Genomic DNA, 72,089 nt, shown 5'->3' with positions numbered 1-72,089 from the left:
CCTTCTTGGTAGGGCCCCAAATTGCCCTGTATGGTCTTTTTTATGATTGTGAATGTCATGGCGTCCCAAGGAAGAGCAAGGGCACCACCAACAATTTTAAAAAGTGTTTGGGGGGATGCCAGAAGCACAGCAGCCCCTCAGGATTTAAAAAAAAAATGCATGACCCCAGGAGACCGTTAAACACTCTGAGCTGGAGATTTGTGCTCTTCAGCTGGAGTGTGGGGTCCCCTTGTGGTTGGTTCTATGGCTGCATTTTGTGGCCTGAAGAGTGGTAAAGAAAGACTGAACACACACTTTCATAGTTGTTCAGAATAAAACTGCTTTATTTGTTTGTAAAAGCTTTTATTCGACACTTTGTCATAAAGCCAACACACACATATAATACATACAAACATAATCATCATACAAAATTTGTTTAAAATTGACAAGACATTCATAATATGCAAAAGTGCAATAAGTGCAGGTCCCGGACCAACATTACAAAAATTTTAAAGTGATTCATTACACGTATGTTAATAGAAAACCTACAATCCAGCTATCTTACAAGACCAAATATTAAAAACAGTTAGATACAATTATAAATAGTTAAAAATGCCAGCAATAAAAACAGTTTTAATCCTACATTATCATTCCAAATTTCTTTCTAGTTAAGCAAACACCATGGAGATACCTACTCAAACCAAATGTTATCAACCTAATGGTTGAAGATCTAAGTAACCGCTCTGCCTCTTTGTACGAACGTGTGCCCAAGTTTTTACAAAGAGGTATGATCCATTTCTTACGCAGTGATTTGTATGACGGGCAGAAAAAGAGGATATGAGCCTCATCTTCTTTATGTTTTAAATCACATAATTTACAGTTTGGATCATTATTTGCCCCTCCCCACCGACAAGTATTTGCATTTATCTGTAAGACCCCATATCTGTATTGGAGGTAAACAGTTTTAGCCAGGGGTGGCTCTATTTCGTCCATGAAGTGTTCATACGAGGGGTGGTCCTTAAATTGCAAAAACTTATGCGTTAGTGAACCAGTAGCACGTTCATATACATTGATGTTCACATAATTCCAGTAGGCAGATTTTACTTGTTCCTTACAAATGTTTGACGAGATGATTGACATTGCTGGTGTTTCCCAGAAGTGTGAAAGGCCAATTTTTATAAGCCAATGGGATACATGTCTCAGCCACTTGATTGTGTTAAAAGAGTCCAGCTCCCTAATTTCCAATAATCCTGCTCTATAATCAGCAAGTTCCGGGGTAGACCATAATCTTACCCAATAAAGCAATGGCCTCAACCAACACAAATGATCTGTACGTTTTAGACTAATGTCTAGATAGACCGGCACTAGAGGCGTTCTTACTGGCAGTCTTAGTAGACGTCTAAAAAACACATTTTCATCGATATCAAATGTTTTTTTTGTATAAGGCCCCCAAATCTCGGCCCCATACAGGGCGGCAGATTGTGCTTTGGCTTTAAACACTTCAATCGCAGGGGTTATAGCTTTTGAAGTACTCCCACTGTGAATTTTTAAAATAGGGAGGGAGTTTTGCTTGAGTATTAACCTGCTTTTTACCAATTGGTTTGTCCAAGACATTCTGCTATCCAGCCTGATACCGAGATAATCAAAAGAGTCCACATACTCAAGTTTAGTATTGTTTAGGACCAAGTTCTTCTTAAATGTTTTAGGGGGATTAATGGCCATATACTTAGTTTTAGATGAGTTAATTTCTAACCCCTTTAGCTCGCAATAGCTGTTAAATTTATTTATTAGATTTTGCAAGCCTTTTGGTGTTTGGGATATTAAAATGGTGTCATCCGCAAATAACAATGCTGTGACTGCCTCATTGCACAATTTAGGGAAATCATGATTGCATTGTGCTAGGTAGTGGGGAATATCATTTACAAATAAGGAGAAAAGGGTTGGGGCCAACACACACCCTTGTCTTACCCCCCTTTTTACTGGTATGGCTCGAGTGAGTTCGCCATTTCTTCCCCACCTTACTTTAGCAAAGTTATCAGTGTGGAGCTTTATAAGGTTGGCCAACAGTTCGTCCGGGACACCCATCTTCCTTAAAGTTTCCCATAGTAGGTAGCGGGGAACGAGATCAAACGCTGAGCGTAAATCCACAAATGCGACATATATACTACACTTCTTTATCTTAATGTATTTCCAGCAAATACACATAAATATATACACCTGATCCACAGTGCTTGTCTTAGTTCTAAATCCTGCTTGAAATTTAGAAAGGATTTCAGATTCCTCTATCCAAGTTAAAAGTCGATTTAAAATATGTCTGGCAAACATCTTTTGTAAAATGTCAATTAAACTAATTGGTCTGTAATTACCTGGGTTGTAGCGATCCCCTTTTTTATAAATGGTTACTATTTCTGCCCCTTTCCATGTTTCTGGGATCGGGGTTCCCAACAGAATAGAGTTACACAGAAAGTTTATATAGGGGCACCATACTTCAATATTATGGGTAAATAAGTCACCAGGTAATTTGTTCGGGCCTGGTGCCTTACCTGCCTTAATTGCTTTTATTGCACACAAAGTTTCTTTAATACTAAATTTCGCTGTGTTAGTGCACTAGGGAAAGGAACCAAGATAGTTATACTCAGGGGATGACCCAGCCTGGTCATATAAAACTACAAAGTGATCAAACCAGACTTTTTCGTCCAAAAAGAAATCCCTATTGGAGCTACCTGTTTTGTTGTTTTTGGCTATCAAGTTCCAAAAAGTGCATTGGTCATGCTTCCTAGCGGCATTCAAAAGATCTTCCCAGATTAAGTCATCCCATTCCCTTTTTGCATTATGCAAGAGTCTTTTATATTCTTGTCTACATTCTCTAACCCTCATCTGATCTTTAGATTTCACGGCAATGATTAGATTAGTTTTAGCTAGATGACACTGTTTATTGTACCATGGTGTCTCTAGTTCCAATTGCCTCCTTGTGTTATCTTTTTTATTGTTACAACTTTTACTCAGGAGGGGAGTTAGTGATTCCACTAAGTGGTCATGCATTTTCAGGACCTCATGGGATCCCAACCTTAGGTTTTCATATAAAGGGATGATATCTGAGAAGGTATTGTAGATTCCCAAAAGTGTCTCTTCTTTTGCTAGGATGTGAGGCCATTTAATTGCTTTCCTGTTGTTGGAGACAACAACCTCAGCCACCTCCCTCTCACATTCGGTCTCACTAACGAGTGCCATAAAGGGATCCGGTAGTAGCCCCAATTGTAAGGGAAAATGGTCGCTCTCCGGTCTGTTCACAACCTTGAAGGCCAACAATAAATACCAGAGGTCGGTTGAAATCAACATAAAGTCGATCAGAGATTTAGACAACCCTTTACTGAATGTATTATTAGCTGGCTTACCTGGGTCTAATCGCCCATTACATGCCCTCAAGTCATGGGATACAGTCAATTTATATATCTGCATGGCAGCCACTGTACATTTTACTGGCTTTGCATTATCTAGGGGAGGGATATCAAGCGCTCTATCTTCATTTTCTAATAGGTTTTCGAGCCCCATTATGGTCTCGAACTGGCAGTTGAAATCCCCGCCTATAATAATTTAGAATCAGGCTCTAAATTGCACAAATAAGAGCTAAGTTGTTCTATGACCATTGATTCCTTATTTTGTGGGGTTGGTCTATTATAGACATTTATCATATAGACGTCGCCCAGGTCTTTCGTGGCTATCTTAACCCCAAGTAAATCATTGGAAACAAGGTACAAGGGCGATATAACAACATCCAAGGATATACTTATCCAGATTATTAAGCCCCCTGAAGGTCTACCTCTCACTGATGCAATTGCCCCACAATGAAATGCTTTGTAACCAAGTCTGTGTACAGTGTTAATAGCCCATGTTTCCTGTAGAAGTATAATGTCATGCTCCTCCAAGAAGGAGCTCCAATTCCTATCACAGAGGTTTCTTAACAACCCTGCGATGTTCCATGACATAATTTTTAGATCTCGTTTAGGCTTGCATTGTACTAGGTTGGCTGGGTGGCTATTACTTGTATTCGATGTTTCCCCCTCATTGGATTCCTCCATAAGTTCTTTTCCACGCACCTGGTCCCAGGATACTTTATTTGACAGTGGTGATATATCTTGGGCCTTAGCGCTGCTAGGATCGATTAAATCCCTCCCTTGATGGGCAACCAGTTTTCTTTCTGACAAATTTCAACTGTCTCTATTTCAGAGAACAATACACCAGTACATGTGTTTGATGTTGTACTTGATTCCCGCTGGTGCGCACTAATCATAGGGGGAGTTGATCCATTAAGTTCATAGTCTTCTTTTGTTTGTCAGTGACCCCACCATGACCAATTTTTGTCCGTTTCCATGTTTGGCGGGTGTATTCTGCCAACCGGAGTCGGGGGATCGAAAAATGAATATCTGTTGTCCATCAGACCTGGCTGTTGTGGGACTCTGCTATCTTGCTTCCATTGCATTGGGTAAAAGTAGCTAAGATCGCAGGTTCCAATTCCTCGGTTACCTCTTCGTGGTTGTTGGCTATATACAAGTTGTGCTACAGAGGGATGTTTAAAATTGACCAAAATACAGTCCCCTTCAATATCTTTAGGCCTAGAGCCCAGCCAACTAACTCTTCGAACTTGGATAACTTGACAATTAACAGTGTAGGGTAGGGGTCTATTTTCCCTTAGCCAGTATAAGGTCTTATTTTTTAATTCGTCGTAGGACTCCCTTTTGTTGGGTTTCAATGGGGGAACTCCAGTGAGAACTACCACATATGGTTGGCACCCTGGTGGGAGGTGTGCATTTGGAACCTTCTTTGGCACTTGGGTTCCTGTATTACAGTCAGATGTTTGAACATTGATGTTGTTGCCACAAACTGGTGTGGAGACTGTAGATCCCATCCCATTCATGGGTTTTGTAAGCACCGAGGTTTGAGAAGTGGTAGTATTTGTTAATTGTTTTGTTTTACGCGGTGCAGGCTTTGGAGGAGCAACCAGTTGTATTCCGCCGTTGGGCGATTGGTCTTTAGGGGGCTCCGCTCTTAATCCTCCCAATACAGCATTGGTCCTACTTAGATCTGCCACCTTATCATTCCTAAGTGGGCGAGCTGGTTGCGCTGGTTTGGGGGTCATTGAACTCTTTTCCATCCTTGCAGTGTCTTATCCAATCTTAGAGTGGAGTTTAACCAGTGATTTTAGGGCAAAAAAATTATCCAAGGACGTTTGCTCGAATTTGTCCAAGCGGTCCGTTAGTCCTTTCAGTCTTTCAGTTACTGGTTGCAATAAGGATGTCATAAGGGATTGGATCCGTTCCATCAGCAACTCTGATGCTGGTGATTCTTCAGGATTATTTGCTAAATCAATGACCACGGCGGTACCAGCAGAAGCATTTGATTGGTCACACTCCGGAGGTTCACTACGTTCCGTCCCATTGTTCGTGGGGTCTGTATCTAGTGGTTTGCAATGTGCTCCCCCATTCATGTAATTTTTACGAATTCTTTTTAAGGCCTTTAGTCTGTAGGCTTTGCGTGGGGTAACTAATCTTTTCCGTTTTACGGCAGCCCTACCTGTTTTCTGAGGGGGTGATTGAAGAGTATGTTTTGTGGGAATGTCATGTATCGTTATTAAAGGCAAGACCGGTGGAGCATGCACTGTGGAATTTGAGACATTTCTTGTTTCAACGTTAGTTGATGTTTTATTTAGAGGTGCTGGATCGAGTGCAATTTCAAAAAAGTCACTATCCGGTCTCAAGTCAACGACACAAGGTTGCTGGTCGCTAGGGATGAAGGGGGTGGTTGATTCCGATGGAATGATGTTTGAAGGAGATTTGGCCTGCGCGAGAGACCCCATAGAGGATCGCTTATGCGCCAAGTATTCACGTGATAGTCTACGTTCTGCTAAGATGATCTCCTTCTCTACAACAGAAACGGCACGGGTAATAAAATTGTCCATGGTCCCTAGCGTAGAGTTTCCCCCTCTCCGTGAGCATCTACCTGAACGGGTAGCCATTGGGGAGTATGCAGACATGAAAGACGTTTAGCACGATTAGCTAGGTTATATTACCCTGCACAGTGTTCCTCTGGTTTACCTGAGATGTTAGAGGGGTGGCCCGTCCTGGCCCCTGCTGGCCCCGGACGGCCACAGACGGCCCGCCCTTTGCCCGGGCTTCGCCCGGCGTCCCGCTTGCGTCCCGCAAGACGGACTCTCCTCTGATGTTATAGGATGGCGGTGGGGGCGGGGCACGCAGGGGGGCGCTGACCGGATGTCACGTGGTCATGCAGGGACTCCTGGGATAGTGAGTCCCTGCCGCGCTACCCCAGCAGCCTCCTCAGGTGTTCTACTCACTCGGCAACCAGGCAGGAGCAAACAGTGTTGGTGGGTTGATGGATCCTCCCACGAGCAAAGCGGCTCCCACACAGCGGGAGCGGCGAGCAGTTGACAGCAAGGCAGAAGGGACAGGCAGACTCCCACGTCGTTCTGGTCCACAGCAAAAAGGGTCACACAGGCAAGTGTTCCAGCTTCCCTTTTAACGGTTTGCCGGTGGGGCGGGGCACGCAGGGGGGCGCTGACCGGATGTCACGTGGTCATGCAGGGACTCCTGGGATAGTGAGTCCCTGCCGCGCTACCCCAGCAGCCTCCTCAGGTGTTCTACTCACTCGGCAACCAGGCAGGAGCAAACAGTGTTGGTGGGTTGATGGATCCTCCCACGAGCGAAGCGGCTCCTGCGCAGCGGGAGCGGCGAGCAGTTGACAGCAAGGCAGAAGGGACAGGCAGACTCCCACGTCGTTCTGGTCCACAGCGAAAAGGGTCAGAATAAAACTGCTTTATTTAGAATTTTTGTGTGAAAATAATTATAATGTATTTCCCTGCATGCATTTATAAGGACTATTTTGGTTATTAAGAAATGTATGTAGTGACCTTTTCACTAAGCCAATAGGTCTGCTTTATATAGGTAGATATGCTGAACTCTTGCTTCCACCAATAGGGCTGTCTTATATATTTTGGTGTGCTGACCGTTGGACAAAGCCAGTAGGTCTGCCTTACTTACTGGTGACTTCTTAACAAAGTCAGTAGGTCTGCTTTATATATGTTGATGTGCTAAGGTCCTGAGGAAGCCAATAGGCCTGCATTTTATATTTATACATTTTGATTTTTTTAAAAGGGTGTAGGCGCCGAACACCATGCTGCCAGGCTCTGCGCCCAACCTCACACTGCGTATAGTCAAAGGCCGTGCACAGTAGGGGGCTGGGCTCCCGCAGAGGGTCGGAGGCATTGCCTAGTCAGAGGTTAGGCTCTGCGCCCAACCCTATGCCCTGCATGGCCTTTGGCAGGGAGATTGGGCGCTTGCTGGGAGTTGCACAGTATTGGACATCTTACTTTTATGTTTAAAAAAAACATAGAAATTCATTGCTAAACCTAAAGGTTAAAAGTGACGCTATAGTTAGGAATTGAAATAATATCTTAATTTACATTTTAAAAAAACTTAAAAATTCACTGTAAAAAACAAGTTCAAAGTGGCTAAAGGAACGTTATAGTTATGTGAAAATGTCTGTCAAAACCTAATGCTTTAAACTAACACAGGTAGAAAAGTGCCTACAAGGGATTTTGTTTCTAAACTTAGTTCAGTAGTTGTTTCTAGAAAGATTATTTTGTATTCAACCCTGATTAGTGGTGAACTATTGATTAATCAAACAAAAAAGAGGGAAGAGAAATAATTATTTTTCAGGTGCAGGCCCGGACTGGCCATAGCGGGCACCGGGCAATCCCCCGGTGCACGGCACAGGTGGGAGCTGGTTTTGGGCCCCTGGGGGCCGTTTTTGTTACAGGGCCGTTTTTGCAGCATAGCTGCAAAATCGGCCCTGTAACAAAATCGACCGAAAACCGGCCGACAAAGTGCTCGGCTGCCCCCCTCCCCTCTCCCGAGTGGGGAAGGAGGGGCCAGCCGAGCACTTTGCCAGGGCCGGTTGTGGTTCCCAGTCCGGCCCTGTTCAGGTGGACAATTGTCTCACAAACATGAATCGGGTAACACGGGGCAGACTATTCTTCAGAAAAACATATATTTAATATGTACACAAATAAGAACAAGGGAAGTACAATTAGAATCAATCAAACATTTTGCTAGAGGTGTCATAAATTAACCTGCAAAGCACCTATGTGTACATCTATTCCATGAGATAACTAAGGAAAATGATCTGACAAAACAGAAAACGGTTCCTTAAGATCAACAAATGTGTGAAGAAATAGATGATGCAGTCGACGTTTCGGTCTATGTTGGCAATAAGACTTTCAGACCATCTTCAGGACGGGGGGTTGATTGCGAAACCAAAAGATATCCCTGTATACACAATGTACATCAATATTTAAACACTGTCAGCAAAGAAAATGAATTAAATATTTAAAAGAGAGAAAAGACGCACCTGTGTGAAAGAAAAAATATCAGGCTATTTAGTGTGAGAAGCCAAATAAGTGTAATTTACATCCTAACCCCAACATGTGAGCAGGAGAGAGACCCAAATCACCATCTAAAAAAGAGAAAACTCTTACTTTTAAATCAAAAATAGAAAGAAACATTAACTTCTATAGAAAGTTTTAATTAAGGAGTGAATATTTTGAGGTTATAATTGCTTACTTCTATAATTTTTTAAAAGGAGCTGAACCCAGAAGAATCAAGGTACTTGTACGCGTTCTCTGTCCAGTTTGGGGGAAATCTACTGAAAAGATAAGTTAACAGACAGTATTGCAATTACACATACACGTTTTACAAGATGCTCGCCTATCTTGATCTAGGACTATTTTTTATCCACTGGATGTTGGGGTCATATTTTCATTTGAGCGCAACTTTTGCTGTAAAAATATTGGCTGTGATTCCTCTCTGTTGCACTCACTATGAAAAGTCCCGGATCATGATATCTTAGCCCGTCCTTGGCTGTTTGTTTTATAGTGAGGAATCACAGCTGAAATTTTTATAGCAAAAGTTGCGCTCAAATGAAAATATGACCCCAACATCCAGTGGATAAAAAATAGTCCAAGATCAAGATAGGCGAGCATCTTGTAAAACGTGTATGTGTAATTGCAATACTCAGTCTGTTAACTGTTGAAGCACAGCGTGCGCTTCAATTATATCACGTCCTGCCTCGTTGCGTGAGGTGATTGAGATTGTCCCTGTAAGCACCATGGGCCTTATTTATGAAGGACTTGCGCCGCCGGTGCGTCACTTTTAACATGGGAAAAAGTGACGCATCGGCGGCGCAAGTGCTTCATAAATAAGGCCCCATATTTTTGACACAAGAAGTAATTCAAGAACGTTCCTTGATAAACAAACGGGTCTAATTGCTGCGTGAATTAACTTCACTATTGGCGATGTCTATTATCAGACTTGCATTTAAAATAAACGCCAGACTTATCTTTTCAGTAGATTTTCCCCAAACTGAACAGAGAACACGTACAAGTACCTTGATTCTTCTGGGTTCAACTCCTTTTAAAGAAATTATAGAAGTAAGCAATTCTAACCTCAAAATATTCAATCCTTAATTTAAACTTCCTATAGAAGTTAATGTTTCTTTCTCTTTTTGATTTAAAAGTAAGAGTTTTCTCTTTTTTAGATGGTGATTTGGGTCTCTCTCCTGCCCACATGTTGGGGTTAGGATGTAAATTACACTTATTTGGCTTCTCACACTAAATGGCCTGATATTTTTTCTTTCACACGGGTGCGTCTTTTCTCTCTTTTAAACATTGAATTAATTTTCTTTGCTGACAGTGTTTAAATATTTTTGTACATTGTGTATACAGGGATATCTTTTGGTTTCACAATCAACCCCACATGCTGAAGATGGTCTGACGGTCTTATGATTTACAACAAAGGGGGAATTTGATTTCCAAGGGCGTTTGCCACTCCTGAGGAGTGGAAGGTCCAGCCACAGCAGATGCCCTTAAGTAACAAGTGAAACAAAGAAAGCTGGGCTGTTCCTCAATGAAATGAATGTACGTATCACGCTAGTGGGTTATGGATGGTGTAGGATCACGTGGTTTCCTACAATTGGGCATCCATTCAGTTGGATATATTGCCCTCGCACACCCTTGCAGGTGTCATGCTTCATCATCTGGGCTGCTCCTCGTTGGGTCGGCGGTGCAATGCCCAACGGGCGACACCTCAAAGAGGGGCACTTTGGCGGAGATCTTTTATCCAACTGCCGTCAGGTGAAGTGTGGGTGTGGGGCCAGAACAGGGTAGACGTGTTAGTGAGTTCAAAATAAAGCTCGGAGTACCAGGATCAGTTTTATTCTGGGGGTCCATGCAAGGGTGTGTGAGGGCATTATATCCAACAAAATGGATGCCCAATTGTAGGAAACCACGTGATCCTACACCATCCATAACCCACTAGCGTGATACGTACATTCATTTCATTGAGGAACCGCCCAGCTTTCTTTGTTTCACTGATGGTCTTATTGCCAACACAGACCGAAACGTCGACTGCAACATCTATTTCTTCACACATTTGTTGATCTTAAGGAACCGTTTTCTGTTTTGTCAGACGGTTTTCCTTAGTTATCTCATGGAACAGATGTACACATAGTTGCTTTGCAGGTTAATTTGTGACACCTCTAGCATTATGTTTGGCTGATTCTAATTGTACTTCCCTTGTTCTTATTTGTGTATATATTAAATATATTTTTTTCTGAAGAAAAGTCTGCCCTGTGTTACCTAATTCATGTTTGTGATACTGATGGAGAAAAGATTCGCACATAACGCGACTTGCTTGTAATCAGCCCACTTGACATAACGTTAATATACTAATCAACATGTTTGTTTTATTAATATTGCATTTCACATAAACATTGGGTATCTAGAAGAAGCTTGCATATGTGTTTCTACTACCAATAGTTTGCTTGCACTAAAATGGCTGCTGCTACGTGGGATTTCTTACTGCGCATGCGTCTGTCATACTCACGTGACATGACGTATCTTTCGCTTGGAGGGAAACTTTCGCTTCTGCGCACTAGAATTAAAATGGCTTCTCTGTGTAACCGCATGCATGAAGCTTGTACTGCTGCTTTTGCCAAGCTGTTTGTTCTGCTTAATCATAACGCAATAGCTAAATATTTGTAATGGGAATAGAATAGAGATAAGTGGTATACAGTGCATTCATTTATTCTGTGTTCTCAAACTGTTTCTTTTCTATTCTTACATGTTAATCAATTTGGATCTGACGCCTATTGCTGAACTCCATTTTGGAGAAACTCCGACTGCGCACGAATCACAAAGTCCATGAAGGAGAATGACCTTTGAAACGCTGCCAAAGAGCCAACTTGCTAGAAGATGCTTGTGGGAACCTTACCCTTTGACCCTACGAAGGAAGTTAAAGTTCTCAAATGGACTAAAATGTAACCAATATTGGAACATTCATTGTCGGGTGGAATAAAACATACGTGAGAAAATAAAATTTGATGGGCCGGAACATTATTATAATATCCCTTGGTAAAAGTTTCATTTTGGTATGGTGTGATGACCTCTCCTCAGTCTTTGTCCAATCAAATATGGGAATCCTTACACTTGCAACATTGGGGGGTGGTACACTGACCTGGAAAATAGTATAACTAGGGTAGGTTTAGTTAGTTATTTGTCCGACTTGTCCGAATAGCTGACCTGTCACTGACCAACGCACTCAATAGGTGACCGAGAGCAGAGGTGCTGCGAAGCACTCTGTCAGAAGATTTGCTGACCCAATCGGGGTACGGGAAGCTGAGGTGCTAACGAAGCACTTTGTCAGTGAATTCGATAACCCAATCGGGGGTATGGCTGTTAGCTGCAGAGAGGGAGTAGCGCAGGCGTTGCAACTGAACTGCGGGTGCCGGTCTCAGCCTTTGGTGGTCCTGTCCTGATCCAAATATGGTTTTCCTGTCCTGATTCTGAATCTGCACCTGCTGGCCTACTGGCAACTGCAACTTTTGGGGTTTTCTGTCCTTTAACTGACCCGTGGCCAGGGTTGGTCTTCACACCATTCTAGGTAGATATAAATCTGTGTGGGTTCGTCATTATATTTGTTTTCCTTCTCTTTACTTTCCCTACCATTAAAGTTTTGATTACATTTGCTTCCTTTTCTTACCCGCCCTTTTGTTAAATGCTTGAAATCACTTTGATGTGCATATTATGTTCCTTTTCTTACCCTCCCTTATTGCTAAATGATTGAAATCTGTTTAACACATCTTTTGCATAGTTACATTCTGATTCTGATATTCATTATTGAGAGTCTTTTGGTGTTTAATCTTTGGGTCATGACTATATAAAAATTTAGATAAAGAGTTTAAACCTTTCCTGAGTCTGTGGTTATTATATGAGGGCAAATGTTATTTTGTTGTCTACCTATTGTTCTAACACCTTGATCCCTTAGGACTTTAGGTACCGATGACGTGGATTGGTAAGTCAAGGTATAGAGGTCATAAGTCCTAAATGAATAAAATACACTGGTAGTAGAGCGAAGGTTACCTAATTAAATGATGAGATATTGATTATGGGCCCAGGTGAGTATGGTAAATTTATAGTTGGGTGACCTGCGTGCTCTATCAATACCATTGTCCGCCTGAAAAATAATTATTTCTCTTCCCTCTTTTTTGATTGAATAATCAATAGTTCACCACTTATCAGAGTTGAACAGAAAATAATCTTTCTAGAAACAACTATTGAACTAGGTTTAGAAACAAAATTCCTTGTAGGCACTTTTCAACCTATTTCTAGCTTCATCGCCTATATTGGGTTTCCTCACCTGTTTTGATATATTAAACTAACACAAGCACTGAAATTCACCAGTTATAGTAATCTCAAGTAACAATAGTTGTGACCTAAAGTAACTATAACTTGCGCCATTGGTTGATCCTAATATTACTGCGGGCTTTGGAGAGTTTTTTGTGTGGCCTCGGGCCTACAGGTCAGCAAAAAATAAGACAGTGCTGTTCCCACTAGATGGAATGATTAGGGAGGGCAGTGAGGAGTTACCAGACGCAGAGCTTAAATGTAAAGAGCGGGAATTACAATACCTAGGCAAACAAATAGTCCACACACCAGCAGAACAGTATAATCTTAACATGGGTAAGGTGGTGGCGAGACTAGGGAATTCAGTCAAGTTCTGGAACACGCTTCCGCTATCGGTCATGGGCTCAGTGGCAATTAGCAAAATGGTGTTCCAGCTCAATGTCTGTATGTGCTCCATAATTCATTCTGTGCCATACCAATGAAGGCATTTCAATAATTAAACACCCTCCTAATTTCGATGGTATGGATGGGCAAGCAGAGCAGGGTAAAACTGGAGACAGTGAAGCAAGATAAGGTGAAGGGTGGCCTGGAACTCCCTGACTTCCAATGGTACTACTTAGAGGGGTTATTGCAATATGCAGTGCAGTGCAGTGGGGTGATCAGGGACAAAAAACGGAAACACGACTGCTGGGAGGGGTTCCGGGAGAAATGGAGTTCTGACAGAAGCTAATGGAGGGGCCACAGGTCCTAGGTGACTGTCCCTTTCTGGAAAGACAAGTAGCATAGGCCTGGCAAATGGCTGTTAATTTGTGTTGCGTAGAGCCCTGTAAGTCAAGATGTTGCCTCAGTAGTGGCTGCATCCCTATGGACAGATACAGAATACCATGAATATGAGACCATGGATGGAGGGGGGATGCCAGACCATGGGTAACCTTTACATGGATAGTGTATTCATAGCGTTTGCAGAAAACCGAGTGCTTCATTTCGTCCCGGTGCAATTTTTTAAGTTCGCCAAAATGTCTTGCACTGCTGAGATATCTGGACAGACTTCCCGCAGGAAGCAGTAGAATTACAGACACTTAAATTAACAGAATACAACAACAGAAGACGAGATGTAACATAGATGAACAGGGTCCCCCTCAGTCTTCCCATACCACCTGTAGCATAGAGGAGCGGGATTGAGCACACAATTGCACCCCTAAATGAACATTGTGATCATGTTGTACCAACTGTAAAATTTTTGCATCCTATTTCAGGACTGCTAAGGATTTGCTACCACTGAACCCTGCTTTTGATATTATATCAACATGAGATTGATGAGCTGAGCTATTTTTGATACTTGTTGCTGTAACCAAAAATGATAAATAAAAGTTACAACAAAAAAACTTGCACCCTTGCAAAGCACTGCAAATTACCTCACATATTATATCTCTCATGACATGTTCTATGACATCATTGATAACATCACTGCAACATCTATAATAACAACATTGTGTGTTGCGGTTGCGCGGGGTATAGTAATTTAGGGAACGAGTTATAATTACTTGAGATGATTATAACTGGTGAATTTTGGTAGTTTTGTCAGTTGAAAATGTTTTTCTAACTGACATTTTGTTATTTCACTCGTATAAAACCAGAGAAATCCGGCAGTTATAGTTACCTGAGCTAACTGTAACTTACGCCCCCGCAATGCACTGCTTATGAACTCACATGTTACATCACTTATGACATGATCAGGGACATCACTGATGACATCTAAAATATTATCACTTATGGCATCATTCAGTGAGTTTAGGTATTTTGTAAGAGTTTATGAGAGTTATACATATATACTAAGGTACTACAAAACGTAAAGTAGTATACTAGGTGTACTACTAATGAGTAATACTACTTTTAATATATATCATGTGCGTGGCTGTGTGACTGTATGTATCCTTGTACTTATCGGTGTGTGAGTGGCTGTATGGGTGTATAAGTGATTGTGTAAACAGCTGTGTGGGTGAGTGAGATGCTGTGTAAATGGCTGTATTGGTGAGTAAATGGGTGTGTCAGTGGATGCATGGGTGGGTGAGTGAAGGTCTTTTCTTTTGTGCTCTATCTGTGGGTAAGTGGGTGTGTAGTAACTGTATGCATGAGTGAGTGGGTGTCTAATGGCTGTATGAGTAAGTGATTGGGTGTGTAAGTGGCTGTATGGGTGAGTGAGTGGCTGTTTGAATGGTTGTTTGGTTACATGACTTTGTGTGTGAGTGACTGTATGGACAGTGAGTGTCTGTGTGAATGCCTGTATGGGTGAGTACATGAATGCGTGAGTGCTTGTATGGATGTGTGAATTGGTATGCAAGTGATTGTGTGAGTGAGTGTATGAGATCATCTATGGGTGAGTGAGTGACTATGTTGAGAGGCTGATTTGGTGAGTGAGTGGGTGTGTGACTTTGTAGGTAAATAGGTGAATGTGTGAGGACCTGTATGGGTGAGTGTGTGGTTATGTGGCTGGCTGTATGGGTGAGTAACTGGTTGTATGAGTGGCTGTATGGGTAAGTAAATGGTTGTGTGAGTGGGTGTATAAGTGAGTGAGTGGGTGTGTGAGTGGCTCTATGGAAGACTGAGTGTGTGTATGAGTACTGGTATAAGTCTGCGAATGGGTATGTATGATTGTTCGGGTGTGTGAGTGGGCGTACAAAAGGTTGTGTGGGGGTGTGAGTAGGTGTGTGAGTGGTTCTGTGGATGATATCATCAGTGATGTCTTTTGAGATGTCATCAGTGATATTATCAGTGATGTCACTGACCATGTCATGAGTGAAGTAATATGTGAGGTCATAAGCAGTGCATTGCGGGGCGTAAGTTATAGTTAGCTTAGCTCAAGTAACTTTAAATTCCGAATTTCTCTGGTTTTGTACGAGTGAAATCTGCCCCAACTATATCATCCCTGTAACCTCTGTTTTTTTTCAACAAATTTCAATGGCTTATTAAAAGCTAATTTCCAAGTATAATGTCCCCATAACCTTTGTTTTTTTCAGAGACATTTTTTAAGGTTTTTTAAGAAAGATAATTCCTAACTATAACGTCCCTGTAACCTTTGTTTTTTCCAGTGAATTTCTATTTTTTTTTTTACTAGTAATCATGTTTGCAGAGTGGTGGACAGAGTGGGCTGGGCCTCCTACCTGCTCTCAGGAATCCCACTGTGTAGGACTTACAGGAGGAACCAGGAGGGCTTCTTAGCAATCGCGCTGGTTGGGACTTACTGGAGATAACAGGAGGGGTAGTTGGCCCTCAAGGACGTCCTCGAGGGCCAACTACCCTTCCTGTTACCTCTAGTAAGTCTCACACAGCAGGTTTACTGAGAGGTGTTTGGTGGCCACACCCCTTTTCTCTATAACTCTGCAAACACACCTCCTGGTGCTCTACTGGTTGGGGAATGAAGTCCCCTTGGCTCTTGATGGTCCTTGGGGGCCAACTACCCCTCCTGCCACCACCAGTAAGAACCACACTACTGGATTGCTAGGTGGTTGTCAGAGGCCACGCCCCCTTTCTCTGCCATTCTGCAAACAAACATTGTGACGCACTTTATTTATTTATTTAAATGGAAGGGGGGCCATGCAGCTCCCCTCATGAGGCCAAATTCGGCCCCAGGGACCACATCCCCCTTTGGCCAGGCCTTTATTTATATTTTCTTTTAAAAAGGGAGGGAGGCGAGCGGCCTCCTTCCCCAGGCCAATTTCGGCCCTGGGGACCCTATCCCCGGGGCCAGGCCTTCATCAAGTGTTTTTTTTTATGGGAAGAGGGGCCTCCCCGGGCCGATATTACCCCGGAGACCCCCCCCCCCCCCCCAGGCCATGACCCGGTCAGTGGGTACCGCGGTGTGCCTCAAGTACCCTGTGTTTCGTGCCAATTTCCTGCCTCCTGCGGGAGACGGCATTGCTTTTGGACAGAAGGAGCTGCTAACATGCAGCTCCCTCTGTCCAAAAGCAATTCTTCTCCTCTTCATGGAAGCAAGCAGGCATCCTTACAACTTCCAGTTAGGGGAAATACTCCACTTTAGTCCTGAGGCTCTCAGGAGTAAACTGGAATTAATTCTCCAATCAGAAGAGCGCCAAGAAGCGTGTTTGTAGAGTGGTAGAGAAAGGGTAGTGGCCTTCAAGTCCTCTCCGAAATCCCGCTCTCTGGGACTTACTAGAGGTAACAACAGGGCTTGTTGACCCCCAAAGACCCTCAACATTTAAGAGGATTTCATTCCCCAGCCACCACTGCACCAGGAGGTGTGCTTGCAGAGTGGTCTTGAAGAGGGAGTAGCCTCCGGCGACTCGTCGGAGTTTTAGTTTTTTTATTACATTTTTTTTTTAGGGAAGGGGGCTGCGTAACCCCTTTTCCCTCAGCCGATTTCGGCCCCGGGAACCCCATCCCGAGGGGCAAGTCTTTTTTGTTTTTTTGAAATAGGGAGAAGAGCTGCGCAGCCTCCCTCCTGGAGGCGATTAAGGCAGCGGGGACCACATCCCCATTATTTCAAATAAAGGAAGTGGGGCCACGTAGCCCCCCTTCCCTGGGCCAATTTTGATCTTAGGGACCCCCATCTCCAGGCCTTTTATTTATTTATTTAAATGGAAGGAGGGCAGCGCAGCTCCCCTCCTAAGGCCAATTTCGGCCCGGGGACCCCATCCCCCTCTGGCCAGGCCTTTATTTATATTTTCTTTTAAAAAGGGAGGGGGCGAGCGGCCTTCCTCCCCAGGCCTATTTCGGCCCTGGGGAACCATCCCCTGAGTCCAGGCCTTCATCATGTTTTTTTAATGGGAAGGAGGGCCAGTGCGGCCCCCTGCCCAGGCCGATATTGATTCGGAGACCCCACCCCCTGGGGCATGGCTAGGTCAATAGGGACTGCAGAGGTGCCTCAAGTACCCTGCGGTCCCTGCCGTCTTCCTGCCTCCTGCAGGATTGCTTATGGACAGGAGGAACTGCTAACATGCAGCTCCCTCTGTCCAAAAGCAATTCTGCTCCTCTTCATGGAAGCAAGAGCATTTTCAATGCTCTCACTTCCATGAAGCGGGCCAGAGTTTGCTATGGCTTGGTGGGAGCAGTACTCCTGCCAAGCCATAGCAAACTGCAACATCCTAGGGGTGGGCATCCCGGGATATTGCTGGAGTCGGCCCTGGGGGGTGGTGGTCCCCAGGGCCACTTACAACTCCACAAGTAGGGCCCCTTCCAACAAAAAAAATAAGCACCAGGGAGCAACTACTGAATGGATGTATGCCATTTAACATAAAGGTCGCTTTCTGGACCAAGCGCTACCTTTTTGCAAATTGTGATGTAATTAACATAACATAACAGGTGTATTTGTAAAGCGCACGATTACCCGAAGGTGTCCTGGCGCTGAATAACAGATGTTTATTGTTACCCAACGGTACTCATTATATTGACCTCAAATGGATGAAAGGCTGAGTGGACCCAACGGGATTTGAACCTGTGACCATAAGTTCAAACACAGGCCCCTGAAGTGGCTGCTTTAGTCCAGTGAGCCACCAGACCCAGCTAATTCCGTTTAGGGGTTCAGGCTATAGCTGCGTTCAAAGTTTCCTATGGAAATTAAAATGTAGAAAAAGAGTTTTGGTTTTGTGATCCATGGTGAAGACTGGACTGTACCAGGCATTCTACAAATGAAACTTATGGCCATGTTGCAAAATGTAGAGTCACTCCCCCATGCATATGGGTGTCTTGGAGTGATTAATGTCAATTTGCCAATTGATCTGCAACATGCCTAGCTGGACTTTAATTAATAATTTTATGGATGCTTCAATCATAGTGACAGGATAGTGCCTCCCACTCATTCATGCACATTGATAGAATGATGGGTTGATGTATTAATGTTAACAACACACTATCAGTCACACAATAGGCTTTTGCAATATGGGAACTGCAACTCCCACAATTCATGATTCATGGAAAGAACGAAAGACTATTTATATATGGTGATGAGACCGGATAACGAGATCAAGTCTATGGCTTAAATATGTCTTTTGCTGTTCACCAATTGCTGTACATGGAAGGAAGTAAAGGAATTTGAATTGCAACATTTGTATGTGCCTAAATATAACTTGCACTGCCAGCTTTCAAGTCATCAGTAATGTAATATGTGAGGTCATGAGCAGTGGATCATAGCAGTGTGAGTAATACTAATTCCAGTTATGCATGGCTAGTTAATTTCTGTGTGTTTTTTTGTTTTTTTAATTTTCACAAGATCTAAATAAGCCTGAAGCCAAGCCATGCACCCAACTACTGTTGGGGGACAACAACACACATGTGGCCAACAACGCACAAGACCCCAACCCCACATTTTCCTTTTTACATTTTTATTTTCTGGTTTCGCAGAAGGATAGCGGTCAAAGCAAGCTACTGTGGGAGTCACATGGGACCACACAGAGGGCCTTGTTAGATCCGCACAGCTCCAATGGGAGCTTTCAAGAAATGTTGGGCCTCTGGGTCCAGCTTTACCAAGTCGGCCTCTAGGAAAGAGCCCTTGTGACCAATCAGAATGCTCCAATATTTTTACTTCGCATCCTGGTACCCCCTTGGCCAACCATCCAGAGATCTCTATATTTTTTTAACCTTAATTTCTCAGAAACAGATTAACAGATTTACACCAAATAACAAAAAGCACACTTTCTGGGTAAAGATCTAGCTTTCTGCCAAATTTGGTGTAATTCTGTTCTGCTGTTTTTTCTGTATCTTTGTCTAAAATTCCGTAAGGAAACTGCATGGAGAACAAAGTGTTTTGCCCTCCCCCCTCCTTTTTCTCAGCTCCTGCATGACACTGTCAGTGCTTCTAGGGTTACGCAGCAAGATTATATAAATTATGTGATAAAAAGGCAAATTATATGCTACATTCTGTAGCAGTTCTATTGTCATCCTTAATGTGAAATCTGCAAATTATGTTACGTTATGTTATACCAATTTATAAAGTGTGCGGCTACTCCAAGGAGTGTCCCGGTGCTGGCAGAAGGGGGACAGATGCAGGCCGGTTAGTAATTATCAAAGAGGTGAGTTTTGAGTTTCTTCTTGAACAATTCTGGACTGTCTATCAGCCTCAAGTAGGGAGGGAGCCTGTTCCAGGCATGGGGACCAAGATACGCAAAGGATCGCCCACCCATACGGAGACAGTGAATTCGAGGGACCCCTGCCATGTGAGCCGAGTAAGAGCGTAGAGTACGGGCGGGGATATAAGATCTGATTCTCTCTTTGAGATATGATGGCCCCATCCCATTCAACGACTTGGGCATAAGGACCATGGCTTTAAATGTCACCCTTTGTTTCATCAGGAGCTAATGGAGGGCCTTTAAGTGGTGGGTCATGTGGGCTCTAAGAGGGAGAGTAAGCAGACGTCTTGCTGCAGCATTCTGTACAACTTGAAGTCTGTTAATAAGATAGTCGGGGAGACTAGGTACAGAGCATTTCCGTAGTCAGGTCAAGATGTAATAAGGGCCTGCACCACCTTTCTACCAGCAGCCTCAGGGAGGAGCATTAAAAAACATTTCAGCATGCGGAGCACGCTGAAACATGACCCCGTCAAAGTTTGGATCTGTGGGAGGAAAGAGAGTGAGGTGTCAATTTTTATTTTTAGGTTCTTGACGCAGCCCGCCAGTTATGAGCCTGATGTCTGATTCCTATTTCATGAAATCGTTCCAGCAGCTTGAGATAAGGTATCATGTCAAAAGCTGCTATGAGGTCAAGCAATAGCTACAGTGCTTTGCCTCCCCTCTCGAGGATGTTTCAGCTGTGCTCTGTCACTTCCAAGAGTGCCGTCTCAGTGTTAAATTAGGGAAGGAAGACAGATTGCATAGAGTGAAGAATACCGTTGACTTCCTGATATATGGACAGTTGACGAAGAATTTTGGAGAATGCAGGAAGAAGGGAAATAGGCCTATAGTTTATTGATGGTTTAGGGTCTTGCTGTAGGTTTTTTTAGTAGTGGCAGGGCCTTCGCTTTTTTCCACATAGAGGGACCTACCCAAGTAGCCAATGAAGATTTGAAAATATGGTTTATGGAGGGATTAATCACTGGTGCCACCATATTTAGAACCGTGATAGGGCAAGGATCAAGGGGGAAGCCAGATTAAGGGCTTTTTAATGCTGCTAAGGACTGAGCAAGGGGGATAGGGGAGAAGGCGTCTAAGGTGCAATACGTAAGGGGAGGAGGAGTGAATCTCAGCCGCTGATTCTGCAAAGAGGGTGCTGGAATCCCAAAACTTTTTTGAAGGGACATCATTTTTTTAATGAAAAAATTGATCAAGCTCTTTACACCAATTCATATAGGGGGTGCAGGCTCTCGAGGAGACCGCATGACACAGAAAGGAATCAATGATTTAAAAAATAGCCTTTGCTTTGTTGTCCGCTTCTATAACCGTAGTATCAAAAAAACTTTTTTAGCAAGGTGCAGTTTCACTTGGTATTGCTTAAATGCAGCTTTGTAAGCAATTTATTATTCGTGGAGTACTCTTGTCTCCATATTCTCTCCAGCTTCTTGCATTGGCCTTAACAGAGGCTAAGCTTGGTACTATACCAAGGGGCCATCGGGCAAGATCTTGTTTGAGAGGACTTTTTAATAGGTGCTTGTGCGTTCGCCGTCTCACATATCCAGTTATTTAGAAGGAAGGTGTCACACTCTACATTCCTTGTCATGACTGGGGAGGTAGAAGACAGGGCCTGATTAATGGATTTTGAGTGTAGTTTGTAATATGCCCGATACGTAGAGGGACCACTACTTATGGATGACTTACTGCACAGCTGAGACCAAGTGAAAGGGATAAGATAGTGGTCTCTCCAAGGGAGAGGAGGAGACAGAGTAGTTACTGAGTTCAAATTGGCAAAAACCTGATCAAGAGTATGTCCCGCCAGATGGGTCGGACCAAAAACCTCTTGTTTCAGTCTCAGCGGACTCATATTCTCCTGCAATGGTTTCCGGCCCTGTGACATTGTCTATGTGGATGTTAAAATCAACCAATACCATGAAATTAGTAGTCCTTGTTGCCCAAGGTGCCAGTGCGTTTTCCAGTGAGCAGAGGCACTTACTGGCAGAGCCAGGGGGTCGGTATACAAGGACCCCTGCTATGATTGATTTGGCAAGAGGGTGAGGCTGAAACCTGAAGCTTCGATCTTGTGGAGGCCTGCTACCTCGAAACAGGCGCATTCATAACCTTTTTTTAATATGATTGCTATCCCTCCTCCTCTACCTGAGTCGCAGTCTTTCCTAAGGAATCTATAGGGATGGCTGATGCTAGTGTGGGCTGTAGCCGACAGCCATGTCTCAGTAAGAAAGAGTACATCTGGATCCTCATCCTTAAGTAGGTCAAATATTAGGTTCTTATGTTTCTGAAGCGATCCTGTATTGAGTAGAGCTGCCCTAAACTTTTTCTGAGTAGTCACAGTGACAGCGGAGCTATAGGCTGGCCGATTGGGGGCCAGTAGAGCAAAAGACAAAGCGCAGCTAGGACATCTTAACAGGGGGTATCTGGGGACCAGCTAGTTGAATATTATGTGGCAAGTCCATAATTATGGGTTAAATGCGGCTGCCAAATAATCTCACAAGTCCACTAGTCATCAATGATGTCATTTGAGATGACATCAGAGATATTGATTATACCATTTATTTTTTTAACTCTTTTTATTAACAAAATGCAAAAGAAATTACATTACAAAAAGAAAATAAGACGTAAATAAGGACATCAGGTGATACCATACATTTCTCATCTCGTAGGCCCATAGTCACATGTACAGAATCGCATGCAACTATATGTGTGCTAGGATCACAGGGATTCCTGTGCTTCCAATTCCAGTCGTGGCGTCGGTGGTTCACAAATCTCTCCTCGGTGACTGTTCCACGCTCCCCAGACCTTCCCCCATTTCTCTGGGCAACCCCTGGCCGCATACACCGATTTCTCCCTAAACATACACCAGTCCAAATCTTCGACCCATCCAGAGACTCGAGGCGGCTGACTTGCTCCCCAAAGCTGAGCAATATTTTGTTTAGCTACCATATACGCCAGCGTCACCCATTGCCTTCCGGTACGCATTCAAATCAGTAGGTTCCCACACATTCAATAGACACCTCCGGGCTTCAGTTCGTATTTCCTCTCCCAATACCTCTTTTAGTTCCTCATGGATCTTTGTCCAAAATGTCTGTATTGCCACACAGTGCCAAAGAATATGTATAAAGGTGCCAGGTTCTCCACATTCTCTTCTACACTCTCCACTCCACCCTTGCCCCATTCGCATCAACCGAGGCCCAGTAATATATGATCTATGCAAAATCTTTAGTTGCACAAGTCGGAGCCTCATCTGAATCGCCACTACCTTCAGGGAAGAAACTGCCTCCACCCAATCTTCATTGTCTAGTTCCAAGCCATCAGCACTCCACTGAGCTCTGATTCGCCCCAGCGGATTCTCCATACTATTAACCAGTTTCCTATATATCAAGGAAATAGTCTTCTCGGGAATGTGCCCGTCTAGCACCCGGTCTTCAAGAGGCGACGCCTCCGGGAGTATCATGTCCCTGGGTACGTGAGTGAGGAGAGCATGTCTCACTTGCCGATATCGATAGTGCTCATTATCACGCAGACTATACTGTTTTTTAAGAGACTCGAATGTGTGTACCGTGTCTCCTCCCCAAACATCCTTTATCAGGGTGATCCCAATAAGATCCCACTTATCAAACCCCTTAGATTTCCACAGGCTCCCTTGTTTCTCCGAATTCAATAGGGGAGTGGCCAACGTCAATTTTCCTTCCCAACCTAAATATCTATTAGCCGCATGCCACACCTGTATCGCATGGTCTGTTGGGCCAACTAGTGGAAACCTCCCTGGCTTAGCATACAGAGCTCTATCTATCATTCCACCTGAGGCAAGCCCACAGTCCGTGGCATAAACCGGATCTCCCGGGGGTCCGTAGACAATATGATTCACAGCAGCCAGCTGTGAGGCCCAATACTAATTCTTTAAATCAGGGAGTCTGATTCCCCCATCATACCACGGGAGAGTTAATTTAATAAACGCTATTCGGGGTCTACCGTCCCACAGAAGCTGCCTCTGAAATGTCTCAATTTCCTTAAAATAAGAGGCCGGTACCGGGAATTCGAGTTCTGAAGAGCATATAGGTATCGGGGTAAAGCCATCATCCGATTATACCATTTAACATGTCATGAGTGATGTAATATGTGAGATCATAAGCAGTAAGTGACAGGAGTGCAAATTATGTCTAACTTTAAAAAAACAGTTAGTGGCAAATTACAGTGATTCTTCAGTTTGTAAACAAAAGTTCTTATCTCCTTTCAACACATAACTATAAGATCACTTTAAACATTGTTTTTTTCAGTGAATGCCTGTGTTTTTTTGTCATATTCTAAATAATCATACACCTAACTATCCTTGTGCAACCAACCTATCCATAGCACACAGTCTTCAGCCAAGCACAGCAAAGCACAGCAAAGCTAGACGCAGGACTGGTATCCGGCCAGGCCCTGCCCTGAAAGTGCTCTACCCCCACAGGCGGTTCCTTCTTTGAATTAGGGGGACCCGCCGATGAAAAACAAGTATTTACGGTTTTGGGAACGTGGAGGTATGGCAGCACTAGATAGCTCTAACATTTAACTTCTTCCTGCCGACCTGAGCACCATTTAAATGCTCATTAAAGCATGGTTGCATAGTAAAGTTCTAACTTGGTGCTAAATTTTTTGTAATTCCGTTCAGCTGTCTTTTTCTGTATTAGAGAGCAAACTTTCCTGAGGGACTTAAAAAGGGAAAATCAAAATTTCAAGGAGTCCCCCCACCCCACTTATTCTTGTCCCTTGCTTGATAGATCAATGCAACTCTTTAGAAAAGAAACAGAGTGGATGAACTGTTTTCTAAGATATGTTCGCAAAGATTCGCCAAACTTGCTAAATTTAATAAGAAAATAAAAAATGCCTTTGCTATGGAAAGTCTGTCCTAACTATAAGTCTACATTTGTACTATAGCTGCGAGTGCATTATGTATATATAACAAATGGACTAAAGTGTGGGCATGTTCGCTCAAGGTTAGTCCAAAACCTCATAATATCTGTATTAATAAAAGAGAAGGTGCAATAGGTCTCGGATTTATTTGAGTTAGAGCTAATGGCATTGTAAATGGCAATGTCTTTTAGCCATGTGTTATGGAGTGTATGCATGTGGTGTGTAGTGAAATTATGTGGGTTGGATTGGAATTGTAGCAATGGTGGCATGCTGCGCTTTAGATGAATATATTTAAAAGTAAAGTGCACCATACTGCGATTGCTACAATAGTTAATTGTGGATGCGTTAACAATTGATGTGTGCACTGATGGCTGGTGGTGTGTGTGCCTGTACAAATTGTGCACTGATGGCTGGTGGTGTGTGTGCCTGTAGAAATTTTGCACTGATGGCTGGTGGTGTGTGTGCCTGTTGGAAGCGTGCACTGACGACTGGTGGTGTGTGTGCCTGGTAAAAGCGTGCACAGACGGCTGGTGGTGTGTGTGCCTAGTGAAAGTCTGCACTGACGGCTGGTGTTGTGTGTGTCTGGTGAAAGTGTGGACTGATGGCTGGTGGTGTGTGTGTGTTTGGTGAAAGCGTGCACTGAAGTCTGGTGGTGTGTGCCTGGTGGAAGCCTGCACTGACGGCTGGTGGTGTTTGTGCCTGGTGAAAGCGTGTACTGATGGCTGGTGGTGTTTGTGCCCGGTGAAAGCGTGCACTGACGGCTGGTGGTGTTTGTGTCCGGTGAAAGCGTGCACTGGCGGCTGGTGGTGTGTGTGTGTGGTTGTGTGTGTGGTGATGAGAGTGTGGTGGTGAGTGTGTGGTGGTGAGTGTGTGGTGGTGAGTGTGGTGTGAGAGTGTGTGTGTGGTGGTGTGGTGTGTGTATGTGTGGTGAGTGTGTGGTCTTATGTGTGTGGTCTTATGTGTGTGTGTGTGTGTGGTGGACTTAGTTTGTGTTTTCGTACCCTGCACACTCACACACTGCCCCTACTCACTCACACACTGCTCACCCTACACACTCGCACAATGTTCACCCTGCACACTCACACACTGCTCACCCTGCACACTCACACACTGCTCACCCTGCACACTCACATACTGCTCACCCTGCACACTCACATACTGCTCACCCTGCACACTCACACATTGTTCACCCTGCACACTCACACACTGCTCACCCTACACACACACACTGCTCACCCTACACACACTCACACTGATCACCCTGCACACTCACACAATGCTCACCCTACACACACACACTGCTCACCCTACACACTCTCACACTGTTCACCCTGCACTCACACAATGCTCACCCTACACACTCACACAATGTTCACCCTGCACACTCACACACTGCTCACCCTACACACTCACACAATGCTCACCCTAGACGCTCATACACTGTTAGCCCTGCATACCCACACACTGCTCACCTTGCACACTCACACTGCTCAACCTGCACACTCACACAATGCTCACCCTACACACACAAACTGCTCACCCTACACACTCTCACACTGCTCACCCTGCACACTCACACAATGCTCACCCTACACACTCACACACTGCTCACCCTACGTAATGCAAAAAGACCTAGCTCTGCCCTTTGGCCTGTGTTGTAATCGTACAGTAGGTTGTGAGTAGTTGCTCTTGATTGGTTGGGGCGTCCCCTCCTTGCTGCTCCCCTCACAGAAGTTCCCAAGACACGTGTTCAGCTGTTCTTTGTTTTACCTCCTGTGTGTCAGTGCACCGTGCAAGCGCACAAGAATACCCTGCTCTCTCTGGAACAGTCACACTGCAGAGTCTCTCTCACTCTGCAGTCACTCTCACTCTGCAGTCACTCTCACTCTGCAGTAACTCTCACTCTGCTGTCACTCTCCCCCTGCTGTCACTCATGCTGTCACTCTCACTCTGCTGTCACTCATGCTGTCACTCTCACTCTGCTGTCACTCTCACTCTTCTGTCACTCATGCTGTCACTCTCACTCTGCAGTCACTCTCACTGCAGTCACTCTCACTCTGCAGTCACAATGCAGTCACTCTCACTCTGCAGTCACTCTGCAGTCACTTTCACTCTGCAGTCACTCTCACTCTGCAGTCACTCATGCTGTCACTTACTCGTGCTGTCACTTTCACTCATGCTGTCACTCTCACTCATGCTGCCACTCTCACTCTGCTGTCACTCTCACTTTGCTGTCACTCATGCTGTCACTCTCACCCTACTGTCACTCATGCTGTCACTCTCACTCTACTGTCACTCTCACTCTGCTGTCACTCTCACTCTGCTGTCACTCTCACTCTGCTGTCACGCATGCTGTCACTCTCACTCTGCAGTCACTCTCACTCTGCTGTCACTCATGCTGTCACTCTCACTCTACTGTCACTCCTACTCTGCTGTCACTCATGCTGTCACTCTCACTCTGCGGTCACTCATGCTGTCACTATCACTCTACTGTCACTCATGCTGTCACTCTCACTCTGCTGTCACTCATGCTGTCACTCTCACTCTGCAGTCACTCTCACTCTGCAGTCACTCTCACTCTGCTGTCACTCATGCTGTCACTCTCACTCTGCAGTCACTCTCACTCTGCAGTCACTCTCACTCAGCAGTCACTATCACTCTGCAGTCACTCATGCTGTCACTCTCACTCATGCTGTCACTCTCACTCTGCTGTCACTCTCACTCATGCTGTCACTCTCACTCTGCTGTCACAGACGAAGTGTGGCCTTATTCGCTTCAACGGCTCTCACCGAACTCCCGCACGTTCCACATTCCTAGGTGTAGGACAGGGAGTATGGAGAGCACAACCATCTCCCTTACAAAACGCCTGTGTCTCGCTAAACATGGCTAAACTAGTGACAGCTACAGTGACAGACCATTGTCAACTTTCCACATCTCTGAGTGACGCCTACAAATAAATTAATGTGTCTAAAACAAAAAAGAACAAAGCAAAGGCCATCAGTGTAAGCCTTATCAGCTCAATCCGGGAGTTTGTGTCTCAGCTCAAATAAGAAGGTACCATAGACATTGCAGGGGCATTAACCATGCATCCGAACAACCACCAGAAAATAAAGGCAGGTAAACAACGTATTGGCACCCCCTGGGGACTTTCTCTAGAGGGACCACACTAATTTACTTTTAGAATACAAATGTACAGAAACCACAACTCACCAGAAATCTTTAGGTTGCTAACTGATACATGAGACCGCTATGTCCTAGACAAGCTGCCCAGTTTGCCCGAAAGAGGAAACCTTACAATAGGACAGAAACAACCCAAATTAACAAGTGTGTGCACGATGCAAAAGTATGTTTGCAACCTTAATGGCACACTGTATGACAACCACCATTTTAAAATGTGTTCAACATACAAAAATTACACAAAAGAAACCCCCTGAAAGAGCATCTTTTATTGTTCGAGAGAAATATTGTTCTTCCTTTATTCCGCAATGCACGCCCGTGCGCTGTTTGCACTGTTAGGAAATGATCCCCACTTACAGTCTGGAGTCGAAACCGTGCACACGTTCCGGAAACGAGGAAACTGAAATAGATGAATTGACTGTTTAATTTTCCAGCTGTGTGCTATCTCGTCTCTCACTGCTCCATTGCACCGTGAAAGCTCCGGGGAATCTGACATGCCAGTTTATTTAAAACACTTGTACTGGTGTAGGAATATGAAAATGATATCCACCAACACAAATACAGAATGACCTTGGTGGTCTGCGCATTTGTTAAGGCAGGCGCCCACCGCTGTGATTGATCGCGCTCCGCACCGCTCCACATGCCTCACACTAAATTGCCTGTTCTGTCACTGCAGTTTCTTAATTCTTCTGTGGGTCCTCTGTTGCAATCTCGGAATAATACATTTATGTCTTTATGGATCAATAGTGCGCAGGGATAAAACGTTGCAATCTAACTACAATGGGAAGCTTCTCTCTTATATTCATCACGGATCCTGACAAGCAAACTACCAGACGAATTCCTTCCAAAAAACCCTTTGACATTCTTCACACACAGCATAATAAACAGGCGATGTGCCGAAATAAGAAAAATATCCGTATATATTTATGCCATGGCACTGAAATAAAATGTGGCCCCATGTCACGTTATTTAGAGCAACTGAACTAAAAAAGCACACTCACGCGTTTATTACCGCAGTGCAAAGAACAAAATCGAGTTTATGGCAGCAGTGAAAGCGATCGCTTTCGCAGTTGCTATTGTAAAAAAAAAACAGCAAGTGGTGCACGCGCACGCACCACTGTCAGCATATGTCTTCAATTACTGCGGCCATGACGGCCGCGATAATTGAAGATATATGGCCTTTGGTGCGTGTAACAGACACCAATAGGTCATGGGCGGAGCTACGCGACCGCCCATGGCCTATTGAGCGTTCTGTTTTCAAAACACACTCACTGAAAGGCCAATGAAAATGGACCTAGGAAACAACACGCACGAGCTGCGTGATATTTCTAGGTCCATTTTCTAAACCCCGGGAAAAGGACTCTCGCTGCGCGACACTGCATGCGCAGTGTACGCTAGGCCCGAGCTCTAATAAAACGCCAAAGTGTTACGACCACATACCATCTTGTTCAATGCACTGAAACAGTCTTTCATTCATTGCAATTATATTTCTTGTTCCATCTTGCCAACAAAGTTGCCTTCTGGTAGATGTACTCCGTAAAAGCACATAATAATGCAAACATAGTAGTTCATTGGCCTATTGACCACATATTAGTAGATCGTCTTTTGTATTTTTAATGATAAAAATCTTGTAATTGTTTTTTTTATTTGGTGTGACTTCACAGTAGGAATTATGCATCAAGAAAAGGCTAAATATGCTGCTTAATGCCAGCACATTTTGTGATAGTATTACTTCCTCATGTTGTCAAGTTTACACAGATTAACATTGTCTGGGCAAAGGCTTCACGTCATTAGTGACAGTTTAACACCCAAACACAGTAACAAGTAACTGAAAAGTGATCAGTCAAACCGTGCAAGGAGGCTTCCACTGTGCAGCAACAGGAGTTACAGCAATTTTAGTACCTTTGATCTATTGGAGCTACAATTACATTTTTGTTCAATTCTGCAAATTATGCAGCAGATGGAGGACTATGCACCAAATCCATAATCATGCACAAAATGCTGCTGCCACAAAACTGCATAATTCCATTGGCCCTGGTTATTACTTTCATCATACATACTTATTTGGGATCACCTCAGCACTGTTATGCTGCATTATCCACATATTTTTATTTCAATTGGAATGTAACTGGAACCAATCTCGATATTATTGCTTGGTTTGCAAAGTGTTTTAAAAACCTTTCTAATTTTCGTTGGGTATGCAATGAAGCTTTTGATGGTTCGTCAATCGACTAGCCACACAGATTTCAAGTCTGAATTTATATCTGAGTTCCAGTTTTCTTAAATGACATGTGGGGTCAACTCCTCCTTTGTTTTTTAGGATTGTATAATTTCCCCCAAAAACTTTCTGGGCTGCCATTCATCTGAATGTTTTCTCATGTAATTTTAAGCCATCGCATATGTTGGATCCTTGTTGTTTTGCAGCTCTAATATGTTCTAGTATTCTCTTGTGTAGGAGGCATGCTGTGCTTCCTACATATCTGAGATCACATTTGCATTACAGAATGCCCACCACAGATTTTGAATTGTAAGTATTTGTTAACTGATTAGGAACCTTTGACCTTTTTTATCCTTGAATTCCTTTGCGCTGTGCACATTTTTGCATGCTTTGCATGTCCCATAACCTTTTTCAAAAAATGTTTAAAAACTAAAGGAATTGCACTGGACAAGGCAGCTTTTTCTTCAGGAATCCTTCTCGAGTCTGCAAACTCAAAACTGAGTCTAGAGACCCAAAGGCTCTGCATGGCTGGCTGAGCAAAAACATTTGCTGCCGACTTTACAGGACTTGATATTGAACAGTTAAAAAAGCTGTTGACTACTCAGAGCAAATCACGGTTCCCACAGGGTCAATAGATTGTGCCTAAATCATAATACTGGACTTATGTTGATCTGTCGTGTATCATGGACCTCAAAACTACATGTTTTTACAGTTTTTCTGCCCTTCACACTGTTTTTTCACCTTTGTGTCACTGTGCCGTTCACCAACACTAGCACGTTCAGTGTTCAACTGGTTGTTATGGTTACTTTAAGCTAAATTGGACTGGAGTGCTGATATAACTACTTACAAATAACATCTTATATTCTAAAAAAAACTGCTCTTGGACTCCCTTTCTGTCTCTTCTTCAAGTGATTAATACACTTTTTGTAATTGTCTTTGCTAATGATTACAGGTTGAGACACACAGGTTCCAGTATTACGAAAAGAGCTGCTATTCCCCTTTTACCGTACCATTCTATCTATAGGCACGTAAAGACCATCCATGTTGGACATTAAAACATCCATTCCTGAGGTCAACAGGAGATTATAATCTCAAATTTCGCTCTGTGGACCAGTAAAGTAAATTCACACTCCGTGGACCTATGATGTTCTGGTCACTTGGGCTCAATTGACACACAGTAATTTTTACTGCCCATTCGACAATCTAGTAATCACAAGTTGTAGAAATATCTGTTGACTCAAGTTTTATCAAATCCAAGTCCGGCATCTTGGAAGCTTGTGCTGTTTAAATCCTAGTGGAGAAATCACCCCATTCTAATTTTAATATAATTGGCTCCCTACATCCATTGGGCCCTATTTGTTTATCCTTGGGAATCACTGTGGCTTTCCTGAAGAAGGCGCTCAGCACGCCGAAACGGGTGTAAAGAAAATAAGAAACTCTATCAATTAGCCACTATGTTATAATATGTGAGACCTTTTACATGTGTTTGTTTTATGTCGAGCATTGAAAATCTTTTTACAATCAATGTACTAATTTGTGTTTGTTTATTGTACAATCAAGTGTTGTCCCATTTTGCACAATGTGTTGTATTTTGTTTTGTCTAGTGATTTATACGTTTGACACAATTACCTTTTATAATGAAATCGTATCAATAAAATTACGTTTTTAATTTAAAATTGTTGTACACTGAGTCTATGTTAGTATCAATATGTGTTGAATAGGTCCTGATTATTAACTCGGCCTAGGGTTGTTAATGTTCCGATTTTTTTTTTTTTGCTTTATACTCCACCCGGTCTCAACTGGGTTAACAGGTTTACTGCTGTGCTTTGTATTCTTGACATTGAGAACCGCTGAGTTGCAAGAGTATTTGTATATACTTTACACACTGATTTACACTGATCTTCATGCGCTTATGCTTACAGAATACCTGAAATCCGACACCATACCACTAGGATTACAAATACGCAACGTGCCAGTGATTTTTACACAAGACCCTAAATTACGGAATGGCTTCAGTCACCTGGCCACTACCTGCTCAGGGCACTGGAAGGTCCTTGGCATAGACACAGCAATAGAGCTCAGAGGGGGAGGAATAGCAATACTTTACAAATTTCCAACGAAATGTTGTATAAATGAAGCTAACCTTGAACAGTGTAAGGTGCTCTCCTTTTCTCTCTCAGTAACAGACAATGATTCTATAGCTGGCTTTCTGATCTATCGCCCTCCTGGCCCAACAACTCGGTTCACAGTGAGCATAGGAGAAAGAGTGATACACACAGCGATACGCCACAACAAACTTCTTGTCTTAGGTGACCTGAATATAGACTTTGATGAAACTGAAAATCCTGAGGCGCAAACGGTGTGCAAAGACCTCAGGATGTTTAACTTAGCGCTAAAGGTTAGTACGCAAACACATCAACCTGGCCACATCTTAGACCCAATCTTTACCAATATAACAGATCTCGAAGTCGGCGTACCCTTGCCAGTCCCATGGTCTGACCATCATATAATCCCTTTCCTTTTTCCGACTCAGAGTCCCACGGCTGAAAAATCTAAAAAGATAGTAACCTGCAGTAAATGGGGCAATTTTAACACTGATACGTTCACACAGGCACTTACATTTTTTTACCTGATATGGATAAGGATATAAATGTAGCTAATGAACAAGTGGGAGCATGGATAATAGAAGCTCTGAACGAAGTAGCGCCAAGGATCACAACTAATACCGAGAGGGCAAAGGCGTCGGCACCTTGGTTTAATGAGACATTAAGGAAAGTGAAACAAAATTGCAAACAGCTAGAACACATATGGCGTAAAAACGACTGCGCTAAAACCAAGGAGGAGTATAAAACAGAGCTCAAAGTATACCACACATTAATTTAAAAGTTTGCTGTGTGTTCTATACCGGAAAGACAGAAAAGGCTAAAAACTCTTCCAACTAAATGTTTATCATTTTAAAATCCCTACAGTCAGCTGAAAATCTAACTGAACTTCATATTTCCACGGAGGAGTCCTACAATAAAATCACAGAATTTTTCACAGCAAAAGTGGCAAAGATCTACAACACTTTCCGTGTGGAAGCACAACAGGGTACAGAAGCAACGAGTGCACTCTGAACACGATATTTAAGGGAGAAACCATAGAAGAGTTTAAGATGCCAGAATGAGATGAGTTCAGAAAGCTAGTGAATGGAAAAAGATCTGGATCCCCGAAGGACCCAGCTCGCCCAGAATTGTTGATACAGGGAAAAAAATTGAATTTTACCTCTCATATCTGAGCTAATTACCCGCTCCTTCCAATCGGGAGGAGTTTCCTATGAATGGAAACAAGCTATGGTCCGCCCTTTACGGAAAAAGACGCATATTGACCACTTAGTACTAGAGAACCTGGGCCCTATCTCACTGCTACCATTTTTTTTGCAAAAATAGCAGAAAAAGCTGTGAATATACAGCTGACCAATCACTTTGACAGAAATAATCCGGTGTACAGACAAAATATCGACTCCAAAATATCGACTGGACATAATATCGAGTTTTAAATATAGACTGGACAAAATATCGACTGGACATAATATCGACTACAAAAATATCGTTTTTCAGGTAAGTGAAGTAATATCGACTGTATAAAATATAGATAGCAAAAATATCGAATTTTTAATAATATATAATATTTTATAGTGTATTTTTATGTAATAACATGCGTGAATAGTGTGTATTAATGTTATAAAATATTTTATTAAATGAATTTTGTTTTTATAATAATTGCGTAATGTAATTCTGTAGCGGGTTGTGGGTTTATAGGGGAATAGGGTGGGAAGTAATTTAATAATAATTAATTAATTAACATATGTTTGTTAATATTTTTAATTAATAATTAATTGATAATTAATTAATATTAATTAGTTAATTAATTAATATCATTTTTAACATATTTTGTATTAGTAATTAATTGTTAATTAATTAATTGTAATTAGTTAATTACATTAATTAGAGTAAATTTTTAATATATATAATTTTGTGTTATTTTTAAGTAATTAATTTGGAAAAAATAATATTAATTATTAAAATAATTACAGCTAATGTTCTAATATAATTACTTTATTGTTATTGTTAATTAATAATTAATTGGTAATTAAATAATATTGATACATTTTGGGTAAAGGAGCATTTTTAGGGTTCAGGGTCAGTTTTCAGTTTTAGGGTAAAGGGGTATTTTTGGGGTTCAGGGTCAGTTTTCAGTTTTTGGGTAAAGGGGCATTTTTAGGGTTCAGGGTCAGTTTTCAGTTTTTGGGTAAAGGGGCATTTTTAGGGTTCAGGGTCAGTTTTCAGTTTTAGGGTAAAGGGGTATTTTTAGGGTTCAGGGTCAGTTTTCAGTTCATGGGTAAAGGGGTATTTTTAGGGTTCAGGGTCAGTTTTCAGTTCATGGGTAAAGGGCTATTTTTAGGGTTCAGGGTCAGTTTTCAGTTCTTGGGTAAAGGGGTATTTTTAGGGTTCAGGGTCAGTTTTCAGTTTTTGGGTAAAGGGGCATTTTTAGGGTTCAGGGTCAGTTTTCAGTTTTTGGGTAAAGGGGTATTTTTAGGGTTCAGGGTCAGTTTTGGGTTTTTGGGTAAAGGGGTATTTTTAGGGTTCAGGGTCAGTTTTGGGTTTTTAGGTAAAGGGGTATTTTTAGGGTTCAGGGTCAACAAATAAGATTGTAAAAAAATATTTTTATTATTTTCATTTATTATTTAATTATTATAATTTAATTTAAGTAGTTTTAAGTATATTTTAGTAATTAACATTTAATATTAATTTAATTTAACACTGTTTTTAATAAAGTCGATATGTTTTACATCTATATTATTGTTAACGATATTTTGTACTCGATATTTTTGTACTTACCTGTTTGTAGATACAAACTCGATATTTTGACTGTCGATATTTTGTCCACGATATTTTGGCAAGTCGATATTTTGTCCCTCGATATTATTTCAGTGATCCAAATAATCCAATGCACCCCTCACAATCAGGTTTTTGAGCTACACATTCTAGGGAGACAGCCCTCCTCCTGGCTACGGAAACCTTAAGACACCACGCGGATGAAGGCCACACAGCTGCTCCGATTTTGCTGGACCTCAGCGCAGCTTTTGACACCGTATCCCATGGCCTCTTCCTCCAAAGAAAGACGAGTGGAGTTAGGGGAATGGCCCTGCTCTGGATGATGTCCTTCCTGTCATCATGAGGTTTCCAGGTCACACAAGATGCCCATACGTCCAAGAACTTTTCCCTGTTCCAGGGAGTTCCCCAGGGTTCAATCTTAAGCTCCACATTGTTTAACTTATACATGGGACCGCTTGCTACTATGTGGAAGATCACAAGGTGCCTATTGTGTCCTATGCTGACAACACTCAGCTTATCATCACATTGTCCCAAAACCCAGGAATTACCGCCCACCGATTTTCCCGATGCATGGAGGAGGTAACAGCGTAGATATCTGACCATTGTTTGCAATTGAATGGCAGCAAAACGGAGGTGATGATAGTGGGAAAAGCCCCATCTATCTGGTCGTCAGCATCATGGCCTGAGACACTCGGCCAACTTCCAACTCCCAAAACAGAAGTCAAAAATCTCAGAGACTGGCTCGACTCCAATCTGACATTTGAGAGTCAGATCCGGAAAGTCACAGGTAAATGTGTTGGGACACTAAAAGTCCTGTGGAAGGTCTTTGACCTATTACCTGTCAACACCAGGAAAACAATAGTACATGCAGTGGTCACCTCTCAGATTGACTACGGAAATGTCATATATTTAGGCCCATTGAAAAAAAGAATAATCAAATTGCAATCAATACAAAATGCAGCAGCCAGCCTAGTGCTGAATCTATCAAAAAGAACATCCATATAAAAAGCCCTAGCCAGACAGCACTGGCTACCAGTCGAAAAGAGAATACTGTTCAAGACAAGGTGCCATTGCCACCGTATTCTGGCAAATAAAGGACCACGATACCTTCAAACAATGATAGCAGCCTACACACCCAGCAGAAACCTGAGATCCGAAGGCAACGCGTTAGTAAAGATTCCTAGAATCAAAAAAGCTAGGATGGAGGTCGCTCCTTTAGATTTCTGGCAGCTAAACATTGGAATACACTGCCAGTTGAAATAAGAACAGAGCCCTGTGAAACGGCCTTCCAAATAAAACTGAAGACACAGCTTTTCCCACCAGTTAGTCAATATTTCTCCCAAGACCTCCTGCTACAGGCCTAGTGGCGGAATGTCGATCCTACCTGACTCTCAACCCTTACTGTCCGCTATTTTTCGGCTACTAGCGTGGGGACACATCGGTCGTGTAACCATACGCTCTATAAATGTATAAATAAATAAATAAATAAATATTATGAGGGAAGGTGGGTGTGCGGCTCCCCTCATCGAGCCTTTACAGACTGCTGGGACACCATTACCCGGGCCTTCTGCTTTAATTAAGCGGAGGTGGCTAGCGGCTCTCTTCCCCATTCCCTTGTGGGGTCTGGGAAAACCCATACCCCTAGGCCTTATTATTTTTTATGTAGAGAGGGGTGCAGAGCCCCCCTTTCTCCAAGCTACTATGGGCCCCGGGTAACCCATTCTCTAAGGCTGTTTTCTTCAATTAAGGTAGCGGCGTTGCCTCCTCCCATGACTGATGGCCCAGTTGCAGGCTTTGCCAAAATGCGTCGACCATGTTCTGCAGTGTGAGTAGAAATGTAAAATAAACACGGATGTGTAGGCAAAGTACATGGACTGCTGTGCCGCCTTGTTCTTTTCTCCGGTTTGCTGGGAGGGAAGACCAACACTGGTGCGGTGAGAGAAGAACTGAGGAAAAAATATATATATTTGAAATCTTACATTAATAGGTTGCTTCTAAAAAGTGCAAGTACTCTCCTAGTGTATTACAGCCCTGCTGAAAAGTACTGGCACTCCCGTATCAAATGTATGAATTGTAAGTAATTGGTACCTCTAGGAACCTCTCCATTTATAGTACTGTTGTAAGTAGAACAGAAAAATACAAGAAACCTCCTCTTCTAATACCAGATACTACCCACTTCTCACTCCTATATTTTCCATCTGTGTCTCTTCTATGCATACCTTTCCAGTTACGACTTGCTGTGTAAGAAAAGGTATGTCATGACGTGATGCTAGTAACATCTGTGCAGCACATACTCTGACATCAGCATTTTCAGGTGTCCATAGTTGACTTAAGTGACTTTGTGCTTGATGCAGACTTTGGCTGATGGGATTTTACTCTGTCATGGTGACGGAGTTAAGTACTCCATCACCCTGACAGAATCCGCACCTGCCAAATGTTGTGATGTCCACTGGCCCAGTGGACATCTCTAGCACTAGCAGGATCCACCAAACTGTCACAGCTGTTCCTGTCAATACATCGTAAGTTTGACGGGCGGTTCAGTCAACATGCCGGTGCTGCATGGCAAACTTTGAAGTTTTTTTTATTTTTTTAAGTGGGATTTTGTTTTGGAAAATATAACAAACATTCAGTGCCCCCCCCCCCCCACCATTGGCAAGAGTGCACTTTGCGGTTTTCACTGCCCCCTACCACCAGGATTTAAATGGCAGAAGGGTTTTAAGTGGGATGACAAAACTAACTGGGGGGTCTCCCATAGTGGAAAGGCCAATGTAATTAAGGGCGTGGCATAAAACACTCACCCTAAAAATCTGTGCTGAGCATAGTGTGCCGCTCGACTGGTATTTTGTTGCTTTGGTCATTGCAACCAGATATATAATTCAACAAGTTACATTACACGTACAACTTATTATTTATTTATTTAAAGAGTTTTATATAGCGCTGACTAGGCCCGAAGGTATCAGAGCGCTTTACATAAGGGTCCACATAGTTGCAAACAGACATCAGTTACAAGTTACAAAGGATACCAGTAAAAAAACGTACCTCCTAGTCAGCTTGAACCTTTGGCATACCCTTGAGGAAATGGCCATACAGGCACCATGGAGAGTGATCACGATCCACTATGCTCAAGGTTGAGAGCTGCCAACTTTCGAGCCTGCCATCCGCTCAACATCGTGTGATTCAAAAAATGAACACGTCCTAGTGTAATGTGCCTGGTGCTCATGTTTGCGTTATATAAAACTGAAAACGAGTCACTGAAGTTACTTCAAAAGCAGAGACGGGTGCTACTATTGCATAGTTAAGTGTTTTCCCCCCACCCCGAGGGTAAAAATGAAGAGTATGATAGGGACCGGTTTCGGCACCTGCTTTTAAGAACTGTTGGTGCTGAGTAACTGCAAGACCCGGCCCACTTAAAACTGGCTATGCGTCGCCCACTCTAAATCAGGTGTAAAGATGCATGGCCAACCCTCTGACGGCTGTAATCTGTCGGGCCCTCGGAGGGTTATGTCGGTTACTGAGAAAGAGCAGTATCCTCCACTGCGTATAACAAGAGGGAGAGAGAGGACTAGTTAGCTAGTCCGAGTCCCCGGGGGTTTATATGTGATTAAACAAAGAGGACTAGCTTAAGTTGACCAAAGTGTTACAGTACTCAAATTAGTTCTGTCACGGGCACCTTGTTGGTGTATTCATGAAGCCCTCACCCACCAACCTAGTTGGTGGCATGCTTCATCATCGGGCCCACCCAGGGACACCTAGTATGTCCCGGGTGTGCTACGACGCCTGATTACAGCGGAGCTGGTATATTGCTCAGAGTGCAGTGAGGTTGGGTGAGTTGTGATTTAAAACGGCTTGGTGGTGGTCCCAGTACCCGAGGGTAAATTAAATTTTAATAACTGGGCCGTCACCAGCGGTTAAAAGTAAGGCTACAGGACGCGTGAGGGTGGCGAGTTACTGCCCCCTGCGTCCTTCAGATGGTCGACATGTTTCAGCCAGTGCCTTAGAGTATTCTGGCTTTCCTCAGGACCGTTTTTTAAAAAGGTGTGGTGTGATAAAACAGACTTAGTGTTGTGGTACAGACTATGTGATACACTCGCTAAGGCGTTTTTCTATATGTGAGAGGGGGATTCCCTTCTCATGCATACCTGTACAAACAAACATTAAGAACAAGGACAAAACATTTACAGAGAGAGTCAGTAGTCAATTTAGACATATGGTCAACAATGCTTAGGTGGCCGGATCTATAGTGCAAGGTGAGAGGACTATATTCGGCTAGGTGTGATGGTACTGGTGGTGCCATCAGATTGAAAATACGCTACTAATTAGGAGCGTGGTGTGGCTAAAACACGGAAATCACACTGAAAGGAGTTGACTTAGTGTGGCAGAGCGCAAGAAAATTGTTCTTACGCTTTGGGTTATTAGCCAAGGCTTCCTGGAGGGAAGCGGTAAGGGGATGACCCTATGGGAGAAAAAGAGATAGGCCGTAGGGGTTAGGGATGAAAATACGCTACTAATTAGGAGCGTGGTGTGGCTAAAACACGGAAATCACACTGAAAGGAGTTGACTTAGTGTGGCAGAGCGCAAGAAAATTGTTCTTACGCTTTGGGTTATTAGCCAAGGCTTCCTGGAGGGAAGCGGTAAGGGGATGACCCTATGGGAGAAAAAGAGATAGGCCGTAGGGGTTAGGGACCTGTGAGGAAAGAAGCGCTTACCCAGTTTGTTGTTTGGAGGCTTGTCAGGTTTGTCATACTCACAGTCTTTCTGGTCAGTGCCTGCCTTGTACCTGTTGTCCCGCCACTGACATAATGAGAGGTGGGCTGACTTTTCATTTAGCAGATTGTATCTTCACAAGAATTAGAGGCTAAAACAGACATGACTCCGGAGTCACCATGCGCTGCAGCTGGCTTGAAAACGAATGCAGCGCAGATTAAAATCTACCCGACTCCCTCTATCGGGAACAGGCTAAAGTCCGACCCGTGAGGTTCATGCGCCAGCCGCGGAGAACAGCGCGTAAAATACCTCACCGGTCTAAGGCGCTTTCTGCAGAGATCTGCGTGCAGCCTGCGATTCAAAGCCTTATGTCCCAGTGGGATTTCACTGGCTAAACGCACGTGCCACTGATCTCATTGCGCAACTTGTAGACAGAACGAGCAAACCCTCTTAACATAGCTCATGGGGTTAATGCACCTATTACAACGATCTGTGTGCAACCTGCAGGTTACTGGCTTGAATGCAAAATGAATAGCCCGTGGGTCTAATTCAAATGCCGCAGAAGCTGTGCGCAACCTACTGTACAAAGACTCCAAACCCAGTGAGATAGTTCGTGGGGTTAATGCACCTGCCCATGAAATGTGTGTGCAACTTACGGCCACAGGGTCCATTCTCAATATGACAGTTCACTAATCGCTGGGCAAACGCGGCGGAGCCCAACTAGGATTCAGGAACATGTGCCGCCCAGGTTCCAATCCCAGTGAAACAGGGAGGCCCTGAGGGTAAATGCACATGCTGCAGAGATCCGTGTAACCTGTATTCTACAGGCTCCATAGGAAATAAGGCATCGCAGCGTGTTGTTGTGTTAGCTGAAGAGACACATGCAACAAGCAGGTCTGCAACAGCCGAGTAAGCAGGAATGTATCTGTCTATGGTTGGTAACGAGTACCAATGGGTTGGTTATACTATACTAACATCTCCCAACAGAATATTCAGATTGCTGCTTTAAAACTACATAAAGTCATTCACCGCGCCGAGTCCACCATAGAGAACCAGCAGCATAGCTTTCATTGGTGCAGCGGGTGCAGCGGCACCAGGGCCCAGAAGCCTGAGGGGTCAACTCAGGGCTCGAGTTGGGGTACCACGCGGGTGGACGGCGTTCCCCCACTTATTTTACGGGGGGGACGGGGGACGCCGTCCCCCCTCCCAAACAGCTGGACTTCACTCTTTGGCCTCTCTGGGACGAGGAGCTCGGCACCTTTCGTGAGGTGACTTCCTGTTGTGACGTCACTTCCGGTGACAGCACCCCCCCCCCCCACTTCTTTTTTTATGACTAGTGCCCTGGGTCAACTGAACCCCGATTGTTGCTGTATTTTATCATTCAAACAATAGCGCGGGGAGGGGGGTTGCTTCCTTTCACTAGTGTCAATGACACACTGCATGAGCGGCAATAAAGATATCCCTAGAGTCGCGCGAGCTGGCTAATATACGAGTCTTACTGCACACTCACTCACGCCTGCCATTTTCGTCAAACAGGTGACTGTGTCAGCCTGAACATCCATTTACCGAAAATACGCCACATCCTCCTTCGAATCGGCATGTAGTGCTGGGACAGAGGCAGATACATGATGATGTCTAGGTGTCTGAGAAGTTGGTAGGGCTGACGGACACAGCCTGTCACTTGAGGCTGGTAGGTCTGGAGCAATGTTAATCACGGTAGGCCAGTGTGTGTCTCTGAAAGGCCACTGAACTGCTGCAGACGGCATCACAGGGTAGACCACTGCAGTTGTGCTAGTGTCGCTGAAGGGTGGCATCAGGGCCGGTTTTAGCGCCGGCTTTAGCACTTGTGGCGCCTTTTGCGACAATCCTTTTCGGCACCCCCAACCCCATGACCTCCTCCTCGGATTTTCTCACTATCACCGGCAAAAGTGCTCCTCATCTCTCCAACCATAAGTTATTTCTAAACACAGTACACCCCCTGAGGTCAGTGCCCCCTTCACATGTTAGCGCCCAGTGCAGCCGCACTAGTCGCACTGCCCTAAAGCCGGCCCTGGCCATACTTGGAATAGGGCCCGGACCCCCAGGATGCTCCCCTGCCCTGCCCGCCAAGTCAAGTGATACAAACATCCCACAATCAATTCAACACTACCATAAAGTGGGTGTAAAACGGCCATGTTTAATTTTCAACATTCATAAAATGACTAAAACAGTACAAATTTAAATTGATGGAATTAATATCACATTTTTAATATCAACATTTAAAAATCATCATAACCATCTATTATGACTAATTACTTTTCCCCCAGCACTAAGGGACTCTCTGGCTCTCATCACCAAATCTGAGAACCCACGCAAGGTGCAACCCACCTACGCCCTTGAGTGGTGGGCCCCAGCCCTCTGGTCCTTGTCCGCCATATCCGGGGCTCACCCCTCTACCACCAGGCTGACCAGGAACCCAGGAGGCTCGTAGGGAATACCAAGGGGGCGCTGCCCCCTGCCCTAATTCGTGACCTGGCGCCCTTGCCTCCCCAGCCGGTGGCCCCATTCTCCGTGCGGAGAGCTTACCGTCCCTCCCCTCAGTGTTGGCCTAGGGAGTACGTAAGGAGGACTCCTGTTAACCTTGTAAATCAATGTCAATGTTCTGTGGCCTCATTTCTGCCGAAGACCCCCCTCAAACTACTAATCTAAGGGACGAGTGGTTGGGAGTTGGAGACACGAGGAACAGTCCAGGGGTCAGTTCGGTGCAGGAGAGGAAAGAGACCATACCTAGGATTCCCGAGGCCTAAATAGGCCGGGGTCTCTGCCTCCTCTCGCACCGGACATGCGTCACTGCTGCCCCGGAAGGGATTCCTGCGCCCATTGGGCGAACTCGGCCGCCCAGAGTTGCAGGGGTGTGGCGAGGAGCCAGGAGGCCGGGCCCTAATGGCGCGCTCCTCGAGCCTCGCGTTTTTCGGAGTCAGTCGCATGGCAGGCCAGGGCTTTAGTGGGTCGAGTCCAGCCAGTGCTCGGCAGTTTTTAAAAGCAAGTGCTGAGACTGGTCTCTATCGGGCTCTCCATTTCTCACTGCCTTTGATGTAACTTCAAAGAGACTCGTTTTTCAGTTATATATAGGGCACACTTGGAGAGCTTTACATGAGCACCAGTTACATTACACAAGGGTATAATAATTTTTTGATTCACAGGACGTGAGGAACATTGATCTTTACAACGTATGCGTTGTTTAGCCATTCCATAACAACATGGTCGGTACAACGACCGTGTTGTTTCTACGCAAACTATTACATCTCAAGTCATTTCAATGACTTGCTGAAGGGGCCCGCTGGGCTTAGGAATAGTATTATTTATTATTCCTACTCCAGTTTTTGCAGTGCGCCTCCTAGAGTAAGGCGTTGAAAGGACTTACGATGTAATGGTACGCGTGGTAGCAATGCGGTCGTTGTAACAACCACGTTGTAAAGGAACCAAGTTGTGGAGACAGCGGTGTAAACGCTGTTTCCCGACGTGAGGCTCAAACGTGTTTTCTCAGCTCGAAGGTCGGCTACTCAAGCCTTATGCCACAATCTCGCCCACAAAATCGAGTAGCATTTTCAGTATTATATACAACGAAGTGATAGTTGTTGCTTATTTATCTTATCCAACTTACAACCATTGACAAAGCCATTAGTCCGGGATTGTTGTAGGTGTAATGTTACTTGTTGTGTAATATATCTGCATGAATGGACAGAAGCAGAAAAATAACAGTCGGGCGACACGCTATGCTAAGCACAAATATTTAGCTTGTGTTTTAAGCCACGCCTTTTATTACGGCGGCCACGCCCCTATGAGAAACCCCCCCAGTTTTTTCATCTTACTTAAAGCCCTGTGGCAGGCCATAGCCTCTGATAGGCATAAAGGGCTGTAATAGGGTCAATCGGATGTCTGATTGTGCCTGTAAAAGACGTGTACTCGGGGTAAAGTCCATCCTAGCTCACTTATGTCTCTGAAAGAGGGGTAGGGCCAGGCCCGGTTCTAGAGGGTAGGCCAGGTGGGCCAGGCACACCCAAGGAATACCCTGGCCTACCTTAGGCCATTCAGAACCGAAAAACAAGCGTTTTTCACCCTAATGTTAATGTTGTGAAGCCTCGTTGTTTATTTAAATATTAACACCAATGACATACATTAGTTTCAGACCTGGGGAGTGGTATGAAACTCTGCAAAGATTTTAACTGCTACAATGTACAAATTGTCAGGCTCCCATCACAATGTTCCAAGGAGCTGAAAACAGTGGCATAACAGAAACGCTTTGCAAAGGATTTTCATTTTCCCAGAAAAGTGAGTACAAAGGTGTACATATTTGGGATATAGACTTACTCGGGGTACGTTTATTTTTTTCCCTGCTTTGAGGGCGAGCTACTACTAACTTGCAGGATTACATGAAAAATAAATGAATGGCAAAGTTAACCAAAGAAAAGTTTTAGCTTGTCATTGGCCAAATGAAAGACCATTCTGCGCATTATCACATTAATTCATACAACAATCATATGTATGTAGATGGTTACAAATGATAGAATGATTCCTTCAGCAGGTACCTATGGGCAGGGCTACTGGAATTATGTGATTGTGCGGATGCTGTGTTTTTCTCATAGTTATGTATTTGCCACAAAATCCATTATCTTCTACATAATCTGCAAATTAACAAGAAAACGTTTCTAGCTTAAGGCCTACTAAAGACAGCAACATATGTTGATGCACAATGAAAGGTCCTTTCCAAAGGTTGTCTGGACACCTTTCTGTTGTTTATTGCTGTATTTAGTTGTTAAACTGGTAACAGACTTTAAAGTTATAGCTGCTACAGGCTACAGCACATAAGGAAAAACTGAAATGTAAGGAACAAAATCTAACCTGTACTGAAACATAGTTAGTGTTTTTTAAAAAGAAAAGAAATTATAATACTATCATTAATACATCAGGTATTACTAAACTATACAGTAACTTGTATTGCGTAACACTGATGAACATTCAGAATTAGTTAAGCATTTTTTATAGCACTATTATGTTTTTCTCAAAATACCTTATTTGATTTTTTTCAGTACATTTGAGATTTGAGTTTTAAGGTTCATAGTGCGCACCCATTGCGTCCTTCACCCGTGCTGAAAACTTTAGATTGGATTAGTGTCTAAGCCGAGCTACACAGTGTACAGTACAGTGTTGCCTAGTCTGAGCATATATGCTTTCTATGCTTGTTTTGTAATAGGCACATCAGTATTGTTTTCCTGAATGAATAAAGCTCCTTTTATGGTCAGTTCACTTGGCACATGCTAAGCACCATTTACACAATTGCATGGCAGATACAGGTTACAAAGCACCCAAACAATGAAATATTGAATTGCTAGAAGTGTCACTACTACTGGTAAGGCTACCAAAGAATGGAATGGCCAAAAGAAGCAACATCTCAGACAAAAAGATCTAGACAGACTCAAAGCCAGATGGGCAAAATAGAGGCCCAATACAAAATGCATTATAAGAGGAAACATTTACCTACAACCCAGAGAGTTACCAGCAAGATCTGGTTTCCCTAGGTCCAAATGCACATTTTCCAGAGTGTCCTACAAAAGGGTTGAGCTGTGCAAAGTTGGGTGAACTAATAACTAAATGCGTCCATGAAACTGTGACTGAGTTGGCACATTTACCCACACACTGAGAAGTTGCTCGATTATAGAGAAATACTGAGTGTAAATTGAAAAGAAGCTGAGAGCTCCATTAGTAACAAGAGAGATAGCACAATGATGGGCAGCCCACCACCACTAGACATTGAGAAATGTACCTCACAATATGGACTGGTGTATGGCAGAGGCCAGAGAGGTGCATAAAGGTAGAGGATGTCCTAAGAAATTTGAGAAAACTGTTGGAGGCTGTTGGAGGCTATGGGCAGCGTCAGATTGGTAACGGGGGCATTCGGGCAATGCCCGAGGGGCCGGGGTCCGGGTTCCAGCTCATGGCTGCTTTTGAGCAGCCTGGTGGCCGATTTGGGTGGCGTCTCTGTTGTTTGACTATAACGCCAGCGGCCCAGTGGGTGTCTGAGTGGCCTTTCTAGAGGCGATGGGTGCGCATTACCTCCCGTATAGCAGAAACAGGTAGAGGTGTCACCCCTTTTCTTTCGCTGAGCCTCCCATTTATGTAGGCATACTGAGCGGGGCAGGGGGCCTGAGCAGAAGTGTAGGTGTGCTTCACTAGTGTAAACTGATGCGTGCATTTTTTTTTACCCCCCTTTTATGTAAAATTACGCTGAAGCTGTGATTTGAGGGAAGGCATTATGCAAATGTGGGCCGATTTTTTTATGCGTGCCCGAGCTGATTTTTAATCCCAATCCAACCCTGGCTATGGGAGGTATATAATGGACTTGACTAAGTGAAAAGAGCACGTCAAGTGAAGTTGGAAGTTAGGTACCATAGTGCTATTAGCTAAATGCTTAGTCTCTGTGAGAACTAAAAAATGTATCCTGCGAGTAATATTTCATGGATGAAACTGCTCAAAACTGAACATGTGGATTGTGGTGCCATTTTCCCTGAATTATTTCCTTAATGGATCATTACTGCAAAATGGACATCTTGGTGAGACTCCACATTTTCCTTTTGTAATGTCATGAAAAGTTCACTAATTGTTTGAATGAACATAAAAAAAACTCAATGTACGTATATTTACAAACATGTTTTTATCCTATAAACTATGAAATCCTTAATTAAGGTTCATGTACCTTTGTGTATGTAACCACATGAACATACCTGGATGGATTTGGTAAACGTTTGGTAAACTTTATTAAAACTTTTAAAAATGTCTGGCACAAAATAAATTATATATAATAACTACATAGGATAAATATTAGGTAACTATGTAATAAGGTCCAATATTGCCATTGAGTTTTTTTCGTGACATCATAAACCATGAACCGAAGACTGAGTGGGTTGCAAATGTCATTAGAACCATAGGATGGCCATACAGGACCATATTTAATCTAGTAATGTTATTTATTGTTTATATTACTTGTTTAATTGTGTGTAATTAGCTTGAAAGGGATGTTTACTTCTAAGTGCAGCTAACAATGACACTGAAGAAAATTAGAATGTTTAGGTGTTTTTCACATATTCTTGAATAAATGGTGAATGAAAACCAACAGAAACCTCAATGGTGAGGATTAGTGGATTTAGGCAATGCTTTGGCTGCAGTGTTTACCACATACTTATGGATTTATTGGACTTGCCACCCCAATGTGCAAAATTGTCAAAGTTCACCAAAAATGTTGTTTCTGAGATGTATGAAAATAATACTAGGCATAGCACCGCATAACTTCCATTTTTGCTGCATAATTCAGATGAGTATAATTTGGTCTTCGAAACCATTTAATCTTAGTCACCCTGACAATGCTAAAGCTCTGCCAAGTGGGTTGGGAAATGCCATTATGATGATAAAATCCATATTGTATCTCTCTCTCTCTCTCTCTCTCTCTCTCTCTCTCTCTCTCTCCCCCCCCCCTCTCTCTCCCCCCCCCCTCTCTCTCTCTCCCCCCTCCCTCCCATTCCCCATTTCCCCTTCCCCTTCTCTCCCTCTCTCATATTTTTTTAAACTGCAATACTTTTCAACGTACAAGCTGGCTTAATGGTCTGCATCTGCATGTTAAAGTTCTGACAAGCAACGTCCCTCCCCATTTAGCAACGCCCGCCCCCCTTTCCAAAGGTAGATTTTTTTTAGGGGGGGGTTATTGTGTTAAAAATATCAAAAGATGACAGATGCCAGTACCTAAAAGATCACATCTCTGAATTTTTTACCGTAATCAATCATCTTCACAGCCCACCCATGATTATGACCCACCCAGAGAAAAAATCTGGAGCTGGGCCTAGGTAGGGCTGGGCCAAGGTCAGTCAAATGTGATACCTCGGATAGGTGGGTCGGACTGGAGGCTGGTCAATTGCATGTCAAGAGTTATTCAGGCCAGGCCGGCCCTCTACATTGTTGATAGGCCTGTCATGGCTGGGGCAGTGTCAGTCACTGCGGGCTCCCTTGGGGTATTGGGTTAATCTACAGCATGATACCAAACACCAAGTCTCACAGAGAGAGCTGCACTGAGAGCCGAGTTTAGTAGGGCCATTTACAGTTGACTCTGGAGAAATCTGTGCGCACCCTACAGAAGGCAGGCTCGACTTCTATGAGGACAGTGCAGCTTTCATCTTTCCGAAGTCGATCAAACGGGGACCGATGACGTTATTAATGACATTATCTGAGTTTAGAGGCCCAAGCCATTCTGTACGAACCGCTGCAAAAACGTAAGCAGGATGGGATCAGATCTCATGTCTAATATGACTCCTTATCGGATCTCACTGGCTGGCTGCAGTCACACGCCCACACGTCCAGATAGCACGGCCAAAACTGGCGATAAGAGCTTCTGTCATGAGAGAAAGATAAAAGAGAAGAAAGCCCTCGTTTCTCTCTGGGGCCTACAATGGGCAAATCCAGAGCTCTCATGTTTGTGGTCTGTACTGCGGCGCATCATGAGACATTACATGGACCCACACTCATAAAATAGCAATACTTCACTTAACCCCTCCCATGCTCGTGACGGAACCGTTCCGTCACGAGCCTCGGGTGGGCTGTGCTGGTGACGGAACGGTTCCGTCACGGCCCGCTCGCCGCGCCTGCGCGGCGCGAATTCCGCACCTGCGCTGGGCGTTCTAAAGAGTGGGCGGGGCCGTGACGGAACCGTTCCGTCACAAGCACAGCTCACCCGAGGCTCGTGACGGAGCGGTTCCGTCATGAGCACAGGAGCGCCGCGCGGCCCTGCCTGCCCCTTAGCGCTGCGGCGGAATAGCCGCCGCAGCGAAGGGGTTAAAGTGTACCACAACTCCAGCACTTGATGTGTACAAACATAGGTGTTAGTGCCCTCTCTCCGCAGCTTGGCAGTTTGCCCCCCCCCAGTGCCCCTGCCTCGGCTGCCAATAACAATTGACCAAGACAATTCAGACTATTCTAGGCCCTGAAAGCTATAAAAATGGCTTTGGCGGCAGGTATTAAAGTGTATTGAATTATTAAACAGCGTTTTTTGCTAGTCTTTAAATTGGACAAACAGCACCACTGTGTGGCAGAGTTTTATAAGTGCTGGTGTTAACAATTAAGCGTGGGTGCCCAACACCGGGAACCACCGGCTCAAATTAAGCATTGTCATGTGTGCAGGTCCACCGTCGTGATGGTGTTTTAAAGCTTTGGAATCTTTCTTAACTTCTCAAAGAATAAAATGGAAAAACGGTAAAGGAAAAAGATTAAGCAACGCAGATTTGCTGGACAAAAACTTTGTAAAATCAAACCTCACTTTTTGCTGGAGAATTTGCTCCGGAAAAAAGGAATTTTGCCGATTTTGTGACAGAAGTTTTCAACTTTGCCCACCCTAACCACACCAGATTGCACGGTACAGAATAAAATAAATAATAGAACAAATCCAAATAAAATAGAAAATCCATCCTTCCACTATCTCTACCACTCACTCCGATGCTTAAGAGGTGTTTCTGTCAATACCTATTATCTTGATCAACACTTCCCACTAGAATACAACTGACTACCAGTGGCAGAACAAGTCAAAAAAACGGACACAAACAGGAATAAAACCAATCACCTACCCAAGAACCCGGACTGCCAAGAGGATAAACAACGGCAAAGCCAAAATGTGCTAACACATTAAAGCAAGACAGACAGGAAGGAGTGGACAGAGAATGCTAAAGTTAAGTAGTTCCTTATGCAGTTTGATGCGGGCACTGGGCTGGAGACGAAAGGATACACCCAAACAGCCAACAGCATTAGCTGAGAAAGTAATAACCGACCGGGCTGGGCCAAGATGTGAGTGACAGACTCCAGCCAATGGCTGAAAGAGGGTAGTCAAAGAAAGTTAATGGTTGAAAGGGGCACACTCAAACTCAGCTTTAAATATGTTGTTAGCAACAGCTCTGTTGACAAGTGTGTGGTCAAAACCCAGACATAAAAAGGAACATCCTTCTGAACACAACGGCTACAAGACAGCTACTAAAATTGGACTCCCCCACAAACAAAGGGGCTCATTAGGATGCCGGACGGAAGTGCGACCGCAGTCCTGGAGTAGGCGGAAAATGCCTTTTCCGTGTCCGCCTGCCGCGGTCACTCTGTCCGCCATATTAGGATAGTAAACAGTGTCAAAAGTCAGTGCGCGACGGAAGAGCACGCACTGCCACCGAACTACACCTGACCCCGCGGCGGACGTAACCAATCCAGAGACACCGCCGTACGGACTGACGTCACCGACCGTCCCCCAAATCACGATGGCGGAAAACACACATAAAACCGCTGCGGAAAAACAACCTGCCTGAACATGGCGGATTCCCCACAGCGAAGAAACCACACATTGCAGAGATACCCACCACAAGCTGCTCGCCGTCATGGACCCAGCGCTACACGCATTTCCGATACTCTTCGCGCTCCACCACCTGCAAGTCATGGACCATCATCGATGACGACGCAGGTACGCAACACACCATTTGCTGTCTGAAGGGGAGTACCTGTATTTTTGAAAGATAAGGGATGCACACCGTTTTTATCAACAGTTTTTTCATCTTCATAGTCTTTAAATTCCTGGTAGCGTGCAGATTGGTATGTGGCATGCCCAGATGCCACCAGGTACGACCTAGGTATATACAAATGGGACATGTTCATGCCCCAGCCAAATGCACAGCTGTACACCGCCCTTGCGGCATTCAAAACTTGAACCATTTTTTGTAATTTTCATTCATAAAGTATTCCTCATTTCTCCAATTTTTTATCTAATATATTCTTATTCCATCCAAAATATCCACGTGTGGTGTTTTTAGCCTTTTTTCAAGTTTCTGATATTTATTGTGTGCCCATCCGGACTTCTTCAATAAATAGGATTAGTGCCAGGCTCATCATTAGGCAGTGTTTATTCCATAAAAACCCAATGCATTTCGGGCGGCGCAGCGCCCTTCTTCGGGGGTCACTAAAAAATAATCAAACATGTATCAATTACTCCTCCATTCTCCCAATTACATTTATCATGAGGTAAAATAAACATACTGATTACTGTGAAAATGTAATCTTGCAAACATTATCGTTTCTGCATTGTGAACTCACGGTGGACATCAATCTTTCTCAGGAAGTCTTATTATACTAATCTGTGGTTCCCGCTCCCTATGCTTCTAAAACCTAAAACACAGTGTGCATGCCTGTCCCTCCCTCTCCTCGCTCCTCTATCAACCCCCCAATGTGTCAACTTTTTAATCACCGCTTCAGTGTTAAGCACTTCAACCCTCGGACCCATAATACGGGAAAGATCTTTACATGTACAGACGTGAACCAGATGGCGCCCCTTCACTCTCTCAATTAATCGCTTCTAACAAACATGCCTTTTGCTACTTCTCTCTATTGTTAACATTCATAAATCCTATCTTCACTCTGATACCCCTTCATTTTGCTATTCTTACTTGTCAAAGGTTCTAAGCTTTCATGTACCTGCCGAGTAGATTAAAAAAGCTTCACCTTTTCACCAACGGTTTCCGCGTTAAAATCAACCCCGGTCACCTGCATACTTATCCACCTACGGAACCACCCACTTCGTGTTGCTATTGGCCTCGAGTAATTTGACTTCCCATTGGCCTCAAGGTATGCTTATCCCGCCCCCTTGGAGTTCTGGACTTTTAATTACGGTCCAGAGGTGTCAGGGACAACACCCGAAGACCCCTGAGTTCTACCTGTCTCGGTGCACAAATGAACAGAAACACGGGCTTCTCAATGGTGGCGTCAAAGACCAAAGGTTTATTACTGCAGGGACACAGAAGTCACAGAAACTACACACGGGCAGATTCTAGGAGCCTGTTCGATTTGCATTAAGTGGTTGCTCCTTAAATACAGAATATTTAGTTGGGGGCAACATTCTCCACATACTAGTGTGTTTCTCAAACTTTATGTTCTAAACAATAAATATTTGGCGTTACCCAGGAATCGTCAACAATATCTGATGTCAAAACATTACGAACGAGAGGTTCCCACTGTTCCATCATAATCCCATGTCAGCTTTCCATTCAAGAGCCGGACCGCCTCATCGTAAATTTCGTTACCTCCCCCTAATAAAGGCCCAGAAGGAAAGGAGCAGAGCCAGGTGCAGAAGATAGAAAAACAGGATAAGAGATGTTTGTGGGTCGTAAATGGGCAAGGCTACCAGCTTCGGCCGCCTAATCATGATCAGGCCAACGAACACGAGAACCAGTATAGCAGGACTGGCCTCAGGCAGAGGAGGCAGCTTCTGCCGAGTCATGCGGCCACAGCGTTTCTGTCCTAAGGTGCACGTGTCACTAGCAAGGTGAATCGCCGGCTAAAGCCTACGTGTCCTTAAGTGAAAATGAGGTGATCAGAGGTCACTGCATGTCCATTGACTATGTGAGGGCAAGAATACAAGATGGATGCCATGATCTAAAATGGATGCCATCGGTGTATCAGAAATGTGGTTATAACAGGAGTGCTCTTGCTCGTAGCATAGCGAAAACACCAGGATATACTAAATGGATCATTTGCGGTTCATCGGTACCAAAATTATGAGTTTACCACAATGTTGAAAACACGGGTTCAAATCGTCACGGAACCTCAGACCCTCCTTTTGCCCTTACATAGGCAATTACTCAGTCTATGTCAGAGTCTATTTCGATGTTCATTAGGTCAGTGATATGTTGTTGCATCATCATCCTTTCTCGCACCTTGTCTCCAGATACAGGCAGTTTTCTAAGACAGGTTGCAGCACAGAGGCTACACAAAGCGGGACCACATTGGATAATAAGGCAGCACGAGAATAGGAATACTAAGATAATACCAACGACCATCAGAACCTTCCATCCCCACGCTGATAATAGAGTCCAGAGCCATTCCATTAAGGACCAGTTTCCCTTGTCTACGTGGATAGAGTCGGAAATCTTGTGTAACTTAGAGATCGCTTCATACACTGTCGGAGCATTATTGGGGATAAAAACACAGCAGCTCGATTGGATCATTCTGCATACCCCACCTCGATCTGCAAGTATTACGTCAAGAACCATACGATTCTGTAACGTCATGAGACGATCCGCCTGCAGCTCAGCTGTTAAATTACTAAGGGCACCTGCAGTTTCCGTAATAGTAGATTCAACTACCCGTGTTAGCTGACGTAGATTTCTACTATTGGCCATAGGCCCCCAGAACGGAAGGAAACCTTTGAAACAGTCTCCGGCTTCCTGACCAGCGGTATCTTCTTTGCTGAAAACACCTCTTGCTACTCTGGTCTTGTGATAATCTGGGGAAGCAGTGTATGTTGGAGGCAATAGTCGAGCAATATAGCATGAACCTGAAAAGTCAGCAGGCAACCATGTATATGCCCTATCCTGACAAATGAAGTAGGTACCCTTAGCAGTTAGAAAGGCAGGGGAAGAGTTAGACGGATACACATAAGTCTCAACACAGTCACTCTTCCCTAGCCGAGCTCTTGAATTTCTCCCATTACCTTGCAAACAGACTTGACCTCGGTGAGGCACGACCCAAACTGGAGTGGAGCTCTTACGCTTGCTTTCACCCAAACTAATGCGATACTCCGTAGAATTCCAACTCAGATATACTCGTAGTTCATCCCTAGGATAAGATGGGGTGTTATTGACGTCTTTAATCATGTCAATGATTCCCTTGACTAAAGCTTTATTAGCGGAATTATACTTAGCGGAACGTGGTGGACGCGGGGGATAGGTCTCAAGGGCATAAACAAATATAGTCTGAAAGGCCTGAAATGATCCATTATAGCTAAAAGGCAAGACCAGATAGGGAATGCCTTTATCTATAGTGTGTGGTATCAGACCACATACCCAGCAGTCTGTTGTGTTAACTACCAGTTGGTGTTGATGCAAGAGCTGTACAAAAGTGTTGTTTATGAATTCTGAGCGTCGAGCTTGCTCGTGTTCAGGGAACGGATGAAAGGAATGAATAGGAGCAATAGTAGAAGAAACAGGATCAAGGGGAGGTATTGTAGTTGTTAAGGAGAACAGTACAATGTCGCATATAGGCGTTTTAACAAGTCTAAACCAAGCAGATTTTCATTACAACCAGTCGTCAAAATCAAGGGTGCTTTCAATTGACGAGGCCCAACAGAAATAGACAAAGGACCAGAAACAGGGTTGTGAACAGGGGCGCCTGAAAAACCTACAGAAACATTTGTTAAGTCGGACAAAGGTGCGCCAGGGAGTTTTGCATGTATGATAGAACTTTTTGCTGCACCAGTATCCAACAGAAACGGTTCGACTACACCTGATGTGGCTACTGCGACATAAGGCCCACTCTGGTCTACTGGAACTGATACTACTCCCTCTCTTTGTCCAAGGCTGTCCTAGTACTCGTTTTGCTGAAATTCCTCACCAACTTCACAGTAATCTTCAACATGATACTGTTGAGATCTAGCTAGCTGTGTAGACTGACCATTTCGTTGATCAAAATAATTAGAAGGGCGATCATTCGTTTGTGGAGGCATAGCACCTCGTCCTCGACCTCTAGAATTTTGCATAGAACCACCACGACCTCTCTGAGCTGCAGCAGCATTATTTTGTGCCAGTATCCGACACTCATTCTTATAATGACCTTCCTTTTTGCAATAAGCACACTGATTCCATTGGTACTGCGGTCTCTGTGAACCATAGTCGGTCCTCTGATATGGCCCTTGCTGTGTATTCGTTTGATTAGTGCGAGGCGGATATGCTTGTTGCAAAAGGACTTTAGTTTTTAAATCTTTCGTTTTCTTATCTGATTTTTCCTTCTCTTCTTTATCCCTATTTTCATAGTACTGGGCAGTTGCAAGTATCTGTGCAGTCGTAGAGACAGCCCACGCACTTTCAGAATTCTTTAATTTATTACTGAGCTCTGGTAACAGATTATGCACAAATTTATCAACAAATAATCTCTGGCCTCCTTCCGTGCTCATATCCTGACCACTGTGATCTACGAAAGTTTCCTCGAATCTAGTGAAAAAGTCGGAGACGCTTTCGTCTTTCTTCTGCCTGCATGCGGACAACTTGTCCCAGTTAACGCGCAATGCCGGCATCAGGGTTTTCATTAAATCGATTATTCTACCGGGCAAATTAGCAATTAAAGGTTCAGGTTTAGAACCCCCAATTTGTTGACCATCTGCCGCAATAATAGCTGCCCAATCACCACCTAGAGCAACTGGATGATTTTCTCTACGAATTTTAGCCCAGATTGGTTGCGGTACTACATTACCAAATAGCATATCAATGTCCGCTAGATTCATTACGCAAGCTTCAACCGTCTGAGCCAACTCTTTGTAATATCCAGCGGGATTTTTACGCGGATCTGGCAAGGCCTGTTTTACTGCTAACACTTCAGCTCGCTTCCACGGAATGTGTATCCACACTCTCTGGAATTGCGCTGGAGCGGCTGCAATACCATTCACTGCGTCAGCTTGAACGGCTTCGCGCCATATTGGCGGAACCTCCCTCATAGGATATTGGCGACCTTTATTTGCGCTACCTTTCTCTGAACCTCTTGGTGAACGAAGGGAAGGATCAACCCTAAAATCTAGAATCAGTTCCATTGCTTCTTTTATCTCCTGATCAACTATCATACCTGCAGCAAATTTTTGTTGAATATGAATTAATTGGTCTGGAACTTGTTCAGAATCATTCTCATCCCATTCCTCTCGTAAAAGGGAACACATAACATCAAACACATAGCGTTGTGTCGGTTCGTTCCATTGCATAAATGTATCTAATACATCCCGTACATTATACCTTCCAACTTTCGAAATCCACCTGAGAGCAGTGGAATCTAATATTCCTCGTTCTTCGATACTAGGAAGCTGACTACGTCTCTGAACAGATTCAGAGGCAGGACTTTTAATCAGAGTTTTGTAAAAGGGAGAGAGAATATTACAGACAGATTCAGTAAATCTCAGACGAACAGAAAGCGGAGTCATATAGCTAGAGGAAGTTTGAAGTAGAGTGGTAGTTGGAAGAGAAGAAACAGCACCAGTAGGTGTAGGAGGCAAAGTAGCTTGCGAAACAACAGGTATTAGCGGTACAGGCATAAGCAAAGGAGCTGGAAACCCTGGAAGAGGGGGTGCCGGAGGAATATTGTTAATCACAGGAAATGCAGGAGCTTGATTCAGGGGAGCAGGAGCAGGTATACCAGGCTGTCCAGCAACCGGTAACACAACATTCGGCAGAGGTGGAGCTGTAGCACCCTGTGCATACGGTGGAGGTGACCTCAACAAGTAAGACAACAGAGGATCGTTTTCAGAGCCCTCCACTATCTTAGCTGTACTTGATGGCAAAGCAGGATAGCACTTGTCTATCGCTAAATTACGCTCTCTATCGGCTACCTCTATCGCTTTCTCAGATTCATTGAGTTGCAGCTGCTTAGCAGACTGTTCTAAAGTCAACTCTTGTCCCTTCTGCTCTTTCTTCAACTTTTTAGTCTCTCTTTGTTTGGATTCTTTTCGCCAACAATGGAAAGAATCAAACATTGCCGGCCGGGCTTTCTTTTTAAACAACTTTCTTTCTAGATTATCGAGAATTTCAGGTTCGAAACTACCATGTAGTGGCCAACTAAGGACACCATCTTTCTCCGTGTAGCGGATCCATACCTCGTTATAAGAGATAGGGCCCACACCGAACTTGCAATAAAGATCATAAAGAGGAGTTCCAATCGGAGGAACCGAACACGAGTCCTCCAACCGGGAATCCCTGTTGCAACCAAAACATGAAAACATAGAACTTTTCCGACTTACCATTTTATAAACCCGGAACACAAAACAAACACAAACAAAGGTGCGCACTCGAACTTAGGCCTACCAAAGTGAACAAATGTATCGATACCCAAACCAAACCAAAAGATTATCGTAACTAGAACAACCAGTGATAATCTTACAAAACCAAACCAAACCAAAGAACTAAAAGGATTATCCAAACCCTTACGAAGTAACCAAACAACTAGCAACCACTTAATACTTAACTGAGGTACTGAAGACGTCACCAAGGAGAAACCCGTCACGTCTCGCTGTACTAAGGTCTGCACCTCGGGTCCAAGACAGGGCGACGGTCAAGGCAACAGACCACTGCAGCCGTCCGAACGGGAACCCTCGTGGAAGAGAACGTCAGGCCACTTTTGCGATATGCCGGGATCGATGAAGTGGGGCGCCTCCCTCCGGAATCTTCACACGAAGCTTCTCGAACTCTTCAGGCTTTTGGACCGGTACCGAATGACGTCGCCCCACGTTGGGCGCCAATTGGAGTTCTAGACTTTTAATTACGGTCCAGAGGTGTCAGGGACAAGACCCGAAGACCCCTGAGTTCTACCTGTCTCAGTGCACAAATGAACAGAAACACGGGCTTCTCAATGGTGGCGTCAAAGACCAAAGGTTTATTACTGCAGGGACACAGAAGTCACAGAAACTACACACGGGCAGATTCTAGGAGCCTGTTCGATTTGCATTAAGTGGTTGCTCCTTAAATACAGAATATTTAGCTGGGGGCAACATTCTCCACATACTAGTGTGTTTCTCAAACTTTATGTTCTAAACAATAAATATTTGGCGTTACCCAGGAATCGTCAACAATATCTGATGTCAAAACATTACGAACGAGAGGTTCCCACTGTTCCATCATAATCCCATGTCAGCTTTCCATTCAAGAGCCGGACCGCCTCATCGTAAATTTTGTTACCTCCCCCTAATAAAGGCCCAGAAGGAAAGGAGCAGAGCCAGGTGCAGAAGATAGAAAAACAGGATAAGAGATGTTTGTGGGTCGTAAATGGACAAGGCTACCAGCTTCGGCCGCCTAATCATGATCAGGCCAACGAACACGAGAACCAGTATAGCAGGACTGGCCTCAGGCAGAGGAGGCAGCTTCTGCCGAGTCATGCGGCCACAGCGTTTCTGTCCTAAGGTGCACGTGTCACTAGCAAGGTGAATCGCCGGCTAAAGCCTACGTGTCCTTAAGTGAAAATGAGGTGATCAGAGGTCACTGCATGTCCATTGACTATGTGAGGGCAAGAATACAAGATTGATGCCATGATCTAAAATGGATGCCATCGGTGTATCAGAAATGTGGTTATAACAGGAGTGCTCTTGCTCGTAGCATAGCGAAAACACCAGGATATACTAAATGGATCATTTGCGGTTCATCGGTACCAAAATTATGAGTTTACGACAATGTTGAAAACACGGGTTCAAATCGTCACGGAACCTCACCCTCCGTACTCGATACCCACGAGTGCACTATACTTCCCACAATGCATTATCACAGTCAGCCTGAGTGGTATTGGTCCATTTTTAACAGATTCCTAATAGTGCTTGCATCCTTCAGTTTTCGAATCTGCTGGAGTCATTGTTTCTTGATCTATGTTTTTTTCGATGCTTATGATGAGCCCTTTGATGTATCGTCAATCACGTAGGTTCAATCCTAATTTTCAGATTCTTCATTCTTAACTCTATTCTTTGTGGGTGCAAACCCTAGGCGGGCAAAGTTATAATGAATTTTTGAAAGATAAGGGATGCACACCGTTTTCATCAACAGTTTTTTCATCTTCATAGTCTTTAAATTCCTGGTAGCGTGCAGATTGGTATGTGGCATGCCCAGATGCCACCAGGTACGACCTAGGTATATACAAATGGGACATGTTCATGAAGGGGAGTACCTGGCAGGGGCGTGACGTTGGGAGGGGGAGTGTCATGTTTGAGAAACCACATTAGATCGCAAAAACATATCCACTATTGGAGTACAGAAGCAGGAATGACAACGACAAACCACTACACATGATTGACTTGCTTTATTAAACATAATAGGGGTATAATCACTGAGTATGCAAGAGCATGGGCACTGGGTACAACAGAGCAGGTACATCATTGGCAACACATGAGAGGGCAGAATGCAGTATCAGAACAGCAACAGGGCATTGTGGCCAACAGAGCAGGGACATCAGAGGCAGCACATGAGAGGGGCTAAGTGCAACAACAGTCCATGCCATCGAACAGGTACTTCAGAGGCAGCACATGAGAGGGGCACAGAGCATCAACAGTCCATTGCACAGAACAGGTACATCAGAGGCAGCACATGAGAAGAGCCAAGTGCATCAACAGTCCATTGCACAGAACAGGTACATCAGAGGCAGCACATGAGAGGGGCTAAGTGCATCAATAGTCCATGGCATCGAACAGGTACATCAGAGGCAGCACATGAGAGGGGCACGGAGCATCAACAGTCCATTGCACAGAACAGGTACATCAGAGGCAGCACATGAGAGGGGCTAAGTGCATCAACAGTCCATTGCACTGAACAGGTACATCAGAGGCAGCACATGAGAGGGGCTAAGTGCACCAACAGTCCATTGCACAGAACAGGTACATCAGAGGCAGCACATGAGAGGGGCTAAGTGCATCAACAGTCCATTGCACAGAACAGGTACATCAGAGGCAGCACATGACAGGGGCCAAGTGCATCAACAGTCCATGGCATCGAACAGGTACTTCAGAGGCAGCACATGAGAGGGGCTAAGTGCATCAACAGTCCATTGCACAGAACAGGTACATCAGAGGCAGCACATGAGAGGGGCTAAGTGCATCAACAGTCCATGGCATCGAACAGGTACATCAGAGGCAGCACATGAGAGGGGCACAGAGCATCTACAGTCCATTGCACTGAACAGGTACATCAGAGGCAGCACATGAGAGGGCAGACTGCAGTATCAGAACAGCAACAGGGCATTGTGGCCAACAGAGCAGGGACATCAGAGGCAGCACATGGGAGGGGCACAGAGCATCAACAGTCCATTGCACAGAACAGGTACATCAGAGGCAGCACATGAGAGGGGCACAGAGCATCTACAGTCCATTGCACTGAACAGGTACATCAGAGGCAGCACATGAGAGGGCAGACTGCAGTATCAGAACAGCAACAGGGCATTGTGGCCGACAGAGCAGGGACATCAGAGGCAGCACATGAGAGGGGCTAAGTGCATCAACAGTCCATTTTTAAAAGATTTTTTAAATAATTTTTATTGCAGATTTAAAAGAAAACATAGTTGTATACATCGATGCACCCGCCCTCCCCATCTCCACCTACAAATCTGTTCATCAACATTCCATGGCATCGAACAGGTACATCAGAGGCAGCACATGAGAGGGGAATAGAGCATCAACAGTCCATTGCACTGAACAGGTACATCAGAGGCAGCACATGAGAGGGCAGACTGCAGTATCAGAGCAGCAACAGGGCATTGTGGCCAAGAGAGCAGGGACATCAGAGGCAGCACATGAGAGGGGCACAGAGCATCAACAGTCCACTGCACTGAACAGGTACATCAGAGGCAGCACATGAGAGGGCAGACTGCAGTATCAGAACAGCAACAGGGCATTGTGGCCAACAGAGCAGGGACATCAGAGGCAGCACATGAGAGGGGCACAGAGCATCAACAGTATGACAGCAAACAACAGACACAGTGCCACTATCTGACAACTGAGAGTGAACCTCTGATGCACCACTGGGAACACCGAAATGATGAGCCACAGGGCTGTATGGGCCAGGAGGCAGGGTGGCTCTGGGAGCTGGGGATAGCTGTACTGGAGCGACATCGGGGTGGTCAGGTGTCAATGGTGTGTGTCTACGTTTCTTAGGGATATGTGAGGGCACCCTGGACATGACAGGACTGGCAAGTGGTGCGGACTCAAATGAAATATCACCCACCAAAGGTGGAGCATCTGCTGCTGGGGGTCTGCTCTCTGGGGACGTGCTGGACCCTGCTTGTCGTTTGCTGTGTGCCTGCCTTCTGGCCTCTGCATCATGTGTAATGGGGGATGCAACAACAGGGTACTCCTTCCTCTGCTTCTGACGGGCCTGGATGGGAGTGGAGGTATGGGGGAACTCCGCCGCGGAGACATCTGTTGTCCGTTCCTTCAACAACATCAGCCTCAGTGCAGCCAGGGGTGATGTATGCCTGTCCTTGATGGAGCTAGTGTCTATGTGAGAAGCCTTGTCCCTTGGATGTGCCTTGGCCGTAGGAGGAGTTTTGTCTCTGGACTTTCCCTGTTCCCTGGACGGTGCCCTGTCCCTGGCTGCAGACTTGTCGTTTGTAGTGTACCTGTCTCTAGAAGAGACCTTGTCCCTGGGTATGTCCCTGCTCTTGGGAGATGCCCCTTCCTTAGTTTTGTCCTTGTCCATGGGAGTGTCCCTGCTCTTTTGAGGTGCCTTTGCCTTTGTAGTGTCCTTGTCCCAGCTTTTGGGAGTCAGCCCTTCCTTAGTAGTGTCCTTGTCCTTGGGAGTGTCCCTGCTCTTTTGTGGGGGCTTTGTCTTTGTAGTGTCCTTGTCCCTGCTTTTGGGAGTCGCCCCTTCCTTAGTAGTGTCCTTGTCCTTGGGAGTGTCCCTGCTCTTTTGTGGGGGCTTTGTCTTTGTAGTGTCCTTGACCCAGCTTTTGGGAGTCGCCCCTTCCTTAGTATTGTCCTTGTCCTTGGGAGTGTCCCTGCTCTTTTGTGGGGGCTTTGTCTTTGTAGTGTCCTTGTCCCTGCTCTTGGGAGTTGCCCCTTCCTTATTAGTGTCCTTTTCCTTGGGAGTGACCCTGCTCTTTTGAGGTGCCTTTGTCTTTGTAGTGTCCTTGCCCAAGGGAGTATCCCTGGACTTGGGAGTTTCCCTTGCCTTGGGAGTACCTTTTGTGTGGGATGCCTGTGTAGCATGTGAAGCCATTTCCCCCAACACCCCTTGGGGATCCTGTGTGTGAACGCCAGTGTATCTCACGTCGTCTTTGGTAACAGATTTTCCTGTCCTAGGGGATGGTGTCTGTGCCCTCCGTGCCCTGACATGCTGCCTGTGGCTGCTTCTAGTGCAATAACCTGTAAAAGAGTCCTGGACAGAATATTCCCTCCCCCCTGAGACATCAAGTGGTGTAGATGGGGGAACAGAAGTAGCACTCTGTCTATGCGACTGTACAATGGCAGAAGACACAGTGTTTGCCAATGACTGAACTGTTCTGTGTAGACCAGCAACATCGCCATGCATCCCTTCCATGAAGGCCACCACCTGCCCCAACTTCCTATCGTGGTCTTGGAATGCATTGATCATGTTGGTCTGCCCCACACACAGCTGTCGCAGCATATCAACAGCCTCAGCACAAAGTGCACTCTGGGTCACCGGGGCAGGGGCAGCGGTGCCTGCACTGAAAGCCACTCGGCTCCCCCTACTTCTGCGTGCACGAGCAGTACTCGGTGCAGTTGGCGGCAGTGTGGGCCCTGTGTGCTGTGTCCCGACCGAAGGTGTTGATTGCCCACTCCCTGTCTGTGACAACAGTGCTGACTCACCGACACTGTTGGAAGATGAGGACGATGGTGTTTCGACATGCGAGTCCTCAGGGACGGTCCTGTCCCCCTCTCCGGGGCTGCCCTCTTCTGTGTCAGTCTGCGTGTGTGTGATGTCTGATCCGGATGCATTGCCACCACTCATCTCCGTCATCTGTGGGGCAGTGCCCTCTGCCAAAGCCGAAATAGAGAGAAAAGAGGTGTAAGTTAGTGCCACACTCACGTACTGAAGGACAACAAATCTGTAATTCCATTTCAGACAAAGAACATGTAGCCCCCATCCTGCACACATCCCACCCCTACCAGTCATCCTCACATTAAAGAACCGGTGGTGGCCGTGAAACATGTACATCATACGAACAGGGCAAGTGCATGTAGATCTGCATACATGTCTTGCCATAGGACCACAGACCTCTACGGCATGTCCTAGAACCCTCAATTACTAAGCAAGTGGCCTGTCAACATGGCGGACATGGATGCCAAATTACACTCCGCTAATGGCACCAACATGGTATTCCTGCAAAACATACGCACCACGGAAGTCACTACTGTGTCTGAGCACCAATACATGCATTGCACTCCCAAGTAACATACACATACAGTCTGCTTACCGCTAGTTTGCTCGGTGCATAAGAGGGGTCATGGTGCATCAGGCCAGACGTGTCGTTCTTGGAATCATCCCCAGTGTCATCTACGCTACATTCTTGCTAAGCCTGGATATGTCGTCCCAGCGCTTGTGGCAGTGTGTGTGTCGTCTATTGCACACCCCCACTGCCCGTACATCACGTGCTATGGTCCTACACACGGCCTTGCGAAGGTGCAGCTTTACCTACCATGATGGGAGACAAGAGGGTAACGTAAGTGGACAGTATGACATGCACAAACTTTGTAGAAACACGTCTCTACATGCAGCCATGCTCTGCACAACACATGTGAAGGTCCCACAGCACACGCCAGGCTTACAGAAGACAGGAGCCACTGACCACCTCATGGCCAACAACATGTACATCACTGCACTTACCACCTGTCCGGGTGCACCGTAGAGTTGTTCGTAGTGGCTGAGCACACCGGCCACAAGAACATCTAGTTCCGCTGCGGTGAAGGGACAAGACTGGATCTCTCGCACTCTCTGCATGGCAAGGTCCTGGACTGTGGCACTACAGCAGCAGTCGTTGGTCGGCTCAGCAGCAGCAGGTCGAGGTGATGGTCACAGGCAGCAGTCGTTGGTCAGCTCAGCAGCAGCAGGTCGAGGTGATGGTCACAGGCAGCAGTCGTTGGTCAGCTCAGCAGCAGCAGGTCGAGGTGATGGTCCCAGGCAGCAGTCGTTGGTCAGCTCAGCATCAGCAGGTCGAGGTGATGGTCACAGGCAGCAGTCGTTGGTCAGCTCAGCAGCAGGAGGTCGAGGTGATGGTCACAGGGAGCAGTCGTTGGTCAGCTCAGCAGCAGCAGGTCGAGGTGATGGTCACAGGCAGCACTGGATCACAGCAGTGAATGTGTGATTTTGGAAATCACACATATATAGAGCCCTGAGCCCATGTCAGTGTCACACGTCGGCAGCAATTGGTTCCCCCGGATGCCTCTTTCAAAAATGGCCAATGACTGGCCCTCGTGTGGCGGTGCACGGCTTCCGTTATTTTCGATTGGGCATACGCGCCCCGCGTTACCTCTTCCCATTGGCTGCATGTGCACGTACCGTCACGGTTACACATCGGCAACCGCATGTGCACGCTTCCGCGACGGATGCATCTTTAGCAACAATGTTCAATCAGTGGCGCCACCATGGCGGTGCACGCATTCCGCGGGGGAGGTGCAGGCCAACACATCCTTGTGATGATGAAATTCGAAATGGCAGTTCATGACCCCCCTTACAGTCACGTTGCATCATCCACCGTAGACCGGCCGGCCACGGCCGGTCCACAACCGCTGTGCCAGGCCAGTCACCCACCGCCGTGCCAGGCCAGTCACCCACCGCCGTGCCAGGCCAGTCACCCACCGCCGTGCCAGGCCAGTCAACACCCGGCGGTGGGTGACTGGCCTGGCACGGCGGTTGTGGACCGTGCAGGGCCGGTGGTGGGTGACTGGCCTGGCACGGCGGTGGGTGACTGGCCTGGCACGGTGGTTGTAGACCGGGCAGGGCCGGTGGTGGGTGACTGGCCTCGCACGGCGGTGGGTGACTGACCTGGCACGGCGGTTGTGGACCGTGTGCGATCCTAATCGGCTCCTCAGTACTTTGAATCCTCCCAAAAAGATCCAAAGACAACAAAAACGGTTACTACAAGGATCACAGAAGCTCCCAACCAAACTAAAAAAACTATGCAACCTCAACGGAGGGCCACTCATGGTATTGTGTCAGTGCTTATGTGGTGCTCCCAATTCAAGATGCTCCTATGCCCAGGGGCCATACTATTCCATTATTTGATCCTTATTTTAGTGCATTATCCAAATACCCTCATTGTCTCACACCTACATACAATAAGTAACAATTCATCAACGTTCCTCAGCCAACCACCTTGTAATTTTCCCTGGAACTGGCACAATCTAGATTCTTTAGGCAAATTCTGGATTCTTTAGTTGCACAACTTTTAAGATTCTGCCCAAAACATCACAACTCCACTTAACAGTACTCCTCTTTACTGCCTTCTCACACCCCAAGCCCCTCACCCACCCTTGCCAGCCCTCAATATCATGTATGTTGCCCATATGCTAAACAACCGACTGGCCTCCTTTTTGCCCCACCATCTCCTATGCTACAAACAACCGACCCGTCTCCTTTTTATCCCACTATCTCCCATGCTACGACTAAGCATGGGCGAATTTTGCGGATCTCGCGTTTGCGAATTTTGCGGATTTGCGGATTCGCAATCCGCAAAATCCGCGAATTCCCGCGAATTTGCGGATTTTTTTTTTTTTTGTGTTCGCCCGTGTTTCTGCCAGTTCGCGAGGGTTTTTACAATTTCGCAATTTGCGAACTCACCTGTCGGGTCGCAAGTTTTGCGAACTTGTTGTTTCTACGTGTCCAGCCTGTTTAGGACACTCTTCTTCATCACTGCCACTCTCTGTCACCACTGCCACTCTCTGACTACTCATGCCACCCTCTGGCCCACCCATGCCACCCTCTGTTTCATCACCACACCCTCTGGTTGTCCAGTGTACATTATTTTCGGCAAAGCAAAGCACACCTTCCCTGCCTCAAGTGACCTGAATTAATTTGGGGCTGATTAATGTGTCACAGAATATTTTTTTAGCTGGCACCTGCTTCCTTAGTGCGCCCTGATTAGTGATCTTTTGCACTTGCTAAGTGCTTTCATTGTTGCAAAATTAGTTACAACACCTGCCCTGCCCCAACTGACAATAATGAATTAGGGGCTGATTAATGGATTTTAACTTCCAGCCTGGCTCCTGCTTGTCTCCCTTAGCTGTAATTCAGGACCTTTGTGGCATATGTGTAACTATTCTGAGGTTCAGAGCAGGGTCACATAATAGTTTCAACTGGCAACTGAACTCTGGAGGGGCCCCTCAGGAAGCACTACAGGAAATGGCTACTAATGATGAGCCTGAACTTTTGAACCTGGTAAGTAGTTACTTTCAGTTTTGCTAAAATCGTATTTCTGCAATTTTGCACTTATTCGCGGGGCGCGAACTCACGCGAACAGTGCGAGCAAAATCCGCTGCTCGCGGATTTGCGGATTTTGCGGGAGATTCGCGAATCTCGCGGATTGCGAATTTCCCGAAAATCCGCAAAATCCGCGAGCGGAACGGATTTTCCGCCCACACCTAGCTACGACATCCCTCCCACTCCAAACATAAGGCACCATAGCTTTTTGCTTGATTCTAGTGTGTGCCTAATTGTTCTGTCCTCCCTGCGGCCATATGCCACCCATTCCATGGGCCAGATATACAAAAGATTTCTGCAACCCCCAACCCTCTGGTTCAGAAAAATGCAAGGTCTGTAAAAGCCCTTCTGCATATCGACAAAACAGATTTTGTGATTCAGAAAAGTTTTTGTGACTAACAAAATGGCATATTAATGATGACCAAACTGCAATTTGGAAGGGGCATGTAAAGGGAGCCCCTTCCGAATTTCGATTCAGTAAGCTATGTATCAGTGGTTTGAGTCTCTAATTCCAGTCACAAACTATTACTCAGTAAACTACTGCCAAGGTAAGGTGGTAACAGATTCTCAAAGGGGAAGGGGTCCACTTTGGATCCCTTCCCCCTTGGAAACGAGGATGGCTGCTGCGGAGAAGTAAGCAGTGGTCCAAGTGACCACTACCATGTCTCATTGAGTTTCTTTTTTAAGCAGTTCAGTTTTCTTTAAGGAAATCGGGCTGCTTAAAAAATATTCTGTAGCACAATGACAAATATGGAAGCCTGCTGTACCTTGCAGGCCACCATTTCTGTCACTACAGACAATTACAATTACAGGGTGTCACAGATTGTGATCTCGCTAATGAATATTAATTAGGGCTATTCATTTTGCCCAGTGTTTGGGGAAGTATGGATCCCTGGGGGATTACACGTCATAGTTAACTTTTTAGGTATGTTTACCAACCTTTACTATCTGAATTATGCAGTTTGATAATTACCACAAACGGGCTCAGGTATGCACTAAATAGGACATAAAAGGTGTAAAAAACCTTTGGAACTTCCCCGCTGCATTGGGCGGGTGCAAATGGATGTGCCTGAAAAAATTTCTTGTGGGGTTAGAGGAAACAATGAAATACTCACACGGGTTTTAGCTTTAGATTTCAGGTTTGCTCATTTGTATTGCTTTCTCACATCTTCTTCTTTAGTTTTATTTTTTTATAGGAGGCGATTTTGAAACTAATTCAGTTTAAGCTTGTTGACAAGTCTCCCCCAAAGGGAGTCACTGAACCATAGTTCTGATTATCTTTTGCATGCTGACCACACTAAAGTCAACATGAAAATCATAAACATCTTAAGAGGCACCTCGGAAATGCAAAACTGCTCGCATTTAATATAGCATCGAATGAAAGCTAATAAATTTCGCTTCAAAACAGAAATTCCAGTCTTAGGCACTACAAAGTGTATGTCAGAATCTCATATACAGAAATATTGTCTAACATTACTTCTATGTCCTAAATATTGTATACAGGATATCTTCCCATTGTGTGTAGATGTTATTCATTAACTCCAATGGGGTGATATTTTTGTAAACGGTATTTAGAACACAATGTTTATGGTAGATGATGGTGTTGTACCCAAAATAAAACTGAATGTTTCGTGATCACGAACTTTAGGAATGGGTATCTTTCTGATTGCAAAATACAAAGAATAGGAGTTGGGTTTGGCAAAGATTTCTTATTCATGACAGGGAACAGTCCGTTATAAAACCACAACATTCTTATGGCGACAAGAACAAGAAATAACATTGCTTCCACCAATTCCCCAAAAAGAAAGGCCTCCATTTTTTTACACTACAGCTACAACTCCAGTAGACATAGTACAGCATATAAAATATTATGCCATTTTTTCAAATAAGTATTGTTACATTAACTTTAATATAGAGACTCGATCTTAGGAAATTATAGCACGTATCTTTCATTGTAAACAGGATTCTATAATCATTATAGGATGAACATGTTTTTAATAGAGCAAAATATGCAATTAATATAGATACATTGTGAGTCAGTCTGAAAATAAATGCAAGCGCAACAAATCTCAAAAGTAGAACACTGATCTCAGAATACAATGTGAAAATAAAAACAGTAAGATTTAGACCATGTCAGAAACTGCATATGCAGTACAGCTCCCATGTCTGATTCTGATCTCGGAATAAAGTGTGCAATTAAAAAAGTGAATTTTAAACCTTCTCCGAAAGTTTGCAAGTTCAAATCAAATCTCAAAATTCTAATTGATAAATGTTAAGCCCTCTCAGAAAAACTGCAAGTAATATACAGATCTCAAAAGTTTAATCTTCATACAAGAATAAAATTGTAGTTAATATTAATATAATGAGCCATCTCAGAAAAAGTGCAAATGTAGGACAAATCTCTAAAGTACAAACCTGTTTTCAGAATAAAATGTGTATATAAAATTCATGCATTTTATACCATCTCAGAAAAGTGCAAATATAATCAAATCTCAGAACAGCAGTCCTTATCTCAGAATACAATATGCACTGAAAACAGGTTTATTTTAAACCAGCTCAGGAAAGTGACATCTACAATGTAATTCTGTTCTCAGAAAACAAAGTGCATGTAGAGGTGATACAATATAAGCATTTTCAGAATAAGTTAAAGATACTTAACGATCACAGTGAAAGTGAAAACGCAATCCAAAAGTCAAATGCCATTTCATTTAAAAAGCGCAAGTACAATAAAAATTTCAGGAATGTAACTCTGGTGCCACAATACGAACATTTCAGAAAAAAATTGCAGGTGCAACACAGCTCCTGAAAAGGCTCCTTTTATACAAACGATAAACAGCACCATTGCTAGCTAGGGAAAGTAATTCCTCCAACTGCAGAACTCCAACAATGATACTGTAGTTAATTATGTCTAGATCTACCACAAAAATACTTAGATAAGTAGAAATAGGGCAGTTTTAAGGACCGAGATATACTATAAAATGCAAACAAGCGTATGCCTTCTCTAGCTCGCTCCAGAGACGTCATGGCCACCAATCTCATACAGAAACACTTAAAAATCCCACGCATAGTTTGCCGCCATTTTAGAACAGTGGACCAAAATAGTAGTGGATACCTCCATTGCAAGCATACCCTTCAAATCAAGTTACTGAAGCCGTCATAGAGGGGACTGCTCTCAACTAGATCACACCCTACCTTCAAAACAGAAATCACATCATCCATACCCCCCTTTCTCATCCAAACCGTACTTCCCAAAAGCAGGGGCCCCTCAAGGCTCTATCATCTCACTCTTGCTGTTCAACATCTACACGAAGCCATTGCCAGCACTGATCAATGAATATCACCTCACATGCTATAACTCTGCAGATGACACACAAATATTCCTTAGGCTGGAAAGCCCCAAAGACATTGGAAAGTCACAAAATTGCAATTGCCTCAGAGCTGTTGATCATTGGATGACATGGAACCATCTCAAATCGAATGCTTCCTAAACAGAAATACTGCCTTGAAGCCCTACATTGGTTACCAGTTGCCAGAAGATCCACATTCAAGCTGCTTTTTATCACCCACAAAGCGATACCTGGAATAGGGCTGCTCTTCATCAGAAATAAAATTACCAAATACAGTCAACAAAGGAACCTCCGCTCTAGATTGGCACCTCGCCTCAAAACCCCACCATTCAAGAAAAAAACCATAGGTGGCACATCCTTCTCTGTTCAAGCAGCCAAACTATGGAACACTTTACCCGCAAACATAAGATCAACGGATAAGTACCTTATCTTCAGAAGACTACTCAAGAGTTGGCTCTTCTCTTCATAACCACTAAACTCAAACATAAATACACAGCATATCTCTGTGTAAATAAGAATTTATTTGGATTATATATATGTACCTAGATATGTGTATTCATTTGTGTAAATATGTATAATATTTGTGTTTCTAAATATATAGATACTCATTAGTTTCTGCTTAACAAATGTACATATTACTTATGGTTACAATTTAAATTCATTATTCGGTCAAATAAAAATAGACCATAAAAGCAAATGATATCTGATACGAATCCATTGCGTAACAATAATTTAAATACAAATTTACATTAATTTAAAAGCAATTAAAAGTGTAATTACATCAGTGCGCTTTAAGTCTCTGAGTTCATCATATAACCAAATTAAAAGAGACAGAATTCAATTAAGAAAGGAGCACAAAAAAACTTCAAGTACAGTTCGCCATGTGCTCCTATACTGAAAGTAAAAAAGAATAAAAGAGAAAACACCTCAACCTAACTCAGTCTAATGAAGGGAGGTTTGATGCAGGAAAGTTAGCCATTCGTGCTTTTAGGAAGGCACACACAAAGTATAAAGTTTCATGTGAGCCTAAAAACTGTAAGTGAAGCAGAGCTTCTCTACACCATCGAAAACCTAGCTTGTGTAACACAGGCTGATAAAGTGCTTGCATGCTAGACTGTACAATTTGCGAAAAATCATAAAGTGCATAAGTGATTGTACAGATTGGTTATCACAGGGGCAAAGTGAATATGTGTTTTCACCAGAATCAGGGTTTTTAATAAAAACAGTGATCAATAAATGGATTCTGCCCTGAAACGGAAAAGAAGAGATCTCTCCCATCTTGTGAGGTTTAAAGACAGATACACAGCAGGTATGCCTGGAAATAAAGATCTATAGAAAGTCGAAACTGAAGCTTTTACTATTTCAGTTTTCTTTCTTAAGTCTACCTTATGCTCCATGTATGTTGCTTTCACCTCTGCCTTAGCAGTTTTAGGAATACTATAAGGTTCAGAGAACCAGGCAGATAGACCCAGATTTTCTAAAGTATCCCGAATATAACTTTGCCAAGGGATAGAAAGGACCTTATCGAGTGCAAAGCAATCGAGTATGATATCCCTACATAGCTTTGCCTCTGGGTTTGTCCAGATGCTGACCCACAGTAGGAATGGCGCCACATGTACTTTATCTGATATACAGCCCTGATTTAGCTCCAAGTGAATAATAAAGCTGGAAGTAGTAGGTGGTAAACTCAGTAACTGCTGAAGAAAATGATTTTCCTCAGACTGAAGGCCAACACATTTGTTAAAACCACAAATACCCGCACCATAAGTGGCTGCACTAATGCACTGAGAATTATACACTTTCAGTGGAGGAGAACAGACCCTCTAGAGTCTACTCATAACAGATTACAGACGGTCCCTGCAGTTCTACTAAGCTTTATGCTTACCTGCACCAGGGTGGGGTTCCAGGATCCTGATGAGCTAAAAGTTCATCCTAGGCAGCAGAAATTGTCCACAGTCGTTAGATCTTGGCCATTGAGGCTGAATTTGTTCAGCCTTATTTTTCCTGGTTCACAGGACATGATGCGTGACTTTGTGTAATTAGTTTTCAAATTGAGGTTTGACATAAAAGAGGCGAAAAGCTTGACCTGACTTCTCAATGCATTTGAGATGACAGCAAGCAACACCTCTTCGTCAGCGTAGAGTAGCACAGGGATTGGGGAACCTGCTATTCTAGAGATATCTGAGGGGTGGGAAGTTAACTGGCTGTTGGTCCATTATATATATAAATAAAATGAATAATACAGGGGCCAATATGCATCCCTGTCACACTCAACTCTTCAGGGGGAAATCAGTAGATAGCTCACCATAGGAATTTAAATGCCCATTTAAATGCCTCTTGCCGAGAAATCTAAATGTAATAAGAATAAAAAATTAACCAGAGGGGGGTCCACTCCTTGATCCAGCAACATTGACCATAGCTTCATTCTGTCCACCGAATCAATGGCAGTGGACACATCTATAAAAGCAAGGTAAATGGGAGATCGCCTGGCATTGGTGTATTTAGAAATAATTAAGGCCAGGTTCAAACACTGTTCATTAGTATCTAGGTTTGAGCGGAAACCAAATTGGAAAGGGGAAAGAATGTCCTTTTCCGCCGCCAGTTTACCAAACGGTCGTAGATGACTGTCAATAATTTTGATCGTACTATCGATAAGTGATATGGGGCGGTAACACTTTGGGGACAAACAATCACCCTTTTTAAATATCGTCATGGCTGTTGCAGTAGCCCAGGAAGGGGGGATATTGTTTGTTAGACAAGAATTAAATATATTGGTAATAAGAGGGCCTCAAATCTATTGCATAGTTTGAATAGCGTACTAGGATCTTTCTCAATAGAGTAGATGGAAACTTATGTTTATATTATTCTATGTTTAACATGTACATAGTTCATTGAATAAATAAGTACATTTTTATCATAACTATTTATCAACAATTGCTTCACTATTAAATAAAATATATATATATTATAAAAACAAATAGATTACCTTAAAGTACAGCAACACTTAAAAGTCTGTTTATTAAGTACAATTTAAATCTAGGTATATTACCTTATACATATATACCTTTCATGTACTTATGCATATTTA

At 44.2% G+C, this 72,089-nt stretch overlaps 1 protein-coding gene across 1 annotated transcript; it reads right to left on the bottom strand.

The window, feature by feature from the left end:
- Positions 1-14,027: 14,027 nt before the first annotated feature.
- On the bottom strand, positions 14,028-62,769 carry LOC147748272 (uncharacterized). Its single transcript, XM_086944880.1, has 3 exons — positions 62,653-62,769; positions 61,158-62,212; positions 14,028-14,075 (listed from the first exon to the last, which is right to left on the bottom strand). The coding sequence occupies exons 2-3, from the start codon at positions 62,193-62,195 to the stop codon at positions 14,028-14,030; spliced, it is 1,086 nt and encodes a 361-aa protein (XP_086801006.1). The 5' UTR covers positions 62,196-62,212; positions 62,653-62,769.
- Positions 62,770-72,089: the final 9,320 nt, after the last annotated feature.

The sequence above is a fragment of the Lissotriton vulgaris genome, chromosome 1_1, assembly GCF_964263255.1.
Source record: "Lissotriton vulgaris chromosome 1_1, aLisVul1.2, whole genome shotgun sequence".
Classification (NCBI taxonomy): Eukaryota; Metazoa; Chordata; class Amphibia; order Caudata; family Salamandridae; genus Lissotriton; species Lissotriton vulgaris.
This window is presented reverse-complemented; position numbering and strand designations above follow the sequence as displayed.

Excerpts from the sequence above, each read along its gene's own strand:
- LOC147748272 (XM_086944880.1), bottom strand. The coding sequence starts at position 62,195 with ATGACGGAGATGAGTGGTGGCAATGCATCCGGATCAGACATCACACAC. Across the intron at positions 14,076-61,157 it reads GGGCGACTCCCAAAAGCTGG|CAACAAGTATCAAAAATAGC; the intron begins GTCAAGGACACT and ends TTTTGGTTACAG.